The 60,948-nt window shown below is 38.8% G+C and overlaps 1 protein-coding gene across 6 annotated transcripts; it reads left to right on the forward strand.

Moving 5' to 3' along the window:
• Positions 1-14,664: 14,664 nt before the first annotated feature.
• CUNH2orf88 (chromosome unknown C2orf88 homolog) lies at positions 14,665-60,442 on the forward strand. 6 transcript variants are annotated; one of them, XM_037523708.2, is made up of 3 exons: positions 14,702-14,811; positions 19,698-19,851; positions 57,115-60,442. In XM_037523708.2, the coding sequence occupies exon 3, from the start codon at positions 57,250-57,252 to the stop codon at positions 57,550-57,552; it is 303 nt and encodes a 100-aa protein (XP_037379605.1). In that variant the 5' UTR covers positions 14,702-14,811; positions 19,698-19,851; positions 57,115-57,249; the 3' UTR covers positions 57,553-60,442. The 6 variants fall into 6 exon arrangements, 5 of the variants coding, with proteins under 5 accessions (XP_037379605.1, XP_037379603.1, XP_037379602.1 ...); XM_037523706.2 differs by lacking the exon at positions 19,698-19,851 and adding an exon at positions 27,418-27,556; XM_037523707.2 differs by lacking the exon at positions 14,702-14,811 and adding an exon at positions 18,967-19,069.
• The last annotated feature ends 506 nt before the right edge of the window (positions 60,443-60,948 follow it).

Below are 60,948 nucleotides of genomic sequence, written 5' to 3' on the forward strand. Positions count from 1 at the left end.
ATTTGTCTCGGGCCTCCCTGGTGGCTCAGGCGATTGAGCGCTGCACTCCCTGGTGCACTCAGGCGATTGAGCGCTGCGATTGTCCGCAGCCTCTGCAGTGCCGGTTCGATCCCGGCCGGCGGCGAGAATCCCACATGGCGAAGCAGACCTCCCCTGTCTCACCCGCTGCTCCCCTCAGCAGTGTATTTTGTCAGTCTGCCTGTTCTGTTCCCTGCTCTGTCTCTAATCCTCTCACCCTCCCGCGCATCTGGCCTGTACCCCAGTTCTTGTATAAGTAAATAAATCTTAAAAAAAATTGTCTTTTTGTTAGTTTGTTTGGCAGTTTTGTAATTATATGCCTTAGTGCGTTTCCTTTATGTTTACTTTGCCTATAACCATTCTTTTTAATATGTGGCTCATTATCATTTTTGAAAATTCATTAGCCATCACCACTTCAAAGGTTGCCTCTTTACCTTTTTCTCTTTGTTTTTGGGAAACCTAGTTGTGTGTATATATATTGACTGTCTTGCTGTTATTTCTTTATACTGCTTTTTTAATTTTTCATTCTTTTTCAATTTGGAATTTTCCTATTAGTAATCACTTCTGAAGTGTCTGTTAAGCTCCTTTATATAGTTTTTAGTTCCCTGCCAAAATTCTAAATCTTGTTTGTAGTTCCTTGAAGATAAAGTTATTTTATGTTTTCATAGTTGATAATATTTGTGTCACTGTATTTCTTTTTATAATCTATTATTTCTCTTACTACTTTAACATGTTCTTAGTTATGCCTATTTTTTTTTGTTTTTTTTTTTTCATGTTGAGTGCTAGAATTGAATATAAATGATTGTAGAAATATTCTGAGGGTTACTGTAATGTTTTTCCTACAGGGAGGACTTACTTTTGAAGGCATGAGTGAGCCTAGATTATTTTAATTTAATGAAGTTATTGAGGTGATTTGAAGCTAGCTGTTGTTCTACTTTAGTTTTACCCTTACTTCTAGAGGATAGCATTTTGGGATGCCCCCTAAGTTGGGGATATCTCTTATCTCCATACTGCAACTTAATTGCTCCTGATTTTCTCCTGCTAACCCTGTAAGTTTGTGAAAATCTCAGTTTAGCATTTAGTCTATTGGCTGATTCTTCAGGAATCAATACATGTCCTAGATGCCAGGCTCCCAACCAGTGTTTGCAGTCCTGACTTAGCCCTATAATTCTTCATGGCTGTCTGATACCAACTTTTCTAATTGTTCTCACCAGGTGCATTGATTAAAATTATGAGGTTCACCGTTACAGGAAATACAATTTTTCAAATCTTGAAAGACTTTATTACTATTAGCTATTTGAGTTTCTTGAATTAATAGATTATCTTTCATAAATTCCATAAAATGTTCAACCATTATCTTTTAAAAGTTTTGATCTCTATCTTCTTTCCTCCTGAAACTTCGATTAGTTATGTTAGACCCATTCTATCCTTTAAATAAATTACCCTCCCTTTTATATATTCTATCTTTTTATGTCCTGGTGCTACATTCTGGATACTTTCTCCTTCCTTATCTTAGAGGATACCAATGCTCTCTTCAACTATAGTAATCTACAAGTTAACCTAGCCATTTAATTCTTAGTTTGGTACATCACATTTTTTTCAGTCTTAGAGGTTTTATTTACTTCTTTTCAAATAGGATCTAATAATTTTTATAGGTTCTTATTCCTTGCAGATTTTTCTCCCCCAAATTATCCTTTATTTAGCATAGTAAGCATATAATTGTCTTATAGTCTATGGCTAATAATTCTGATCTGAAAGTTTGCTGATCTGTTTCTTTTTCTGTTTTTCCAGTTCTTATGTGTAGTGCTTTGTTTTTCCATTTATTTGGTTATATTTGGCTGCCTTGTAGCCATTGTACTTAAAAAAAATATTATGGACCTGTGAGATCCAACCTGACCTGGCCTCTCTGATCACCTCCCTACCTTCCCCTTTTCACTCCTCCTTAATATCACCAGAACCCCCAGGCTAGTTTCGCTGCTTTATCTTATTAACAAGATCTTTGAAACACAATTTGGGAAGCACAGACTAGTGAGTAGGTAAATATTCCTCAAAATCTCATAAGGTAGGGCCTCCCCTGGTGGCGCAGGCGGTTGAGCTCTGCGCTGTGAAGGTGTCCACAGCCTCTGCAGTGCTGGTTCGATCCTGGCCGGCCAGCGAGGGTCCCACGTGGTGTGTCTCGCCCGTGGCTGTCTCGCCTGCTGCTCCCCTCAGCAGTGTATTTCGTCAATCTGCCTGTTCTGCTGCCCGCTCTGTCTCTGGTGAATCCTCTCACCCTCCCATGCATCTGGCCTGTACACTGGTTCTTGTATAAATAAATAAATCTTTAAAAATATATATATAATAAGGTATTGTCATTTTGTTAAACTGAAGAGTAAAAGGAATATCATTAAGCAAAACTCATGTACTTCTAGGAATACCTGGTAACTGTCATCAAAGCAATTCAAAACAGTTAAGACCTGACTCTTAAGAGTTAGGAAATATCAGGCTTGTATCTTAGTTTGACCCCTTCCTAGATAGGTGACAACATGAAAACTATATGACCTCTCTAATCCTCCTTATATGTAAAATTAGTACAGGCAACATGTACACATTGTAGTTACCACTGTTTAATTAAATAACACCAGTTCCCCAAAACACAGGTCAAATTTCAGTTATCACATGTAGTAACTGAAAAATTGCACAATACAGAAATTTAACTGCTACCTCTGGATCCTCGTATCACAGTGTAAGTAATGGAAGCACATCAAAATCAGCAACCAGTCCTATCACTTCTTTCAGTGTGTCAGTGATTGGTCCCATTGAGTCTGTTGTTTAGTTCATGCACAGAGAGAAAAGCCTATAGTTGTGTGGCATCCTTAACTGCCAGTGATGAACCCTTGTGATTTTACAAAAATGGCTAACCAAAAGAAGAAATTGGGGCCTCCCTTGTGGCCTAGGGGTTAAGTCTTAGTGCTACCACCACAACGGTCCTCTGTGTAGGCCAGAGTTCGATCCGCAGCCAAGGAGCTAACCCATGTGGTGCAGCAGACCTCTCCTGTCTCACCTGCTGCTCCCCTCAGCAGTGTATTTCAGTAGCTCCACCTGTCTGCTCCCCACTCTGTCTCTGGTGAATCCTATCACCCCCCACCCTGCACCACTGGCCTACAACCCAGTTCTTCTATGCAAAAATAAAAATTAAAAAAAAATTGGCTAAAAAGAGAAAATGCAGCAAAGAAATAAAAAGTGATGATGCTGGAAATGAAGTTAAATCAAACGTAAGTAGAATTGTAGAAGAGAAATAGTGTTAGAATGTTGACATTGCTGCTACTGGAGAAACCCAAGGCCTACAACCAACGGAACTTACAGAAAGCAGCAACCTTATCGACACAAATGAGGTATGGGGTGAAGAAGAACCTCGCCTTACTGCTCAGACTAGTCGAGCAATCAAGTTAATAGCAGAAGAAAAGGACAAATTTGATTACATATGTGTAAAGAATCTATGGCATATATATTCTAATGCCAGTGGGGCAAAATGATGGTATATATCCTGAGCTAGGAAAACCACTTGGGTTTCTCTCTTCTCAAGAAGAGAGAAAAAAGACCAACACAATGAGGAAAGGGAGACTCATATGGCAAAGAGCCGAAGTTCTGCAATTAAATGTTTACCCTGTCAAATAGATAGGTTTTTCTGATATAAAGTTTTTTTCTCATAAAAATTCTTAATTGGGGTAAAACCCTCAATTTTCATTCTTCTCTGTAGTTAAGGGATTGGTAACCCTTTCTTGTGAGCCTGCAGGGCCTTATTTGACCTTAGCTCAATATCCACATGCCAAAATGATACATCTTAGGAGGCAGGCCTGTCCTTCGGAGGGAAGCAGTTGTGATAAAAAAGAGAAAGCTGTCCCAGAGGAAGGATGCTGGCAAAAATTTCACATTAAAAGAAGTCTCAGAAATATTTTATGACATTGAAAGCACAAAGAATAAAATATAAGTTGATCAAAACTGGAAAAGAAATATGACAATTTTCCAGCTCATAGAAAAGATACTCTGTTGTAAATTATGTGACTAGAAGAGGAAGGTTGGGATTGTTCAATATTCATCATATTTTTTTTTTACAAAGAAATAAGTCACTTTAGTTCTATATGTTTTCAATATTTTAAATTATTCTCTTTTGGGGTGAAGGACATTAAAAATATTTTTTAAATTACCAATATAACAAGCTATTGGTATTATGAATCCATAAATTTCATTATACATTTTGAATCAACTGTAAGAGAATTTTTAAAGTTTCTGCAAAACTTTTTTGAAGTTGATGGAAATTGTAATTTTCTCGATTAAGATCTCTGTTCAGTTTCACCTTGCACTGTCACTTTCACAGTCCTATATCACCAGGCAAAAGGAAGATGACTGTATTATAAAAGGATTTTACTTTTTTTTTTTATTTTTTTATTTTTTTTATTTATTTATACAAGCACTGGGTACAGTCAGAAGCGCGGGAGGGTGAGAGAATTCACCAGAGCCAGAGCGGGGAGCAGAGCAGGCAGAAGGACCCAAGTACACTGCTGAGGGGAGCAGCGGGCGGCAGGAGAGGTCTGCGCGCCATGTGGGACCCTCCTCTGGTGGCCGGGGAGCAGCCGGGGATCGAACCGGTGCTGCCGAGGCCGCGGGCAGTTTCGCAACCCAGCGCTCAACCGCTGCGCCACCCGGGAGGCCCAAAAGGATTTTACTTTTAAGGTCATCTGGCAGACTAATGAAATAATGCATGTCAAATACAAGGTCTGCCATATATTAATTCTAAAGGAATGTTGTCTATTTTATGTTATTACTATCAGTTGCTTTATCATTTAGGAATTTTGAAGACTTGGTGTGGTTATGTATTACTTTAAAATTGTAACTGTATACTTTAATTGTTGGAAATTATCTAAATATATATTTTCCAAATTTAAGTATTTCCTCTAGAAAAATTAGCGATAGCTATCTCACCCTTCCAAAACATCCACAAAACTTCTGAGTCATTCATGAAATGAAAACTCTACATTTATAGGCATTTCTATTAGAAACATAATTCAAATGCATTACAAATGAAACATTGTTTCATTTCCTTATTTTTGTCTTATCTCTGGGTTTCCCTTTAAAAATAAAATGTGCCAGTCTCTTTCAAGAATAAGGCCTTTAAGGATTAAAATATGAGTATTTCTTTAAAACCCATTTGGGAAACTACTAGTAGAAGTACATGATTACAGAAATGTAGACTTTTCAGAGTAATCAGCACAGCAAGGCTGATTTTTAAATGAAGGTCTAAAGACCATCCCCCCCCCCCCCCCTCTCAAAAAAAAAAAAAAAAAAAGCAGTTGCGGGCCTTCCCGGTGGCGCAGTGGTTGAGCGCTGGGTTGCGAAGCTGCCCGCAGCCTCTGCAGCGCCGGTTCGATCCCCGGCTGCTCCCCGGCCACCGGAGGAGGGTCCCACATGGCGCGCAGACCCCTCCTGCCGCCCGCTGCTCCCCTCAACAGTGTACTTCTGCCTGCTCTGCTCCCCCCTCTGGCTCTGGTGAATTCTCTCACCCTCCCGTGCTTCTGACTGTACCCAGTGCTTGTATAAATAAATAAATAAATCTTTAAAAAAAAAAAAAGCAGTTGGAAACAGAGAAAGGTAAATGTGTAATTATTATTTGTTGGTTCTATTGAAATTTAAAATATACCTGGAATAATTTTTCTTTTTTGCTACATGATTGTGAGCAGTTTTGTGAGTTTTGGTGTTTTGTTTTGAAGAACAATTTATCTGCTATAGACTGTAGCTAGGCTACTGAAGTGAAAGAAACAATGTGCCTAGTATCAGCTCCTGTCATAAAAAATAATGTCTTTAACCACTAATATGGTAAACTGCTTGTGATGACATATCCTTGAAGCAGTTTAGCTAAGACTGCAACCTAGTGGTGAGTTTGTTGTTAGGGGGAAAAAAAGTACATTCATTCTGGACCATTGATGAATCCTGTATTTAATTGAAATGAGAATGAATCCATTTTTTAAAAGTCCGCTTATATCCTTCTTGTTAAGAGTGATCTTCATGTTGGAGGTGGGCTAAGAATGAAAAAAGATAACTGTAATCAGATCCCTGAAGCTGTTTATGTAGCATTTTCTACCTTCTCTGAAACTTCTGCTCCTTTGAATTCCTTTGTCTTTTTAAAGATGAAGTAAGACCTTGACCAGACTACTGTAGTCTACCTTCTAGTACTAGCTGAACAAATTTCTTTCTTTCTTTCTTTTTTTGGCTGCTTAATCAGTTCTACCTTAGATTTTTATTTGCTTTTATTTTGTAATTGAAGGGACTTAGATCATACTCTTACTCAACAGTAACATTCAATATTTTGCAGTTTGACGTAGTGTAGTCCTTAGAAATGCTTATTACTAATTGTATTACTATTTCATATTGCTTTGTATTGATATGGAAAAAAAATTATTCACATTGTAATATTCAAATTTTGTTCTTGTTATAACAGATGGTTATTTTTGTTGCACAGTATATAGAATGTCCAAGAAATATTTCTGTATTAAATTTTGAATCTTTTAACTATTGTATATCTTTTTTTTAAAGATTTAATTTATACAAGAACTGGGGTAGTCAGAGGCGCGGGAGGGTGAGAGAATCACCAGAAATAGAGTGGGGAGCAGAACAGGCAGACAGACCGACGACACTGCTGAGGGGAGCAGTGGGCGAGACAGGAGAGGTCTGCTGCACCATGTGGGAATCTCCCTGGCTGGCCAGAAACTGAACCCATGCTGCAGAGGCTGGGGACAGCTTCACAGCACGACGCTCAACCCGCCTCACCACCAGGGAGGCCCCCAACTATTGTATACCTTAATCTCATTTAAAAGTCTACCTATATTTTAATCTGTTTTCCTCATTTTTCATCAGTCTTTCTTAAGCATATTCTTAAAAACAAGTTTAATCATTGGTTCTTGATTTTATTGTCAAATCATCCTTATTCCCTAGTGCTGTATTTCTTGTTAGCTTATATAGCTTTCTTTTTATATAGTTACATTTTACCTGCATGTTTTTTTTTAAATTGAGGTGACATTGGTTACAATGCTGTCCATTTCCTCACCACACCCACCAAATGCCAACCAATTGGCCCCTTGTATCCATTCCACCTACCCACCCCCCACTCCCTCCACTCCTTTCCCTCTGGTATCCACCATTCTGTTTTCAGAGTATAAGGTTTGTTTTAGTTTTTTAATATTCCACAGATTAGTGAAATAATACAATATTTGTATTTTTCCTTCTGACTTATATCACGTAGCATAATTCCCTCAAGTTCCATCCATGGTGTCACAAATGGCAAAATTTCATCTTTGTTTTGACTGAGGAGTATTTTCATTGTGGCTATATGTGTAATGCACACCCCACATCTTCTTTATCCAATTATCCACTATTGGAAACTTGGAATTTCCATATTGGCTACATATGCTGCAGTGAACAGAAGGGTACATAGTGTTTTCATAATTTCTAGGTAAACACCCAAAAGTGGGATTACTAGCTCATATGATAGTAGTGCTATTTCTGAGTATTTAGGAACCTCCATTCTGTTTCTATGATAGCTGCACCAATATGCATTCCCACCAACAGTGATTTAGGATTCCTTCATCTCTAATCCTCACCAAGATTTATTATGGTCTTGAGTTTTTGATAATAGCCATTTTTCACTGATATGAAGTAAAATCTCATTGTGGTTTTGGTTTGCATTTCCCTAGTGAACAGTGATCTAGAGTATCTTTTCTTGTGTCTGTTGACCATCTGGATATCTTTTTTGGTGATATGTCTATTTAGATCTTCTGTCCATTTTTCAGTCAGGTTGTATGTTTTTTTGTTGTTCAAGATTTTTTTATATTTTGGATATTAATGCCTGATCTGATATATTGTTTGCAAATATCTTCTCCCATTAAATAGACTGGTTGTTTCAATGATGGTTTTTTCACTGTGCAGAAGCTTTTTAGCTTGATGTCTATTTTTTTGTCTTCTATTTCTCTTGCTGCTAGAGATGAATCCATAAATACATCACTAAAACTAATGATGTTGGTTTAGGCTTGTCAAATATGGCCTTTATTATCTCTAGGTATGCTCCTTCTATATCCATTTTTAATGTTTTTTTTTTTTTTAATTTTCTAGAGGCATGTCTTATTTATTTATTTATTATTTGTTTGTTTGTTTGGTTTATACATGCACTGGGTACAGTCAGAAGCACGGGAGGGTGAGAGAATTCACCAGAGCCAGAGCGGGGAGCAGAGCAGGCAGAAGGACCGAAGTACACTGCTAAGGGGAGCAGCGGGCGGCAGGAGAGGTCTGCGCGCCATGCGGGACCCTCCTCTGGTGGCCGGGGAGCAGCCGGGGATCGAACCGGTGCCGCAGCGGCTGCGGGCAGCCTCGCAACCCAGGGCTCAACCGCTGCGCCACCGGGGAGGCCCTATATCCATTTTTAAAGAGAACTTTTATCATAAATGGATGCTGAGTTTTATCAGATGCTTTTCTGTATCTATTGAGATATTTATCCTGCATTAAATTGATTTGATGAATCAAATTGATGTATTTGCATATGTTGAACCATCCTTGTATCCCTGGATTAAATCCTAGTTGGTTGTGGTATGTGATCTTCTTAATGTATTTTTAATTTGGCTTGCTAATATTTTGTTGGGGATTTCTACATCTATATTCATCAGAGAAATTGTGCTATAATTGTCTTTTCGTGTACCATTTTTGTCTGGTTTTGATGTCATCACTATGCAGACCTCATGAAAGGAATTAGGAAGCATTTACTCCTTTTTGATTTTGGGGGGAAGAGCTTGAGAAGAGTGGGTTGAGAAAAGCTTGAGAAGAGTTTCTTTGATCTTTGAATATTTGGTAGAATTCACCAGTGAATCCATATGCTTCTGGACTTCTGGGGGAGGTTTTTAAATACTGTTTTAATTTCTTTGCTTGCAATAAATTTATTCCAATTTTCTTTTTATGACTCCTGTATTGGGAAGTTGTACAATTCAAGAACTTTATCCATTTCCTATATGTTGTCCAATTTATTGGCATATACATGTTCATAGTAATATCTTACTATCTTTTGTATTTTGATGGGTTTTTTTATTTTTATGGCTTCTGTCATAATGTCACTTTCATTTCTGGTTTTATTTGAATCAGAAAAGACTCAAATAAGAATTTGGCAAGAGATTTGTCAAATTTGATTTTTATTTTTCCAGAAAACCCGGCTTCTCATTTCATGATCTTTTGTTTAGTTTTTTGTTTTGTTTATGTCTGGTTCTAGTCTTTATTTTGTTCCTCCTTCATTTGTTGTTCTTATGCTAGTTCCCTTAAGTGTATTGTTAGAGTCCTTATTTGAGATTTTTCTTATTTCTTGAGAATAGACAGTATTTCTATAAACATCCCTTTTAGTACTGGTTTTGCTGCGTCCCAAATATCGTTTACCTGTGACTTTGTTTTCTTTGCATCTGCCCTATCTTTTTTCTCTGGCAAAGCTTGGTATTTGGGTGTGAAATCTGGTTATATTGTATGCAGTATCATCAGTCTTTTGTTTTCTTAAGAGTTATTAAAAGATGCCATTAACTTTTAAATTCTTTATCTACTTCAGGTCTTCCATGTTTAATCATTATTTTTTTCAAATTCATAAGTTCCTGTGTTGATATGCTACATAGCATTGATAAATGCATTTAGCTCATGATTGCAAGATTCACTGCAGTAAGATAACTACAGGCAGCTGACTGCAGAAAGCCCATTTCAGTCAGTGAAATGATGGTTCTCTACATAATTCAGAGGACATTTTGTCTCCAATGTCATCCTAATAAAACTATTATGGTTTCCCTTGTGTTCTTTGAAATAGTTTTCTACTAAGTATAAATTTGAACTTGATTTAAATGGAGGTGAGCCAAGAAATCATTCACTCTGTAATTAATGCAGAAATAAAATGCTGGAATAATTAGCAGAGTTTTCCCTTTTCCTGTCATTCACTTGGGGAAGTTGTTGGGAAATCTGTCCCATAAAGATCATGGTGGTTGACATGGCACTCTAATAGCAATTTCTACTAAAAGTTCATGGGACAAAGTTTCTTTCTATAACCATGAGTGTAATACTGAGAGAAAAAAAAAATCCCACTGCCTGCATACACTTATATTTTAGAAGGAGGATGAAAATAAATGAAACAACATGGTAGGTCTGAAAGCTATTGATTTTCTTTTTTTTTAAAGATTGATTGATTGATTGATTGATTGATTGATTTATACAAGCACTGGGTACAGTCAGAAGTGCGGGAGGGTGAGAGAATTCACCAGAGCCAGAGGGGAGAGCAGAGCAGGCAGAAGGACCGAAGTACACTGCTGAGGGGAGCAGCGGGCTGCAGGAGAGGTCTGCGCGCCATGTGGGACCCTCCTCCGGTGGCTGGGGAGCAACTGGGGATCGAACCGGCGCCATGGAGGCTTTGGGCAGCCTCGCAACCCAGCGCTCAACCGCTGCACCACCGGGGAGGCCCGACTATTGATTTTCAATTCAACAAATAACTATATAAAACTATGAATATATATGATGTGAGATACTTTTGAAGCCCCTTAAAATCCTTTTAAAAATGTTTTTAATAATTCAGATGTATTAATTACTCCAGGGGTGATGTATTAAAAATGCAGCTACATCACATACTGGAAATCTACATAGCTGAAATTTTATCAACAGAAAATCACATAGTAAAAAAATGAATAAAGTGGTACAGTGATCTGAAAACATCTTTACAATATCTTTTAAAAAGTTTCATATTTGAGTAATAAAGATATCCACAAGACTTATTTTTTTCAGAGCTATTTTACCTGGCATTTTAAATATATAGATTTTTAAAGAAATATATGGAGTGCTATACATTCTACCTTTATTAAAAATGATAAATATTTCTTCATGTATATTTTGGTTGGCTTCTGGATTTCCTCTTTAGTTAATTGTGTGTTCACATCTGCTTCTCGTTTCTTAATTGGGTTATTTGTTTTATTAACTGTTGAATATATGAGTTTTTATATAACTTGAATATTAACCCCTTATTATATATGTTGTGCAAATATTTTTTCCCATCCAATAGGGTGTCTTTTTGGTCATCTTGTACTTCCTTTCTCTGTATAGAAGTTTTTTATTATTTTTAAATGGAAACCTACTTTATCTGATATAAGTATCACTGTCCCTGCCTTTCTTTGGGTCCCATTTGCTTGTAGACTTGTTTTCCAACCTTTTACTTCAAGCTTATATTTATCTTTGGAGCTCTGGCACATTTCCTAGAGACAGCAGAAATTGGGATTTTTTTTCCTGTTCCAACCAGTCACTCAGCGCCTTTTGATTGGTGAGTTCAATCCATTTATGTTTAGCATGATTATTGATACAGAAAGACCTACTACTGCCATTTTATCTTTAGTTTTCTGGTTCTATTTTTTTTTTTTTTTTTTGGTGGACATTCTATGATTAGCTCTGAGAGCTCCTTTCAACATTTTTCGTTCTATAGCATTCTCGGCTGGCAGTTTTTATCTTTAAGTATTTTGTATACATCATTCCATTCCCTTTGCCTATAATGTTCCCTCAGCAAATTCAGATCTATGCCTATTAGAAGACTGTGTTAAATTTGTGTGTCATTTTAGATAGGAGAGTCATTTTGATTATATTGATTCTTTCCATCTGTGAGCATGGGCTATCCTTCCATCTCCTGCTGCTAAGTTCTTTGGTATTATAGTTCTCGTTGTAGAGTTCTTTTTTTTTTTTTTAGCAACTCTGTTTTCAAATTTATTCTTTTTTTTTAATTAATAATAAATTTTATTTTTATATTCCCCATACAATTTCAACCCCCCCATTCTGACCTCAGTCCCTCCCCTCCTGCCCCCCACCCCACAAAAAGTGTCTCTGGTTCATAGTTTTTTGTTGATTTTGATTTTCACTTTCTTACAGTTATTCATTTTCCTGGTCCCTTATTTAAGTTTTCTAGATTCCTGCTATGAGTGAGACCATCCGGTATTTTTCTTTTTCTTTCTGGTTTATTTCGCTGAGCATGATCCCTTCCAGCGCCATCCATGTTGCTGCAAATTGCATGTGTTTATCGTTGTAGAGTTCTTTTACCTCCTTTGTTAATTTGATTCTGAGGTCTTTAATTCTTTCTGAAGCAATTACAAATGGAGTTATTTTCTTCTTGTTCATTGTGTGTTTGTTCATTGTGTGTTTTGTCTGTTGATTTTGCCTGACATTTTGCTGTTCATTTATTGTTTCTAATAATATTTTGATGGAATCTTTAAGATTTTCTGTATGTACATCATATCCTCTTATCAATAGTGATAGTTTCACTTCTCTTTTTCAACTTGGATACCCTTTATTGCTTGCTTTTGCCTGACAGCTCTGACCAAAACTTATAATACTAAATTAAACAGAATGAACCAAATGTTTCTCATCTTAAAAGAAAAGCTCTCCATTTTTCACCATTGAGTATTATATGGGCTGCTTGTTTATGATATATAGCCCTTATTATATTGACATATATGTTCCTTCTATTTTCATATTGTTTAGGATTTTTATTATAAATGGGTGCTGAATCTTATAAATGCTGTCTCTGTATCTGTTAATGCTATGATTGTTATCTTTGTTTGTTGAACATTAATTGATTTATGTATATTAAACTATGCCTGAATCCCTACATAAATCCCACTTGATCATAGTATATAATCCTTGTGATATATACATTTGGAGAAAACAATACCATATTGTTTATTGACTTCTCATCATCTACAATAAGGTGATTCAAAATGAAGTTGAAATTTTCCCAGTAAATTCCCTCAGTCACATATTCTCCCATCTTATGTATTATTACAATGTTTGGGATAACACAGGGTGAATTAAGTCAGAACTAAATTCCACTATTAGCTAGCATTTCTCATTGTTTTTGTTACTCAATATGTATCATGGGGTAACTTATTAAAAATGTGGAATCTCAATCTTTATACATACAAAATATGAATTACATTTTATGAACCATGTGTGATTTATAGGATATTAAATTTTAAGAAATACTGTTTTATGTAATTTTGGGCAGGTTATTGAATTTGTGTCTTTGGCTTCTCTTCAGTTGAATGATGAGCTACTTGATAATGTATAGGAGCATCTAAACTGTAAGGAACTTGTAATACTGATTAGCAGTTTAGAGCTTGGATTCTGGAACTAATGTGTCTGAATTTGATTCTCTGCCACTTGTACAGATTATATAACTTCTCTGTACCACAATTTCCTCATTTTAAAAATAGGGGTTGTAATTGTAGACATTTCATGAATTTGTGGTAAATAATTGAATTAATATATATATATGGTTTTTAGGTTGGTGCTTGGTAAAGAACAAGACAAATATTAGCTCTTATTATGAGTTAATGTTCTTGATGACTAACATTCTAGAATATATAGAGATGCCAATTGACCTACCTTTGAAAGATACAAGTGAGGTCATTTTGTTAGTGTGAATTTGAAGAACTGAGGAAAACACTATAGAAGTAGTGGGAATTAAGAATGATTTTATAAGATAGCTAAATTTGGGGATTATTAGAGACAAAAAACATTAAAAGCTTTCCATGTGAAACACCCGTAAGTAGAAATAAGTATTTGATGAGGAAGAGAAGAAATCAGAGAATGAAGTCTGCTAGATGCCAGGAATTTTGAGGAAGGTATGGGGTGACAAGAGCAGACAAGGTGTTAGACATTTGAGAATCCAATATTGGATCCTCTTGATACCAGACTTTAAAAATATCGTTTTTAAATATGAGAAATAGAGAATGTTTATGTAGTTATTAGGTACATATGTATTTTTCTTAAAATAGAATAAAGTGATACTAGAACATACTAATAAGCTGGATGGCTCAGCAGCACAGAGAGCAAAAGGAAGAAGACCCAAGATTTAGTTATTAGACACGGGGCATATGTAGGTGAGGAGGGATTGCAACTCCAGTATTTTAAGGACCAGGAATGTGATGTGTTTGGCAAACATGGAAATAGCAGAAACATAACTGTTTTGAGGAAAATATATGTTTGATTTTGGAAGTGTTGAGTACAGGTAATAACACATATCCAATAAAAGATTTGGCAGTTGCAGTTAAAAAAAGCTCCAGAACAGTGCCAACATACTTTTTTCTCTTTTATTCATATACATCACTAGCATCAGTACAAAAGTAAAACCATAAAATTCAAAATTGACAACATCTTTATTTTCTTCATATATTTCAAATTCTCAGAATTTCTGGCAAAATATTTTTTGAAGTGAGTCTAGACTAAATGAATTACAGTTTTGGTATTTTTGTGAGTCAATAAAACAACTTGAAAGAGAATTAGCCTTGGTTCCATTATTCTGGTCCCTGGACAACATTTACACTCAGCCTCAAAGAAAATAAGAACAAATGAAATAAGTAGACTTCAGACTTTTCCAAATGCTACACAACTGAAAAGGAAAGATCTTAATTGTTTTGTCCAGGAAATAGCTTAGCACAAATTCATTGTCCATGAGATTATTAGTCATCCTTAATGTTTACCTGTCGATTGCCTTTAATGAAAGAGGAGCAGAAAAATTGATTGGGAGGTGGCATGTGTGTTATCATAATGCTGATCATTGGGTGAAAAGTGCATTTATGAGCAAATCTGGTAATGCCTAGCAACTGTTTCTAGGCAAAGGGTGGCTAGGATACAGCTGTTGTTGCCTTTCAGGAGCTAACAGCCTATTTCTACACACTTTATAGGAAATCTGTTTTGGATTATTTGGAGTCAAGCTTTCAGGTACAGTTTTTCTCATAACTATTAATATTAAATATTTTACTTTTTAGTGATTGATATAATCAACCTAATATTATTACTTTTTATCTTTGAATGTAAGTATACAGATTTTTTAATTACAATGAATTATGATGTCTGAAGTAAGGAGATTTTACATTTTAAAAACCACTCTTGTCTGAGTCCTTTTAGCCTGAACGCTGACACATTCTGAAGTGGTCTAGGTCTAGACCTAGATTTACATCTACTTCTGAGCGTATAAGAGATGATAGTAAACATGCCGCTGAATGTTTCAGTATTTAGCTCTTCTGAAAAAATCCATCCCCAGCCTTCTTAGTATAGTCACCACTACTTTCAACACTGATCATTATTTCTTTTCTTGTCCCTGGCCTTGCAGCTCGATGTAGCTCATCTAAATAGCAGGGAGTGGCAGTTTTCAGAGACACTGCATAACGCCAGATAACTTGAGGATGGGTAGAGAGGCCTATTGGTAGAGAAGACTCTCCAGGAGAAGAGTGCCCAGAAAACTACAGGCATGTAGTCAATACCATATCTTTGTACTGGTTGAGTATTTCCTGATACCGCTGAGCAGCTCAGCCCCTCTAATTCTGTCCAGGATGCTTGCTTGTTCCCAGAGTCCCCGGAATACTTTTCCGAGAATACATTTATTTAACTCAGTCATCTGTTATCCCCATGACTTGCTTGAAAGTCTCACTCCCTTTCCTTGCTCATTTTCTGCTGTCCAGTCTTTTATCTTAATTCCACATGACTCCCTGAAAGCCCTGTTTCTTTGCAAACACAATTCCTTTAACCTCTTCACAGATAGTCCATTTCATCTTTTAGTTGAAACCCCAAGGACCTTACTTCATTTTCAGCCCCTCAAACAGTGCTTGCTCTTAGTCCATAACCATAACCACATAAACAGAGCCAAGAAATCAGTTGTCATCTTGTTTAACCTGGCCAGATCTTTCCTTTTTATTTTCATGAGAAGTCTCTTTTCACTTGAGAGACAATATACAGTTAAAAGCACAATATTTGGGGTTGGAACTATATTTTGGGATGTTGGGTAGACCACCCAACATTTCTGAGCCTCAATTTCCACATCTGAAAAAGGGGATAACATTATTTTTGTGAGTTTATGAAGTTTGCACTTATTCATTACTTTCACATATCATTACTGATTATTGTGTGCCAGGCATTTTTCTAAGCACAGTAGAAAACAATTCTGACCTCCATGAAGCTTAGAGTCTCTAAGTAAATATATATATATATATATATATTTAATTATAATATATAATTACCAAATCCTATATGGAAAAAAATACAGAGAGTACTAGACAAAGGTTTAATTCAGAGGATGGAATGATAGATAGGAGGAAAGTTCAAAGGAGGTGACATTTAAAATGAGAACAGCAGGATACATCGGATTTAGGCAATGGAGCAAGATATGGGGAGAGTATTAAAGGCAAAGGGGCAGTTTGACACATTCCGGACACTGAAAGAAGCCATTGTGAGAGGGAGAGAATGTCACAAAGTGTGGCTAGAAATGTAGACTGGGGATAAATTTTTTAAAATTTATTTTTAACTGAGATAATATTGGGGTACCTCATCAGGTATTACCCCCATAGTTCACCCACCACCAATTCATCCATAGTCCACCCCCCTAGACCATTGTGCTTCCTTCTTTGTTCCTTCTCCTCCCAGCCCCTCCCCGCTTGGCATGTTAGTTCTGTAGTCAGCTATCAAGGTCATTTCTTTGGCTTGTCTTTCTCTGACTGTTAAGTCACTTACTTTATATTCCACATGTTAATGACACCATCTGGTATTTATCTTTCTTCTTCCAACTTCATTTAGCATTATCCTTTCATGTAAAAAATACCTTATATATTTTGGTGCTCCTTTGTTTGGTGACTATATATTGAGGAGTATTATGTCTTCCTGATGAATTGTTCTCTTAATTATTATATGGTGTCCATTCCTTCCTTGTGTTATCTTTTTTAGCTGGAAATCTATTTTTTCTGAAAAAAAAAAAATTAACCATCTCTGCCTTTCTTTGTGTCCCATTCACTTGTTTACCATTCCTTTACTTTGGAGCTCAGGTATGTTTCCTTCAGACATCAGAAAGTTGAGTTTTGTTTTCTGAGCCAACAAGCCACTCTGTGCTTTTTGATTGATGAGTTTAGTTTATTTACGTTTATGGTGAGTATTGATATCTGAGGGTCTGCTGATGCTATTTTATCCTTAGTTTTCTTGTTCTGTCTTTTTCCTTCGGTTTTTTATTTTATTTATTTATATTTTTTTTTTGTGGATGTTGTTCTCTTTGATTTTTTTTTTTTTTAAGATTTATTTGTTTACTTATAAAAGCATTGGGTACAGTCAGAAGCTCAGGAGGGTGAGAGAATTCACCAGAGCCAGAGGAGAGAGCAGAGCAGGCAGACGGACGAAGTACACTGCTGAGGGGAGCAGCGGGCGGCAGGAGAGGTCTGCGCGTCATGTGGGACCTCGCAGGCGGCAGGGGATTGAACCGGCGCTGCAGAGGCTGCAGGCAGCTTCGCAGCCCAGCACTCAACCGCTGCGCCACCAGGGAGGCCCTGATCTCTTTGATTTTGATACAAGAGCTTTTTTTAACATTTCTTGGGATGGGAGATCTGGTGTTGGCAAACTCCAGTTTCTATTTGTCTGACAAGGCCTTTATTTCTCTCTCATATCTGAAGGAGTTTCCCAGGATAATTTTTGGCTGACTGCTTTACCTGAAAGTTAAAATTTTTGCAGGAGAGTTCCTGGCTGGCTGTTTTATCTGAAAGTATTTCGAATATGTCATTCCATTCTCTCTTGCCCATAGTATTTCCTCAGAGAAGTCAGATGGATGCATGATGGGGTTATTTTTATATGTTTTCTTCTTCTTTTCGCTAGCAAACGTCAATATTTTTTCCTTGTCTTGAACTCTTGGAAGTTTCATAGCTGTGTGTCTTGGTGTGGGTACATTTAGGTAACCATGTGTTCTTTAAGCTTCATGGACTTGTGTATTTAATTGCTTCTCCGGCTTTGACTTTTCCCCTACTACTTCTTTGAGTAAGTTCCTTCTGCCTTTTTCTTTCTTCCGCTGCTGGAATACCCAATTATTCTTATATTGCCTTTCCTCATGGATTTGGGTAGTTCTTGAAGTGTTATATTTTTTTTCCTTTGCATTTCTTTTTTCTTCCACCTAGATTCTTTGTGCAGTACCATTTCCAAGGTTGCTGATTTGACCTCCCATTTGGTCTATTCTACTCCATAACTTTCTCCAAAAAATTTTATTTCCTCTATTGATATTTTTACATCTTTTATTGCATTATTTTCTTATTTAATGCTTTAATTTCTATTTTTTGTTCATTAATTTTATTTCTCAGGATAATCATTTGTTTTTCTAAATTTTCTTGTTTATAGTTGGTCAGCTTTTCTTTGAATATCTTTATCATGGCAATTTTAAAGTCTGTTTCACATAGGAAGAAAAGATCTTCTATGTCTTTGTGACTGGATTCTGAAGATTTGTTCTCTCTGTGTAGTGAAAGATTCCCTTGAGGACTTAAGGTGTCATCTGTTGGGGTTTTTTGCCTGCCATTTTGTAGCTTTCCAGTTTGCCCTTTTAGCAGTCCTAATGGTGCAGAACACCCACTTTTCCAGTAGATGGCACTGTGGGTTTCTTGTAAATTTTCCTGGCATGGCATTTCAATATATAGTATGTTGGAGAGAATTGATACATAGCAACTGAGTCTGGGAGTGGGTGAGGGACCTGGAGGGATCCAGTTCCTCTTGAAGGTGGTATGTGGGGGTGGCTTGGGATTGTGGTACCCTTGATAGCCCTTCTTTCTGAGTTTCCACACCTACATCTCTATAGTGCATGGACCATGCTTTCAGTGCTGCTTCACAGGATCAGCTAGACACTTATATCTCTCCTCAATTAAAGGTGTATCTCCACACTAACCAGCTATCCTCTTCCCAAGACCACTAGTGAAACATGGGAGTACAGGATTACACTGCTAGCTCCCACTCCTGCTACAGTCTCTAGGAGACTTCTCTCCACCTATCTTTTGTTGTATGTTGTTGAATTTCCTCATTGTCCCTTCTTGTGAGGTAAGCATTGGTGTCTGATGTCCAAGAGTTTCTCCAATTTTTCCCCAAGTCATGGGTTCTTCTGGGTTTAGTGCCCTTCTGGTCTACTTTCAGAATATACTCCCAAGATTGAAGCAGGGAATGTCCTCCAATGCCATCTTCTCTCCTTATGGTGACTTTTTCTGATATACAAGGTTTAATTAATATTTAAGAATCTAAACACCAGATTATGGAAGTGTTTTTCTTAGCAGTATTTAAACGTAATTTATATTTTAGTATGTTTCCAGATACCTCATACAAGCAACTTTATGAAAAAAAGTGGTGACATAAAATTTCCTGCATTAATTTGAAGCAAATTGAATAGTGTGTGCCACTTAGTAAATAGGAACCACTAAGAATTTATTTTTATTGTCCTCTGTAAATACATATTTTAAATGAATTTATTAAACTATAAATACATTGCTTTTATTGCTATTGATGAAATTATAGATTCCTGAAGGGATTCACAAACTAATCATTGAATTATCTTTATTATTATTCCTTTCTCTGCGGCTAACATCTCCAGTATTATGCAGATATTGCAGTGGACAGGAAGAGTGGACTCAGGCCCCAAAGTTCTCACTGAACAGGGGAAGGTGTTTAAGAGGACCATCTAAAAGAGTAGACAGCAGAGTGTGATCACAAGGTAGAAGCTTCACGAAGAGGGGAAATGCTGCTGTTTAGAGACAGGTGTGGGAAGGAGAATCTTAGATCCATTTTGGTGGGAGTGCTTCAGTAAAAGGGCTGTTCTTTTAAACCAGGTTTCCTTTAGGGCTTGGAGGTAGACAGACTTCACTGACAAGATGAGGATGTAGGAGGTTGATTAGAATGGGATTACAGCTCCACAGGCTGACAAGAAGCAGGATAATTGTGGGATTCATGAGGGTCAAGAAAAGGAACAGGGAACAAGAGAAGGTAGGTCCTCTGCGTTGGGATTGAACATTTGCCTTCCTCCCCTTATCTGAAAATTTGTACTCAGTATGGTACAGATTCTAATGGTGCCTAAGGGTCCCAGGCAGTTTGATCTGTCTGAGATATTTGTGTATATGGGTCTGGGACAGTGGTGAAACTGAGGGCAAGATTTCCTAGGGGATCATGGAAGTTTTACTTTGATAAGTGCTTTTGTGCTAAGCTATTGTATATTTCACATTCTATAGCAATCACTATTAACAATAGTGTTCTTGGACCTCCCTGGTGGCGCAGCGGTTGAGCGCTGGGTTGCGAAGCAGCCCTAAGCCACTGCAGCGCCGGTTTGATCCCCAGCCCCTGGGCGAGGGTCCCACATGGCGCGCAGACCTCTCCTGCCGCCCGCTGCTCCCCTCAGCGGTGTACTTCGTCAGTCTGCCTGTTCTGCTCCCTGCTCTGACTCTGGTGAATTCTCTCACCCTCCCACGCTTCTGACTGTACCCAGTGCTTGTATGTATGTATGTATGTATGTATAGATAAATAAATAAATAAATAAATAAATAAATAAATAAATAAATAAATCTTTAAAAAAAAAAAAACTATAGTGTTCTTGGGGCTTCCCTGGTGGCCTAGGGGTTAAATCTTAGTGCTATCACTGCTGCCAGTATCAATCCCAGCCAGGGAATTAATCCACATGGTCAGCAGACCTCTCCTGCCTCTCCTACTGTTCACCTTAGCAGTGTATTTCAGTAGATCCACCTGTTCTGCTCCCTACTCTGTCCCTGGTGAATCCTCTCACTCCCCACGCCTATGGCTTACATCCCAGCTCTTCTACGCGAAAATAAATAAAATCTTTAGCAAAAAACAATGGTATTCTCATGAGTATAAAATATTCATTATTTACTCATGAACTGATCTGGTTGGACTCAGTACCTAAAGATCTTTGTTTTTTTTTTTTTTTCCCCCACTGAATTCAGGACATGCCCTATTTCAATTTATGGAGTAGGGCTGCTAGAGTGTTGCAGCTCTGTTATATTTGGCAGTGAGTAGAACTCATTTCTTTGAGCTTTCTTTGTTTTGTGAAGCCTGATGTTGAAAGTTCTCTTATCCCTAAGGTCCTTGGCTGATGATTGCTTTGTAACCACATCCTTCTAGCCAACATGACATAAAGCATAAAGTAATAGAGCTTGCCAATAACATTCAGTATCTCAGACTGAGATATTTAAGAAAAAAGGTTGAATTCAGTGACCCACAAAACCTGACTTTGGCATAAATAGGAGAGGAAAATATCAAGGAAGTCAGTGAAGAAAAAATGCAAAAGGTTTAAGTTGCAACACCATTCTTAAAGGCCATTGTTGGTCCCTTTTGTTGTTCTAACTTTTGAAACTGCTCTGACAAAAGTAAAGTAAAATAAGCTGTTAAAAAATAGAAATTATGAATGCCAAACTGGAAGTAATTTGTGAGTTTAGAATTTCATTGCAAATAAAACTGTCTTTTATGTTTTCAAAGTTTAGAGTTGAGATATTTCTTTAGATCCAGACAATTAAATTGGCAGTGGAGGATCATTTTTGAGATACAGTTATGAACTTGTTAAGAAGGATAACCAAGAAGCAGTCAACCTTTTAATGGCTCTAATTTTGATGTAACTTTAAATCTCAGGTAATTTTGGTCTTTGGGGTTTCTGTTTCTTCAATTAAGTTGCTATGCAAACAATTGCATATTTTAAGTGATATATTTATGAACTGCATTGACATTGCTCTAATTTCAAGCTCTACTTCTAACCAGTTTTTCCTATATGCCTTGTTGGCACTAGTCCTACAAGAAAGGTTTGGTTGGTTTTTTTTTGTTTTGTTTTGTTTCTTTTAAGCCATGGTCATGGACATAGGCTTTAATTCCTTTCTCTTGATTATTGGATTGATAATTATGTGAAACATTTTTTTTCTCAGAAAATCTACATAGTGGAAAGTGAAGGCAAATTAACTTATGAGGGGGAATTTAATCAATGTTTTTTGAGTTCTCAAACCATCTTCTGTTAAATTTCAACTGCTCTTGAAAAGAGGCTGTCATTAATTTGGTCATGGTACTGGTGCTTCACAAAAGACTTTACACCAAGAAATCCTTGCCACCAGAAATGATCAGTAACATTTCTATGGTGACTTCTCATTTTGTTTGCCTTTATCAGTCCCACATGGGAGATTCAATGTAGTTGAGCCCAGAATGTCATTTATATGAATCATTAAAAAGTTTTTCTTTATCCTAGTGTCACACCCATTGATTTAATAGATTTCCCATCTAAAATTATACTAGACTTATTTTCCAGAAAAAACACATCTGGGCTTGTTAGGTCTCTATTCTAAATAAGAAGCAAGTAGACTCTAGGCATAACCATTCCATTTTCACTATCATCATATAGAGAGATCTGCTAGTCTCACTATGAAACAGATTATTTATCTTTATCTTTGTTGCCTTTTCATCAACCTTTGACTCTTGGAGCAGGAATCAGTTAAGAAATAAAATGCAGCAGCTCAATGTAGCCCCCATGTCTTATAGATAGAGACTAAAGTAGAAGCAGGGACTAAACAGTGGAAGTATTCTCTTATTGCATAAGAAAAAATTTGTCAGTATATTCAAATAGGTATAGGTTCCAGACTTACTTTTAGATAAACAGGTTACAGGTTACTTTTTTTTCCTGTCAGCCACCAAAAAGAAAAGACCTATGTCAGATATGTATGTAGTATCAGAAACTAAGATTGAATCCTGAAAGACTCTTAGTTTCATTCTCTATTTCAGGAAAAAAAAATCAGATCAGGGCCTCCTTGGTGGTGCAGAGGTTAAGTCTCAGCACTGTGAAGCTATCACCAGCAACTGCGGCATGAGTTCTACCCTGGCCAGAGAGCTAACCCACATGGCACAGCAGACCTCTCCTGTCTCGCCCGCTGCTCCACTCAGCAGTGTATTTCAATGGATCTGCCTTTTCTGCTTCCCACACTGTCTCTGATGAATCCTCTAGCCTCCTGCACCTCTGGCCTGTACCCCAGTTCTTATATGCATAAATAAAAATAAATCTTAAAAAAAATCAGATCATCTATTCCAAAATCTAGGTTTGTAATCAAGTTTCCTTAAGCTCATTGTACCTAAGATGCTTCTTTCTGGTGTACCTAAGATGCTTTTTTCTGGACATGACATATAAATCCAGAGGACACCTCTGGGTCTAGATGGCTTACTGAGCACACATGTTTACTTGCCAAAATTCCACTCTCACCTTCACTATGCCTGCTATCTAGTGGAGTAGAGATTAATTAGGCTAGGTTGTGGGAAATAGAGAATTTATTTTATTTGAAATTCTAAGTGGGAACATAAATAAACTTTATTCTAATACAATAACTTTAAAAATTGGCTATGCTTATATTGGTTTTATGATAACATTCTGTTTAAGCAGATTATTATTGTCAATCCCTCTAGACAATGAAGTGGTTGGGAAAAAATGGAGTGAAAATCTTCGGAAGGAAAACAAGTGCCAGATGCTGAACATATACAGAGAAAAATTTGTAATTAAAACTGTAGGAAAAGAAGTTTTGAAAAAGAAAATAGAATTGTTAATAGCGCTACAAAGGCAAATTCTGAGTGAAAAAAAGTTCCACTATAATCTCTACTACTACATTTGTCACTACAGAAGTAAGGTAATAAGGATTAATACCTTTCATTTTCTCCATCAAGACATCAATTTGTGAGTTACTGGCATAAAGATGATATGAAAGTATTGTGAGTGCATAAGCTCATCTGAAGCTATATTGTAGAGAAAAAAGAGAACTTATCCCAGGTACTGGGGGACAACAGTATTTAAAGGTTAAACAGAAGGATAGAGACACTGGAAGAAAACCAGTGCCAAATAGAATGCAGAATCACATAAGCTAAAAATGAAAAGTGTTCTATGAAAAAGGGACTGGTCAACTCTTCTGAATACATTAAAAATTGAAATATAGGGCCTCCTTGGTGGCGCAGCAGTTGAGCGCTGGGTTGCGAAGCTGCCCGCAGCCTCTGCAGCGCCGGTTTGATCCCCGGCTGCTCTCCGGCCACCGGAGGAGGGTCCCACATGGCGCGCAGACCTCTCCTGCCGCCCGCTGCTCCCCTCAGCAGTGTACTTTGGTCCTTCTGCCTGCTCTGCTCCCCACTCTGGCTCTGGTGAATTCTCTCACCCTCCCGCGTTTCTGATTGTACCCAGTGCTTGTATAAATAAATAAATAAATCTTTAAAAAAAAAAAAAGAAATATAGACTAAGCAATATCTGTTGAATCTGACAGTACAGAAAAACATTGGCGATTGGATAAGAGCAGGCATCTTAGGGTGAGAGGATAGAGGACAACCTGGAGTAGACTGAAGAATGAATAGGGACTTTCAGTTCTAGCAGAATGAGGATTGAACTACCACACAGAGAAATGCTAAATTCAAATAACAAATTACATAGTGGCCCCACAAAAAAGAAAGAGAAATTCCTAGGTTTCCCCTCCCCACAAAAACTAGAGTAGCATGCACAGGAACTGACATGAAGCAGGGTGGATCTGGGTCAAGAAGGGCTTTATCACCTAGAGAGACCCTGGGAGTTTAGGTTTTATTCATTTAGGGTAATCAGAGGGATGGTCTTGGCCTTTTGCAAGAAAGGAAGCGGGGCCTGAGATCTGAGCATATCCCTGAGATGATGTGATAGTTGCAAAGATGTTCTATTGTGCCTTACAGCAGAGTCACTGTTTTCTCATCTCAGTCCAAAGGCTTTAAGCTCAGTTTCCGGATCAGTGTTGGTTAGAAATCTGGGATGTGAGTGGTGACTATATACATTGAACTTCTGTGTAAATAGACTGCTACTTTATCTGATCTAGGATTCGCCAATGTCCCAATAACTGAATAAACTTTGGAATATAGAGTACTGATGGTGATTTAAAGACTCCAAAATATATTGTGTCCTCTGTGAAAAGATTTTTAGCTTAAATATCTGATGGGTTCCCAGTGACATTTTTTAATTGTAGGTTATTTCTTTAAATAAAGGTCAATTTAATTTAAAATCGAGAAGTACATTCTATGGAGAGGTTATTGAAGGACCACTGGGAAGCTAATCAGAGGATTTAAAGCACCTAATCTTATATCCTTTATTTTTTTTATTTTTTTTAAAGATTTATTTATACAAGAACCAGGGTACAGGCCAAATGTGCGAGAGGGTGAGAGGATTCAGAGGGAACAGCGCAGGGAACAGAACACACAGACTGACTGAAATACACTGCTGAGGGGAGCAGCGGGTGAGACAGGAGAGGTCTGTTGTGCCATGTGGGTAGCTCCACAGCTGGCGAGGATTGAACCAGCACCTCAGAGGCTGCGGACAGCTTCACAGTGCTGTGCTCAACCACCTGCGCCACCAGGGAGGCCCATATCCTTTATTTTTTAAAGGCATGGATTATCCATACATAACACCAGTAATTTCAGTTCTCTATTACAAAAATGTAAATATTGAAACAGATGGAAACAATGAAATACATATATTATTTGATTTATTTTAGTGAAAGTCAAGCACGGCATGAAAATGAAATTAAAATAGATGGTAAAACCACACTAGTAGCTGGCACCTGAACAAATACCTCTTAAAATGATAAGTTTCTTTAAGGTTTCTAACACTTTTGTATTCAACTTTCCTTTCCTTTTTTTTTTTTTAAAAAAAGATTTATTTATTTATGCATACAAGAGCTGGGGTGTAGACCAGAGGTGTGTGGGGTAAGAGGATTCACCAGAGACAGAATGGAGAGCAAAACAGGGAGACTGACTGAAATACACTGTTGAGGGGAGCAGCAGGCGAGACAGGAGAGGTCTGCTGCACCATGAGGGTTGGCTGCCTGGCCAGGGATAGAACTTGTGCTGCAGTAGCTGCGGATTGCTTCATAGTGCTGACACAACACCTTGTGCCACCAAGGAGGCCCCCAACTTTTCTTTTCAAAATGAAAATCATTTTCTGAATTATTTTTCTGATGGTAAATATAACAAATGTTCATTATAAAGAATTTAAAAGTCATAGAATTATAACCCTTTCTCAAATTCTTAGTTCCTTCAGACTCAGCTAGTAACTGCCTTACTTTACCAAGCAAACTAAGTGGTTCAGTTTATCTTCAACTCTAGTCTGTGAATACATAATTGGCAAGTAATTTTTTTTCACCAGAACATATTCCACATTACTTTTACTCAGTGTACAGTGGCTCCATTAAGTGCTTCAGATCTTAATAGTTGTTGGCAAGAATAATCAAAAGAGGCTAAATTTGGCATGGTGATGGCATGGTTGTGGATATACATTGCAGGAATAAAACAAAACATCTATGAATTCTTCATTTTCTCAGACATTATGGTAGCCAGTCCATTATATTTTTAAATCTGTATTTCTGTAAGCATTATTGGGTTATGTAACTAATCTCTGCCTACATGTGAAAGTTGCCAAATTAATCCTAATATTCTATTCAACAATCATTTCTTATTTTATCACTTTTACCATTGAAAAACTTCAAGTGGTTGTCTGTTACTTGTTTAAACAAATCACCCTCACTTGGCACTAGTGGGCCCTCCAAGTCTTGCTAGCTTATTTTTCACAAGCTTCTTTCCTTTCCCATTCATTTGTGTTCCATGTTCATTGGCGCCCCTGGGGATATGGACTACATTATAGACACCTGTGCTCTTCTTTCAACAATTTAGATATTAATCTTGTCTTATGACCCTGATCAAAACTTGCCCACTTTGTACTGACGTCTTGTTTTGTGTTTTACAGTATATACTGCCCTCTACCCCCTAGTATGTACTGGTTGGTTGGTTTGCTTATAGCTATTCTTTATTTCATGACCTTCTTATCTATAGGATTGCTCTACTTTGGTATTGCATGTGCAGTATGAAATATCAAGTTCATGAAATGGATCCTTGCTTAGAGATTTAGAGGCCATGGAAAATATTCAGAATTCTACCCCTATTAACACATTCAAGCTGGATATTCTACCACAAGTTTCATCTTTATTTGTTAGTAATATATTTCCTTTCCAACTCTAACCAAAAGACAGTCCTTGGCAATGAATACTGCCCACCAGAGTTGAAGAACTGGGAATTGGATAGGAGGATTAATACTCGGGACTATCATCAGATTGACAGATAACTGAGACTTTAGAAAGCTACATAAAATAATACAAGGAACATTGGTTTTGGCACAGACTTGGGTTGAAATTCAAGTTCCACCCCATATTAATAGTTACATATTTCTGCATTTCCTCATATTTAAAATAAATATTGATAAATATACCTTAAAATAGGCAGTGCTGTTATGAGGGCTAAATGAGAAAGCACTTGGAAGGTAACTATAGTTCTCAGCACATTGTAGGTGTTCAGTAAATAGTATTTGTCATTTTTATCTCTTTTAGTAGCTCCCCACTCTATCTGATGAGGTTAGTTAAGTGAAATGTCACAACCCATAAAATATCCCTGCACGATACATTTTTATGTTGAATTAGCTGAAATTCTTCAAGTGCCAGTTTATACAATTGTTTATTTATTTATTTGTTTAAGGGAAAATCTTTAAAAGATGCTGAACTGTCTTCAAGGATCACAGCAGAGCACTCTCTATCCTTGTTGAGTCCACACAGTAAGACATGAAGATAATGCCCATAATGCTGAAATAGACACGGTCCAAAGGCGAAGCTCTTAGGTATTCATATTCAAAACAACTCTTAAGATTATGGAATTTTAGCTTTGGAGGAATTTTCATAGAGAATATGGAAGTTTGCTGTCCTTTTTAGAAATCTCTAAGATAATGTCCTGGATAGAACATCTAACCTCTGGTATAAGGGGGAGTTCATTACTTTATAATCTGGTCCGTCCTATTGTTAACACTAACCAAAAGACAGTCCTTTCTTAATTAAATTCACATTTGCCTGCATGATTTCTTCTCTTTGCTTCTAGAACTGTCTCGCAGAGCAATGCAGTACCTAGTCCTTCATCCATATGAACACCCCTCAGATTATTCTAACCCCTCTAACTTCTAAAATAAACACCTTGTGCTTTTAATTACATAGCCCTGCCTATTTTAAGGTATATTTATCAATATTTAGCTTTAATTTAAAAATTAAGAGCTGGGCCTCCCCAGTGGCACAGTGGGTTGAGCACTGCGCTGTGAAGCTTTCTGCAGTCTCTGCAGCATGGATTTGACGCTGGCCAGGGGATACCCACATGGCAAAGCAGACCTCTCCTGTCTCGCCCACTGCTTCCCTCAGCAGTGTTTTTGGTCGTCTGCCTGTTCTGCTCCCTGCTCTGTCTCTGGTGAATCCTCTCACCCTCCTGTGCCTCTGGCCTGTACCCCAGTTCTTGTATAAATAAATAAAATAAAATAAGAGCTAATAAAAAATGTAAAAATCCAAAATTCCAGGGTACTTCTATGATCAAATTAGGACAGATTGTTTTTAACAACCAAGATATTGATACAATAGAAAGTGAGTCATAATCAGACACATATGCTCTAAGTAAAAAATAAAACATACAATGTAGTAAGATATTTGAAATAGTAACTTTTATAGCAGTTATATTACAGTGTTTATCTTTTAACAATGTCTTATATCTGTGTTGTATGCAAAGTTATAGGCCCTATCTTAATGCCAGGAATGGTTATCAAAATAAATATAGGTAACAATGAATTATAGAAGCTCAGATTTGTGGGCCTAAACAATAATATTTTCTTGTGTTTCAAAGGGAATAAAATCACATAAGACAGAAAGCATAGAAATAATGTTCAATAAACATTTAATATAACAAGTGCTAGAAATAAGTACAGAAAATACATGGTTCCTATCCTCAAGATGACCAGATTCTGTAAGGGGAAACAAATATAGGTAACCATAAATGACAGCAACAATAATAAAAGCTAAGATGCTCAGATTTCCCCCTCCTCTTTGGGGATTGTTAAATCTACTTATACAAGAGAAATATAGAGTCTTAATGGAGCATTAAAGGCTCCAAAATGTATTTAATTAAATTCATTGTAAAGACCTGAAGTAGCTGAAATGAATTTTAATTGCTGACAAATACCTGTCAATAAGCTTAAGACCAGAACTCAGAATGCAAAAGAACTGTCAGGAAACAAGTGAGGAGATGAAATAGACTGAGAGTACAGTTGTTAATATATTGAACAGAATTGGATTATATATCTAAATCAGGGGTGTATGGTCAGGAAATCCCGTTCTATAACTGGTGCTCTAATGCTGATACTAGTTAAACTCTTATTTGGAACTTTTTTTCTTGGTGCAGGTTGCCAGAAATTTAATTACCTTTGGAGAACCAGGATGGGTGTAGAAAAGCCCAGCTAGTGAATAAAAGAAATCCTGTGAGAAATTAAAGAACTTCCTCCCTTTCTCCTCCCCCAGGAAAGAAAAGGTTTGAGAGGCAATTTGAGCTTTGCCTTTCATATATTTTGAAAATAATGTTAATCATTTCGCATTTCATTGACATACTAAAGAACAATTTTGAAAACATTTTGGGCATAAGAACTTTTAAACATGTCATGATGTATATTAAAATATCTAATGGGAAACTCCTGGTAGGTTTACATTTTCACCTGTTTGGCTGTTTAGGTAATCTGATGATTTGCCTTTTGACACTAGGAAGATGTTAAGCAGTAGAAGTCTTTCATGACAGTGTGATTTAAGTTTACAAGATGTTGAAGCTGGCTATGGTGTAGGAACAGCTGGGAGTGCTAAAGACGTCGTAGAAAAAGTCTCAGGACAAAAGCTGACATCATTTTCATACATAACTAGTTTTCATCAATAAATGTGTCTTTACAGAATATTAAAAAACAACATGCCATTTCTGCTGCTGACTTTTTAAAGCTTTACGTGCTAAAACCATAGTCTAGAGTCTGACGTGAAAATGTGTCTGTCGTCCACTCAGAGGATATATTTAGGTCTCTCAGCCAAATCTAAATGAAATCTTAGCACATGCAAGATAAATTCACTGTTTGAGATACTATGTTAGCCTGCACTAATTAAAAAGATAGCACATAAAACCTGGGTCAGCAAAAATATATACATGGGAAATAGAAAAGTTTATCAGTAACCACTGAAGGGTTTGCCACCCCACCCCCTCCCTAGCTAGTAGATTAAAATGGAGAGGTAGAATTTCAGTTTCATGTGCATAAAAAAATTCTTTTTTGTTTTTATCAATATAGCTTATCATTATGAAAGTCAAAATGAGTTTGTGTAGGTCGTAACTATGTGCTATTCCATCAGGACTTTTGCTTCAAATGGTATAGTCTAATGCTATTTTTTTTCTTGTCTCCTCAGTATTTTCTTTTTTATAAATCTTTTCTGTGACTTTTGCGACTCGATTCCGCTCTAGCTCCCAGGTGGACACTCACAAACTATTCCATCTGCTTTTTCTGTCCTCATCATCAGGACACAATTGAAGACCTCTGATTCTCGGCAATGCTGGCGGAGTCCTCATGCAGATCCCTCCTGACAGGGCTCATCATTTCACTACTGGGAGTTCTTGTAGAGGAGTTTCTGCCCACCTAACCCTGCCCAGGGCAGGTCTTCCCTGCTGCTTCCAGAGGTGCAAGCTCTGACTGGATGGCCAGAAATAAGAGTTAGAAGAGTTAGGGGTACTCAGTGTTTAAGCAGGGAAGCCAGCTTGCCCTCTGTCTCTGTCCTGAGGGGAAGTGGAAGTTGAAGGGTGGGAGAGTGGAAGGAGAGGGAAATGGAATTCCTTTACTGGGGAAAGAGGATGAGAGTACATTGATCGAGTTCTGTGAATGGCAAGTTTTTACTATTTGGCACGCAGCCCTCGGTCTCAGTACCTCTTCCCTGTCAGCAGCATGGGCGCTGGAGTCAGGTGGCTTGTGTTCAAATTCTAGTATTTTATCATTACTATTTTTATTGTTTTTTCATTCCATGCCTTTTTGGCAAAAAGAAATCAGACTAAATATTTGTCATAGCCCAAACATCCATACCCTAACTGCATTTGAGTAGGGTCCTTTCTCTTCTCTCTCACTTTGTTCTTCCACTTTTTAAAAGCTGTATTCTGAACACTCAAAATCCTAGAGTCATCTCTGATGTCACCTGTTGGAGGAGCTCTGTGTCCCCATCTCCTCCATCCTTATTCAAGGAAAGATGAGAGGTGACAGGAAGGCCTAAGTGCAGGGCCCTCACTCCTGGTTCCAGGCTGATTGTCTTGAGAAAAGTTAGCCTCTCCATGCCCCAGCAGCAGAGGGCACTACATTCCCTCCAGGCATCTTCCAGTCTTAGGAAATCACCAGCTTGAGTTGAAGTCCTGCCTGAAATTCCAAGAAGAGGCCAAAGTCCCATTCATGTCTCTTGAGGTTCTTAGACTGCGAGCCTGTCGTCTGTCGCAAGGGGCCTCTATGCTGGGGCGAGTGCAGGGCCTGAGGCTTTACATACTAGCGCCGAAAGGGCCATCTCCCACTTGGAGGTGAAGGTAGGCCTTGGCTTAAGAGCCACAGTGAAGCGCTCACCTATCTGGGTCCCATGGACCCTCACAGACTCGGGATTCTATGGGTAAGGCCTGAACCAGGGGAGACCCTGCGGGGAAGGGGAAGGGCTGCACCAAGATTTTTCTTTTCTAGTCAGACCTGGGATGATGGAGGGAGGGTCTAGCCATGGTCTGGCAGGAGCTGCAGCCCAACTGATGGGTGTCACACCTCTGGAGCAGCCAGGAGAGCCGCTTGGCTTGTGCTTAGCCCCTGATTCCCCATAGCCTCCATTCTTGAGACTGAAAGAGTGGAGTGGAACTAACAATTTGCAGCTGATGCAGTGTATCTTCGAACTGAGTGAAAGAAAGGAAAGTAGGTGTCTGTAAGTTGTTTCTCTTCTGGTGGAGACCAGAGACTCATTCCACCTTTGCCCTGGCAATTGAGAAGTGAAAAATACAAATTTCTCAGTTTCTCCTTTCTTTCCTGGAGACATCCATGTCAGTATTTACGAATTATTTCAGCTCTAGGTTGATAAAGCTTTAACACTGGGAAAGGGGGAGAGCAAACAGTGACACACCTTAAATGGAGAGTTAGGTCTCAAGCTGGAACCTCATAATTATTGAGCAAGATATGCCTGAAATATGTTAAACTAAATGTTTTGTCAGTGTAATCAATCTGTATACATTAAAAATATCAGACAATTCAATATAAGTATATTCACATTTTATGTCAGCATGTACACAGTCCAATTCCATTAATCATATGAAAAAAATCACTTTACTGTATTTGTGTATAGTTACCTGAGTTAAGTTTAGCAGTAAGAATTCGCTTGAGTCATTTGAAACCTAAAAGATTCTGAATTAGATTTTGTTTGATTTATGCTTCTCAACTCCTCTGCAACCTAGGCATGTTCTTTACAATATTGCACCTTCACGGGGCTTAGGCCCTTGCCAGTCTACAGATTTGGAGCTTCATAGATTCCAGTCTTCTTCACATTTAGTTTTGCACCTGAACTCCAGGCCTCCATGCTCTCATTTGTAATGTGAAGGAGCCCGGGGAAAGAATCACTACGGTCCCTTCAAGCATGAAATTTGCATGACTAAGTCTTTGTAGAACGAAACCAAAAATAATGGTGCTTTTGTAGGTCTCTTGGGGCTAGAATCAGCCTGGGCAGATGGAATCACATGGACTGTGCAGAGCAGCACAACAGAATAATGGCCATGTATGGAGATAATGACTGCAGTGCTTTATAGAGTGAGGAAATGGTGTTTCATAAGAGGTGTTTTAAGGAGAAACAAACTTGCAATATGATGTTGAGTATTTTTGGATAGAGGTCAAACAAAATGGATGTATCCTATTAAATGTGTAAGTATTTCGAACATTTTGCTCTGCATACTCACCGAACAAGCAAGGAGGAAGGGCAGTCCTTGGTCTAGCCCTGCAAAATGTGGGGTGTGAGGTTCAGGGGCGTTTGTCTGGGAAGGCTGTGGTCAGGCCCCTGCTCGGACTCGGTGCGGCTGACCCGGGCGCCTGTTCTAGGGAGCCGCCCGCGGAGCCTGGGAGTTGGGCTAGGGGGCGCCGCCTCTTACCTGGGCGTGGCCCAGGAGTTAGCATCCCAGGTGGCTCCGATCAGGGGCCAGGAACTACGGCGGTGACTTGCTGGGTTTTGTTTTCTTCGAACTTTTAGGGGTCTAATTCTTGCTGGGGGGTGGGAGGGCGGCAGCACTCTGGACTGTTCACTGGGGGTGGGCGTGAGGGTAGCGGCTGGCACCACGGTCTAACACCCTGCGTCTTGGCCGCTGATCCCGGCGTGCGGCCCGCAGAGGGCGCGCCCCCGAGGCCGAGCCCCTGGGCTGCACCTGCGGGACCCCGCCCGCCCGCCGGGCGCGGGACGCGAACCCGCGACGAGCGCGCGGCGGGCGCGGTGACGGCGGGAGGAGGGGCCCGAGCCCCGAGCGCGGCCGAAGGACTCCGGGTGCTCCGGGGCTGACACTAGCCCGAGCCGAGTGCCGGCGAGACGGCGACGTCGCTGCCCCTGCAGCTGGACTGCACTTCGCGTCCGACTCGCCCTCCGCTCCCGCCCGCGTGACGCCAGCCGCCCCCCCACCCCCCTGCAGCAGCGCCGCGAGCTTCGGGGAGCGCCCGGCACGGAGCCGCCGAGCCCCTGATGCCGCCCGCACCCGGCGGCTGTCGCGCGGTCGGGCTGCCTCGGCGACAAGTCGTGTGAGTAACACCTGGGAGGTGGGCGGCCGGGGTGTGTCGGGCTTGGCTTCTTGGCTCTGCCCTTGGGTGTCTCGATGGCCGGATCCCGTGAGTGCCGGGCGGCTTTCATTAAACCCGACTGCTCCTGGCCAGCTGCCTCGGATTGAGCCCCGCTCCCGCGCCCCCCAATTGCGGAGAATTAGCCCCCGCCCCTCTACCTCGCCCTCGCCCTCACCCTCCAGCGGAAGGTGTTGCGTGGTGAATTGCACTTGCACGCTCCTGCCTGCCTGCCTGAGGAGTGAGTGAAGATGTTCAGGTAAAAGGCTTACCTGTGAGCATTTAATTTGTATGCCGGATTGTCCGGCTTGTGGTCTGAATGGCACATGAACTATTAGCATGTGTGCTTTTTAGGGCTGTGCGAGGCTGAATCTTGAGGTGAATTCTGAGGCAAGTAGAAAACAGTTGGGAGTGGATGGGTAAAGGCGTCTGAGAAGCAAAGCAGGCAATTGCAGCCGTGTCTCCTGTGTTTCCTGCGTACCCCCACCCCATCCTTTATGGAAGTAGGCTAAATAAATTATGAATTAGTAAATGCTCTCATCAAAGATTGCATCTTTTTGGGATCTGGTGTATATGGTACTCATCTTAGGAAAGGTTTTAGTTAAGAATTGAGATAAGGAATCTATTTTAATTGACAAGGTACATATCAAGAGCAACGGACTATTCATGAATGTTCCTTGTTTTCTTTCGTATCAGGTTGTTTAAAGTACCTGATATAGCTACTGTAAACACACCACTTTTTAAAAAATAGATATTCTGCTTGACATCCTCAAGCAGAATGGGAAATACAGTAACTTCAGTTTTTAACTTTGTTGTTTTGCCATAAAATGAAAATTACTTATTTATAGATCTACAATCTTATAATGAAAGTGTATTTTCAAATCACAGACTAACTTGCAATCCATTTTAATGCTTTCGCTATTGCACTCCTGACATCCACATTTTGATTGAATACTTCAGTGACCGGGAGCGCACTAGTTTTGAGGTAGCCTTCCTTTCTGTTTCTGTCAGCAGGGCCTTGTTTACACTCAACTAGCCATTGCGTCCTTAGAACTGAGTCTCCTTAGTTCTACTTTTGCCTGTAGCTCTCCATATTGTGAAATAATATGCAGAATTTTTCACAGGGAGTGTCTAAAACTTTCATTAGTCTGAGGAGCCCTTCAACAAGAAATAGTTTATAAATGAAAGGTCGGAAAATGTACAAAGTAAGACTTGTCCTTTATTTGACAGCCGTTTAGATCCCTGAGCCTTAATTTACTCATGTGTAATCTTTTCTAACCATAGGGTTATAGCCAGGATTAAATGAGATAATCTTCAGAAAACACTTAGTTGAGTTCCCTGGAAATCAGTTAAATGTTAGCTTCACTAAATAATAATTGCCTTTCTTTCCTTCCTCACCTAAGATTTTCTCTGTATTACAGATCTTAGACCAAAATTGAATTCATTAATTCAGAATAGTGCTGGGTACAATGTGTTCCTTTCTTTAAACAAATCACCTGATACTTAATTGGGACATGTAATAAATACACCTGAGATGATGAAAACCTCCCACCTCCCCCCTATTCCCCCGTTTTTTGTCAAGGGATGCTTTATTCATTTTTTAATTATAGTCAAACACTGCTTGAATATTTTTGTCTTACTCTAAGCCTCTCTGCAATATCCAATTCGTTAGATATGTTTTAATCTCACTGGCATTCATTGTGTTCATTCTGCCTTCAAGTTGTGTGCCACCTGCACAATTAATGAGTGTTTTAGCAGGTATTCAAGTCACTGATAGTGTATAGACCGTATTCTTTTCCATGCTGGCCTATCTAGAAACCTGTAGCATAAGATACAATCCTAGATTTGAGGAGCCTGGATTTAGATCCTGAAACCCACTAGTTTTGTGACCTTGAGAAACATCTTTTTCATATCAATTCATAATACCTGCCCTTTTTGGTGCTCCCTATAATTCAGAAGAATGTACTAAAAGTACCAAGTTCAGTAGTGGTCAGGAATCTAGTTGGTCCTCAGTAGATACTGCTGAGACGAATAATGAATCAGCCCAACTCAGTAAGCACGGTCCTTCTCATTTAGCAAACTGTTCTAGCCCATCGATCAGTCCTCTTCATGAGGACATTGTGAGAAAAAATTTAATCAAAATGCTCTGCTAGAGATAAAGATCTGAAGTATTCCCTGACCTACCACAAAAGTAAATGACATTAAAATGACTGATTTAAAGTGTCTTTTAAATGTTTTAAATGACTGATTCTTACTGAATTGCGAAGAAGTCCCCAGCCTGTTTCCCCCATGTTTCCTGTTTACTGATTAAATCTTGATCTCTGCCAGGTTGGTATCAAACTCTCTGGTCTGTTATGCCTTAAAACAAACTGGGGGAAAATGTGTGTGTGAATCTCTAGCCTCCTGAGACCTCTCTCCTTCTCTATGTGTTTCCAAAGACTGTCAAAACATTTCTTTACTCACATCTTGTTTCTCTTCAGAGTATAAGTCACCAGCATTTGAAGATAATTCTTTTCAGTGATCTCTGCTGCATTTATACCTTAATTTTTTTTTTTAATTTTTCTACTGCCCTTTCCAATTTAAAGAGCACTTGCTTTTAAGAAAGCAACACAATTGCTGAGCAGTTCTGTTTTCTTTCTCTAATTAAGTAATATACCATCTGCCCTTGGATGGTACCTAGATGTTTGGGGATGTTTTCGAACTGGAGCCTGTTTTCCATAGTATGAACAGCAAGTCAGTGGTGGAGAAATACAACCAATGATGGCATTATAATGTTGAATATTTGGGGGATAATAATTTTAGTCAGTATCTGATATGGGAAGAGGCTGTACATTAAGAATTAACTTATAATGAAAGTATGATTTAATTATAAAATAATTTATAAATTAAGAGTTGTGAAATTAAGGATGTTTCACACGGGGTAGAGGATAACAAATTATGAAGCTGGATGGGTTTCAGACACCCAGACTGACAGCGTCCTGTGAACCGAGAGTGAAGGCTGCCTTACTGCTGTTGATTCAGAACAGTTTGAATACTGGCTCGCCAAACAAACGCAGGCCCAAACACTGCTGAGAGTTTGTGGCCTTTGCTTTTAAGTGCCCTGGAAGAGGCAGAACTGTGTATAGTTCAGCATCTAACTCCCAGCATTACTCCCAGCATCTAACATAAGGTGAAGCACAGGGATATTTGATAAACAGCCAGGCTTTAATTAGGATTCACTGAGTGCCTTGAGGTGGAAAACTGTGCTGGGCAAAATAACGAAAGAAGTGACCACTGTCCCTGAGGAGTAGTGATGTGGGGAGACAGCATTTATAAACTAGACTGGCCATAAGTTCAGGAAGGGAATTCTGAGGAGGATTGGAGGAATTCCAGGAGGTCTGTGTGAAGGAGCTGGGGCTTTCCTGAGCCTAGAAGATAGTACGAACTTGGTTTAAGCAGAGGAGAGGGGAAAGCTTGCTGGGGGAAGATAAAGGGACAGGAGGGGGCTATTTTAACAAAGGAAAATTGACAGAAGAAAATGAGCCTGGAGTGTGCGGTAAGGATAATGGCTTGATGGGACTGGAAATTTCCTTGGAGTAGTGAGAAATTAAACCCAGCAAATCCAATTCAGGGTTTTAAAAAATGTTTAAAAATTAAATATATTTCTTTCCCCAACCCCCTGATATACCGTGAGTCCCAGAGAACAGATCTGTGCTACTGAGGAGTGTGGTATATGGATCATGAAAGAATGATTAGGCTTTAAAAAAAGCTAAGACTTTCTGAATTCTTGGTTCTTTGACCCAGAGTTGGTGTATTTGGACACTGTTTTCCCATGTCTCCACATAAGAATAATGGTTTCTTTAAGTATTGAGACATATATATATTATATATATATTACTGCCTGGAATATAATTTAATGCATAGCACTTAACACTCTTTTCATTTATTATTTATGCCTCCTACTTGTTCTAAAATACTTGAAGTGGTTTCCCTACATAATAAAGAGACTAATCTTGAATTTATAAGGAAGGAAAAAAAAAAACTACCCTCTTTAAGTTCATTGGCTGGGCCTGCAAATCAAACTGATAGTAAGTTAATAAGAGAAAACAAAAAAGTGTAGTTGTTTCTGTGTACACAAAGAAAGTGATTCAAGGAAATGGTTAGACTCGGAGGTTTACATGCCATCATAACAAATGGGGAGGAAATTTGGAGAAGAGGTTAGACAAACCTCTAGACAAACCTAGAAAAGGAGGCTGGGGCTCAGGTGGGGGTACTTTACGGAAAGGTGACCAGGAAATTATGATAAACAAGGCTTGTTATGCAGATAAGAGTAGTCTCCAGCGTTGAGTTGTTTCAGGTGTTCTTTTCCTGAAATGGGGAGAGACGCTTTTTCAAAGCGTAACATATACTTTTGGAGCAAGAGGGGAGACTAATTGCCTTTAGCTCACAACAATCCTTATGACAATGTGGCACATTTGGGGTGCAAACTGATCCCCTTTAAATTCTTTAAAGATACTTAAGGTAAAGAACATTTAATGGCTCAGAAAATGTCAGTTAAGAGAACTTGATCGTCTAGAGTGATGAGGTACTATTTTGCACCAATCAGAATTAGAAATTACCTATTAAAAATCAGAAATTAGAATTAGAAACTACCTATTAAAGTTCAGACTTGAGTAATGCAGACTCATAGGCTTGGGATATTGACAAATACACCATTCATTCCAATGGAATAGGAAATGCATTCATATTTTAATGTCATTACACAAGGATCTACAACTTTTTAAGGGTCACGTTTTGGAGTATATGATTTTTACCTTTGAGAAAGATTTTGAGATTGGACTGTCGGTAGATAGGGTTGGACTTTTGTGTGGGGGAATGGAGAATTCAAATCCAGGATGTATGCATAACCTTAGATATCAGCTCTTCTGAGTTTTTTCTTCCTTCTTCCCTACTTCATTATCAGCTTTAGTAATGTACTCCTTTAATGATTGTAGCAGAATAGCAGTTACATTTCCATGTGCTCTGTTTCTCTTTATTTTTATTCATGGAGGAATTTGGGGCACAAGGAAACAGTCTCAGGGAAGCAAAGTAAAATGCCTGTGGTCCCATTGGTGATTAGAGCGCACCACTTACCTAGTCAGAAGCCATTTAAGAACTCTGAGCAGAATCTATTGGTTTTTCTGACTTTCTCACCTCTAAATGACAAATTTGTTGTAGATGATATTTTTCTCTCTTTAGGCTCAGTGAAACTTACAGAAAAGCCTGTGAGAAGTAAAGCAATCTTATACACTGCTTTTGAATATAAAGTCATTATGCTTAGTGGAGCCTTTGAAATGTGATGTTTTAAATCAAGGTGTCATTTTTTAAAAGAGCCTTGGTCAGAGTTTTGGATGAACTACCAATCTACACTCGTCAGAAACGCCTTGGCAAACACTGAATTTATCAAGTCCGAAAATCTAAACCTTTGCCTTTCCTACTAACTTTAGAATTAGTAAAAAGCATTCTATGCTTAGCATGTTTAAAAACAACATCATAAACTGCCCTCAAAGTTGGCAAAGGCTCAAATGTAAGATTCAGGATGATTTAGGTAAATCACAGGTGGTAAATAGTGAGTTTATGGAAGACAGGCCATCTGTGTAAACCTGATCTTTTGGAACCAGGGCCATGGAGGGAGGCCTTCAGCCATGTCCCCTCACAGACTTATTCTGACAGAATCCTGTGTTAGTTTAACCCTCTCACTTGACTCAGGATAGCAGCAGCTTCTTGTTGTTTTTTGTTTTTTTTTTTTCCAAAGATATATAGTCCAATTGGACATAGTCCTGTTTGACCATTTTTATTTGCTAATTGATGGTGATAGCTGGTGCTGTGCTATTTTGTCTCCTCACAAAATGGGTTAGCATTAAATCTGGGTTTGAAGCAGGAGAAATATATTGCATCGAGTTATTATTTTTTGATAATTAATTTTCTATTATATATATTTAAAAATGGAATCATTACATGTATATTATAGTTTTCTGCTTTTAAAAATTAACATTATCTGCTGTAAAAACTTGGATGAATCTTCTTTAAATTTTTCTACTATAGGAGGAAGATTGTAGTATTTTCAGTGTTTGGTATCACTTCTTTAGCTAATGATAATTTCATTCTAAATTATATTACATAATATTACAAGGAAGACATAACGGTCTTGAAAATATTTCAAGTTTTGTGGGGAATTGTTCATGTGTGAGTATAATACATGTCTTTAAGCAAAGCTTTTATTAAAGGTGTGATTTTTTTTTTTCTTTGCTATGGCTAAACCATTTGATCAGTGATTTAAAAACATGAGCATTTCCTCATGTTAGTAAATATTCTTTTTTTTAAGATTTATTTATTTATACAAGAACTGGGGTACAGGCCAGAGGCGTGGGAGGGTGAGAGAATTCACCAGAAACAGAGCGGGGAGCAGAACTGGCAGACGGACCAGAAACACTGCTGGGGGGAGCAGCGGGCGAGGCGGGAGAGGTCTGCCGCGCCATGTGTGTATCTCGCCAGCCGGCCGGGAATCAAACCCACACTGCAGAGGCTGTGGCCAGTCCCACAGCACTGCGCTCAACCCGCTGCGCCACCAGGGAGGCCAGTAAATATTCTTTTTACTAACATTCTTTTAAAACATTTTTGTATTATGAACTACATAATTTAGTGGCTTAAAATAACAAATGTATTGAATACGTAATCCCTTTGGATGAGGAATCTGGGCACAGTTTAGCTGAATGCCTCTGCTCAAGGCCTCTCCCACTCAAGCTGTCAGTTGGGGCTGTGGTCTTATCTGAACACTTTACTGGGGGACAGTCCAGTTCCTTGCACACTGTTCAGAGAGCTCTCAGTTCCTTGCCTCACGGGCCTCTGCGTACGGCAGCAGTGCAGAAGTCATGGTCTCTGAAACTTCATTTTGAAAGTGACATCCCATCACTTTTGCTTTATTCTCTTAATCCTACTTAAGGGGAAGGGATTAAACAAGGGCTGGAACTCCAGGAGGCAGGGATTATTGAAGGCCACTTAAGATGTCATCTACCATAATTATTTAACAGTTCCATAATATTCCAGGATATAGACATATAACAAATCTCTGTTGTTGGATATGTAGGTTTTTTTCAGTTTCTCTTATTGTAAAGAGAAGTTTATGAAAATTTTAATGTTTGTCAGCAGCTTTGAGCTTTTCTTTAGGGTAGATTCCTAGAAGGTGGGGTTAGAGCGTCACATGAATTACTATGTTTGAACCAATTTACATGTTAACACCTGTGCTTGAGAGTGCTCATTGCATTCCACCCATTTAACACAGTTCTTTTTTAAAAATCTCATTTTTATTTTTAAATTGTTTATTAAGCTACCATTGATTTATGACGTGTTTCAGGGTATAGGTTCACACCTCTACAAAGTGTGTTCTCACACTGTACTCAGCACTAACGTACCAGTAATCTTTCACCAGAGTCGACTGAGCCTGTTCCCCTTTTTAGTTTTTATGCCCCCATACTCCCTTTTTGGTAGCCTCAGTTCAGCTGTCAGATTTCAAGGGTTTGTTTTGTGTTTGTCTATTCCTTTACTTTGTTTTTTATTTTCCACATGAGTGAAATCATCCACTATTTGTCTTTCTCCTTCTGAATTATTTTGCTTAACATAATTCCCTCTAGTTCCATCTATGTTGTTGCAAATGGCAGGTTATATTTTAATAGCTGAATAGTAACCCACTGTGTATATAAACATCTTAATCTACTCATCTGTAGATGGACACTTAAGTTGTGTTTTTATCTTGGCTTTTTTTTTTTTAAGATTTATTTATGCATACAAGAGCTGGGGTGTAGGCCAGAGGTGCAGGGGGTGGGTGGGGCACAGTGAGAGGATTCACCAGAGACAGAGTGGGGAGAGAGACAGGCAGATTGACTGAAATACACTGCCGAGGGGAGCAGTCAGGAGAGGTCTGCTGTGCCATGTGGGTAGCTCCCTGTCGAGGGTTCTAGCTTGTGCTGTCGTGGCTGCCGATAGCTTCGTAATACTGAGACTTAACCCGTTGCGCCACCAGGGAGCACCCCCCTTATCTTGGCTTTTGTAAGTAGTGCTTCCTTGAACATAGGAGTGCATATATCCCTTTGAATTAGAATTTGCATTATGGGAGTAGATGCCTAGGAGTGAATTGCTGGATCACTTGGTAGACATAGTTTGAATATTTTGAGAAATCTCCGCGTTGTTTTCCATAGACCTGGACTAGTCTACATTCCCACAACAGTGTAGGAGGGCTGCTTTTTTCCACATCCTCAACTACACGTTTCTGGTCTCCCTGCTGTAGATAGGTCATTCTCACAGGTTAACAATACTTTTGCATAAAATAATATTGTTCCATAATTTATAAAATAAATTGTTCCATAATTAGGTCATTTATTTGAATTAACACATGTCATGCAAGCTGAAAGGGAAGCACTGTGACAAAGCAGCAAGATCTCTGGAACCAGAACCAGAACATGTGGGTTTTAGAACAGGCAGTGCCATTGGTCTCTGATACAATGTTATCAAAGCCACATGCTTCCTCTGGCAGGATATTTAACTTACTTAAGTTACACATCAATGTATTTTGTAAAGTGAGGAAAAGTAATTCCTTTCTGTTTAAAAAAAAATGGTAAGAAAGCCCTTTTAAGAGAAAAAGCATTTTATAAATGCGAGATAGGAGACTGAAGTAAATTTTGGCTTAGCATATAAGGATGCAGTGAGTTGAGAACTGAGTACTTTTGTATTTATTTTGATTCCATGCTGATTTCAAGTTCAGATTGCTAGTTTCAACTACCAGATCTGAAGAACAGCCCAGCTGTAACAAACTAAAGACAAAATTCTGATATTGCTACCTAGTTCTCTCCCCTTTCACACTACCCCTCACCCTCCCCCCCAACAGTTGCTAAAATTCTGGCTTCAGAATTTTAGGGAGCTTAAGCTTAATTTATGTACTAGGAATGTAGATGTATCATGTGACTAGGACAGGACATGACCAAGAAACGAGTGTCAGGTTTACATGTTTTATAAACTTTCATGTTTGTAAGGGCAGGAGGACATGGAGCAAGATCTCTAGGACCCGAGCAGACGGGGTAAGGAGAAGAGAGAGTCCTGGAGCCTTCAGTGACTTTTCAGGCTTTTATTGGGATTTACCAGGCACACAGCAGGCAGGGGTACTGGGGGGCCGGGAGGCTGGCAGGCCTCCCAGCCCCCCCAGCCCCCAGCAAGTCTTTACTCTTTCTGGTTATCTCTGCTGCTCTCGTGGTTCTGCTGCTTCTCTTCTAAGCTTCTGCTGCTTCTCTTCTAAGCTTCTGCTGGCGTCCCCGTGACGCCGCCCTTAAAAGCCCAGTCTTAGCCCAGGTGAATCCCATCTACCTATGCCCACACTCCACTCCAGGTGCCCGCCATCGGGCATGCATTCAGGACCGCAGATCCATCATCTATCCTGATGGCGGGAGGGCAGAAAAGGCTGATACTTTTTACCTTACCCTACAATGTTCTAAATCAGGTTTTCTTCAACTAGTTTTCCCCACCCAACTAGTTGGTTCAGAAACTGCTCTTCATTTACTGCAAGGACTTACAGTATAGTGCTGAGGAGTAACTACAATCTGAAGTTCAGTATTCATAAACAGTGATCAGGTGAAGCCAGACATGGTCCCCGAATAAAGCCCTGAAGGCCGAGGGAAATGCTTGTTCATCTTCACCTGGAGGACCTGGTAACTGAGATGAGGCATTAACAACTGACTTAGATCTATCACCTGATTCTGTTCAAAATACTAAATGTTGACATTATTACATTATAATTCAAACTAGAATTCTTAATGATAAGCTTATAATAATTATATAATTAAAGCACTTTAAAATAATCAACTCGATTAGTAAGTTTAGAGGGTAATCCCGGAGAAGGAAATACCAAACACCTTTCAATGGTCAAGATAGTTGCAGATGTTTCCATAAAGCTCACTTAATTTTTATGAGGAGCATCTAAGATAATTTCCTAGTCACAGATGAAGTCAGAACACACAGCTCTACTCTGGTTTATTAGAATCTGGAACATTGTCCTTTCACTTAACAATGTTATTTTCTCTACCTCTATTGAGAAAATTTGGCCCAACTGTGACTTCATGAGGAGTCGTTCTGGACGGCTGGGTTGTGAGCAGCTGCACGCTGTATGTGTTCTGTGCACAGAGGATGAAATCAGTTTCCAAAGACTGTACAGTAGTGCTGTTTAGGAGACCTTCAGACCAGTCATATTTATTGTATTTTCAAGCTTTTACTTTTTGGTGAGAATATTAAATTTGAGTTCTTTTCTGTTTGCTACTTTAACTGGTACCATTTGACCCTGTTAAGAATTTAGTAAGTCTAACTCGGAGATTCTCAGTACGCCCAGTACAGAAGACCTCTGTCATCCAGTCATCAGAGCCCTGCAAGAAAGTAGACTCTGTACCTATTATTAGAGAACAAGTAATGACCAACATGCTATTAGGAAGTTGTATTTTTTTTAAAGATTTATTTATTCATGCATATAGGAACCGGGGTACAGGCCAGAGGCACGGAAAGGTGAGAGGATTCACCAGAGACAGAGTGGGGAACAGAACAGGCAGACAGACCGAGAGCACTGCCTAGGGGAGCGGTGGGTGAGACAGGAGAGGTCTGCTGCGCCATGTGGGATTCTCGCCGGCTGGCTGGGATCGAACCCGCATTGCAGAGGCTGTGGATAGCCTCATAGCACTGCGCTCAATAGCTTGTGCCACCAGGGGAGGCCCAGGAAGTTTTATTTTTAAATGAACTGACATTTTTTATTAGCTGCAGCGACATCAGAATTCAAAAGATACTATATATACATACCTATAAGGTTTTTGGTTTTTTTTAAAGAATAGCATGTGGTTTTCATTACAGAGATTTGCATTAATTCGGGGCTAGGGACTTTTATAATTTCAGATAGCAAACATCTTAGAAGTCTGTTTAAAGGTTCAGAGTAAGACATGAAATAATACAATATAATAAGCCATCTGTGTCATCTAGTGTTGAAGATCAACTTTCAGGTTTTAGTGGGCTCTTCATTTCTAGAACAGATTTTAGAAGTTAGTTTTTGTGTTTGTTTTTTTTTTTTTTGTTTTGCTTTGGCTAGAATCAAACTCATATTTAAGTTACGGCATTTTTTTTGGCGTATGTGCCACCCTACCTGGCATGTTCCCAAGGAGCTTACTCCTCAGGCCCAGTCTGATGACACCGCACCGGGGTGGAGGCCAACAGCTCCGAATGAACAGTAACAACGGGCTGCGGGGAGCATCCTGTGTTTGAAGGCCCAGTAGAAGACCTAGTAGTTGCATTACCCATCCATGAGGACGTACCAGCGCTGTGTCCTGAGTTTATATAAGGTGGACCTTTCAAAGTAATATTGAGGGAAACAAGTTAAAGGGGCTTTCTTTTCTTCACATGACTATGGTGTGTGTGTGTGCATGTGTGTGTGTGCATGTGCATGCACTGGGAAAAGGGGAAGTGGCAGGAGGAAATAAATGTACCCTTAGATTTTATTGTTTGGGGCTGGAAACAGTATGAACATTGGTCACTTTACCCTTAGGGCAAGAATAAAACAAAGGAGTCTCTCAGGGCATTGCACAGCTTGTAGCCAGAATAACTTGTCATCTCACTCCCAGTCACTGTCTTCAATTATATTCTTTTAATTTTGAAGGCAGTTACATCGATGGACATTAGTTCTAAATATAAATAGAAACTCAATAAAACCTGACAAAGTAAGGAAAGTTCTCACTGATAACTCTTAGTGTATTTTTAAAATTATATCCTAAAATACAAAAAAACCTGATTTTCAGTATTTTTGAAAAATGTGCTTTTAAAAATTTAAATTCTTGTAATCAGCCAACTAAAAATGACAAGAGTCAAAGTACTTTTCTTGGTTAATATCAAATATTTTTTCTGTCTCAACTCATGGACATTGTCACTTCCACCTTGACAGATGAATCATGCAGTTGAAGAATTGTCTCAGGACAACTAGTCATAAGTTCTACTCTAAGAAAGCCAATGATAATCTGCTAACCTATTGACTTAAGCATTAATAGCTAATGTTACTAAAAATTTGTTCCTCATTATGAATCAGTGATCTTAAGAGGGACACAAATTATGCAAAGCTTATTTATTCTTCAGTGGTATAATGGTTGGGATTGCAGTTGCCTTTTAAGATACCTATCAAATATTCAAATAGTTACTAAGAACAGTAGCAGCATAAATGCTTTCATTTTGGCTCTGATTTTCCTTTAAGGATTGTACTTCTTTACTCATGCTAAATCTCAAGAGGTTATTATGGGATAGAAAGCACAGAACTAAAATCTGATCAACAAAAATGTGGAGCAGTTTACCAGTCCTGTTCTGTCAGGGCAAGTGCATCTCCTCTGAGCATGGGATAAGCAATTCCGCTACTGGACCAACTGATCAGCTGGTGACATGATTGTGTGTCTTCCACCCAAGCTAGGACTGGAAGGCGAGTTGGCAGGTACTCAGGGTAGGGTCTGCTTGGGAGCTTGGGAAATTCTGAGCCATAAAGAATCTGCTGCGGGAGACCAGGTGAAGGCTGGACAGTCAGCAGAGTTACAAGAGATCCTGAGAAAGAACTGTATTAGTCTTCACTGATGAGAATTCAAAGTCAGAATTAGAGGAAGTTCTATAAATTCCAAAGGGGAAGGATGTTTACCACTTAAAATAAGCTGTGATTGGATCAAGTATCAACCATGTTAGGATTTTTATAGTTTCCAGGCTCCTACTCCAAAAGCCTGGAATAAGGACTGGGAGCTCCATGCTTACTTGCCCTGTGATCTCCTTGGTTAGTTTCCTCTGCTGGTGCAGACAGCCAGGCCCATGTGTCTACTTCAGCCATTAGTTGGGAGGAAGGAGATGCTAACTATCACTCAGTACACTAACGTGATGAACAACTACAGAAGCACTATGAGTAAACCAGCTGAAGGTTAGAAAGCATAAAAATTTTACTATCTAGGTATTCTGAGTTCCTACAGACTAGAGATGACCTCAGACTAAAGAAAATGTGGAGGATGGAGTATCACTACTGAGTTCTTTGGGAGTTATGCATCCTGCCCCTTCCACCCCGCCCCCCAAGTTCAGGAACATAAGGACAAAATAATCTTGTATTCACTTTCCAAATTGATTTCTTTTTTGCCATGATTCCAAATCAAAGTATAAGTTCTCAGAGGAAGTAAGAAAAAGCTGTCAATTGTGGATAGAGACATCTTGCTCTTCTGTAGGGCCAGAAGTACATAACCACTAAATTTGGACTGATTTCAGGACAGTGTAAGAACAAAAAAATCAGGAGGCCTATCACAGGATCTGACAGCACCACATGCTGCTCTGTGTGCTCCCGAGCATTTTAAGAGCTGGACTTTTAGGCTTTAAATAGAATTTTAAAACTTGATGTGACTGATTCAAGTAGGTAGTCTTTTTCAGGTATACATAACCAGTCTTCCAGAATGTTCTAAAAAAAAAAAAAAACTTTTGTATACTTTATTGAAGTAAAAATTATAGTGAAATATGCAGATGTTAAAGGTGCAGTATGACAAGTTTTGACAAATGCAAACACCCAAGCAGTCAACATTCAATCAAGATAGAGAACATTTCCTTTGCCTGAAAAGTTTGTGCTCTTCCAGCAGCTCTTACCACCCCTCCAAAAGAACCATGTTATGATTTCTATTCATGGCATTAATATTGTCCATTCATAAAATTCACAGAAGTCTTTTGTATTTGCTCAATATATTTCTGAGGTTCACCATGTTGTTGCGCGTATCAGTAGTTCATTTTTTATTGTCAGAGTATCCCATCTTCTGGAATACTCAATGGACATGGGTTGTTTCCAGCTTTGGCCATTGTGAAATCTGCTAAGGGTATGGCTAAGTTTTCATTTATCATAGAAGTGAAATGACTGGTTCATTGGGCAAGTGCCTAGTTAACTTTGTAAGAAACTACCAGTTTTTTAAGTACTTGTACTCTTTTCTGCTCCCACCAGCAGTCCACATACTCACCAACACTAGACATTGTTCAGCTTTCAAATTTTAGCAATCCTACTGGGTGTGTAATGGTATTATTGCATGTGATTTTGAAAATACCTTTTAAATTTACACACAGTAAAACTGATTTTACATTGAACAGTTCTATGAGTTTTAATGTATATGTAGATTCACAGAGTCACCACCACCACAATGAGTATATACAACAGTTTTATCACCCAAAAAAGTTCCTGCTGCTCTTTTGTGGCTACTATCTCCTCCTGGCTTATAACTCATGGTAAGTACATTTGTTGTCTGTCCCTATAGTTTCACCTTCTTCAGAACATCACATACATAGAACCATGCAATGTGTAACCTTTTAAGACTAGCATCTTTCAGTTAGCATAATGCATTTGGGTTAGCCATATTGGTTATCAGAATCTTTGTTTTCAACTTTTGGCAATTATGAATAAGCTGCAATATACATCTGTGAAGTTTTTTATGTGAATATAAATTTCATTTCTTTAGTAATGAAATTACTAAAGTAACCTAGCAGTGGGACTGCTGGGTCATGTGGTAAGTGGATATTCCAACTTTATAAGAAACTGCTAAACTCTTTCCCAGGGTGGCTGTGCCGTTTTGTACTCCCGGTAGCAGTGTATGGAATTTCTAGCTGCTCTGCATTTGGCACTCTATTTTTTTCTTTACCCATTCTAATAGGTGTGTTACCTACCATGGTTCCATTTCTCTAGCAGTTCTAATGATGTTGAATGTTTATTTTTATGTACTTACTTGCCATGCATTAGTGGTCTTAGGTGAAATGTCTAAACGAATCCTTTATCCATTTTTTAAATTGGTGGGCTTGTTACTCTTTTGAGTTTGGTACTTATCCTAGATCAGTTACTGGTTAAATTTATTTGTGGAGACTTGACAATATAATCTTCTATATAGGTTTTTTACATTTTCTCAGTAACGGTTTGTATCTTTTATGCATATGTACTACATATACAACATAAAATCCCTAAGTAATCATATTTTTTATGCAACTGCAATTGAGGTTAATTTCAACTAAGTGATATATAAAAAACAACTATTACTTTTTACAGATCAATTTCATTCTGAGACCTTGCTAATCCTATTTCAGTAAATTTTTACATAAGCTTTAGGATTTTCTACATATAATCATGTCATCTCCAAACAGAGGCAATCTTCTTTATCTTCCTGTCAGTTTTTACGCTTTGTATTTCTTCCCTCCCTCCAGTACGGTACTAATAGAAATGGAATGTACAATTGCTGTGTTCCTGTTACGGGGAGAAAGTGTTGTCTTTCACCATTGTTTAACCCAGGCTTGAAGGAGTTCCTCCTATTGCTAGTTTGAGGATTTTTATCGTGGTTTTATCAAGTGCTTTTCTGCATCTATTGAGATGATCATCTAGGTTTTTCCTTTTATGTTAATATAATTAACCCTATTTATTGACTTTTGAATTTTATGCTGCATGTCTTGAATTCCTGGCATACACCCCACGTGGTCATGGTGTATTATCCAATTTACAAATAATTCAGTTTGCCACTTACAAAAATGTTACCTGGTTCTGGGGGCCTGAGGAATACTGGCTTAGAGTTTTCTTGAATTGTCTTGCTGTGGTTAACAAAGTAATCTAGACCTCATACAGAAAATGAATTTGGAAGTGTTTCCCCTTCTCTATTTTTCTGGAGTTGGTAAGGTTATTATTTCTTCCTGAGGTGTTTGATGGAATTTATAGTTCTAGTGTAGTCATTTGTGCCTGGGAGTTTTTTGGTGGGGGTGGGGGGTAGGGTGTGGGGGGGTTTAATTTACAAATTTGATTTCTTTGATATTGGACTATCAGACTCCGTTTTCTCTTACAACACTTTCGGTAATTTAGTATTGGCACAAAAGATATTTTTAATATTCCCTTGTTAGTATTTTAATGTATTTAGGATCTGTATTAAGTCCTTTATTTTTTTTTAAGATTTTTTTATTTATACATATTAGAACTGGATTCTAGGCCGGAAGTGCAGGGGTGAGAGGATTCACTAGAGACAGAGTGGGGAGCAGAACAGGCAGGCCTACTGAACACAATGCTGAGGGGAGCAGCGGGCAAGACAGGAGAGGTCTGCTGTGCCATGTGGGTCAGCTCCCTGGCCAGGGATCGAACACCCACTGCAGTGGCTGGTGACAGCTGGATAGCGCTGAGACTTTACCCCTGTGCCACCAGGGAGCCCTGTAGTAATGTCCTTAAAAAATTTTTTTTTACTAGAATGTTTACCATTAGTCTACATCACTATATATATTTTCAAGTTCACACCTCTTCAACATAAAGTATCTAATCATACCATATCCACCACCAATATATCAGTAAACCCCTCACCACGGTCATTGGGACACCCCTCCCCTTTGCTCCAAACCCTTCTAGTTTAGTAATCTCAGTTGTCTTCTCCTTTGCTTTCTTTATATTCCATACATGAGTGAAATCAGTATTTGTCTTTCTGCTTCTGAATTACCTCCACTTTAGCCTCATCACCTCAAATGCCATGCATGTTGCAAGTGACAAGATTTCATCTTTAAGAGTTGAGTAGTATTCCATGGTGTATACATACCATATCTTTAGTCATCTGGCATTTGATACTTAGATGGTTTCATATCACGGCTGCTGTAAATAATATGCAGTGAACATATATGCACTCCTTTGATACATACAAAGATACCTTTTCAAATTAGTGTTTTAATATTCTTTTCATAGTACCTAAAGTAGAATTGTTAGATCATGTGTTAATTTTATTTTTTGAGGCACCTTCAAACTGTTTTCCATAGAGGCTACATCAATTTTACATTGCTCCCAACGGTACTGACACCCCTCCCTGTCAACACATGTTATTTGTGGTCTTTTGGATAATAGGCTACTGTCACAGCTATGAGGTGATAACTCATTGTGGTTTTGATATGCCTGTCCCTGATAATAAGTGATGAAGAGAGCATTTTTCATGTGCTTGTTGGAGACTATTCAGCCTTCTGTTCGTGTTTTGACTGAGGTTTTTGTGTCATATGAATTCTTAATAAATCAGATATGAACCCCTTGTCAGTTATGATGTGCTAATTTTTTTCCATATGGTAAGATCTCTTTTCATTTTGCTGACAGTTTGTTTTGCTGTGCTTTTTATTTTAATGTATATCCTTTCGCTTGTTTGCCTTGCTGTTGGACTTTGAGTCCCAAAAGACATTTCTAAGATCACTGGAATGTACTGCCTATTTTATGGGTTCAGGTCTTACAAATTTTTAATCCATTTTGAATTAAGTTTGGTGTACAGTGTGAGACAGTTGTCTAGTTTTTTCTGCATATAGCATATGTGGGTTCATTTCTGGGTCTCTAATTCTGTTCCATTGATTTGTGTCTTATTTTCGTTCCAGTACTACACTTTTACTACTACTTTGTAGTATGGTTTAAAGTCCAACATGATAGCCCCATTGCTTTTTTCTGATTATTTTGGCTATCTCTTGTCTTGTGATTCCATACAAATTTCAGTACTTTGTTCTGTTTCCTTGAAAAATGTCAGTGGGGTTTTGATGAGCATCACATCAAATGTGTGTTGCTTTGGGTAAAATGGCCATTTTTAACAATGCTAATTCTTCCAGCCAATGGGCGTGGATTATCTTTTCTTTCCTTTTCCAAAAAGATTTTATCTATACAAAAACTGGGGTATAGGCTAGAGGTGTGGGAGGGTGAGAAGATTCACGAGACAGCGGGGAACAGAGCAGGCAATGGGCCGAGGATGCTGTTGAGGGAGGCGGAGAGCGAGGCGGGGGAGGTCTGCCCGCCATGTGGGCATCTCCCCGGCCAGCTGGGAATCAAGCCTGTGCTGTGGGGGTTGCGGACAGCTTCACGGGGCTGCGCTCAGCCCACTGCCACTGGGGAGGGTTCCCCCTTTTGCCTTCTGTTTAACGCTGTTAATTGACACTTAGGGTGTGTTTACCTCCTATGCAATGAAAAATATTCCTGCATGGGAGGAATAGCTCAATCCCATCTCCCTGGCTGGCTGGCAATCTGGGTGGGAATCGATCCTGCGCTGCGGGGGCTGTGGATGGCTTTGGTGCTGCGCTCAGCCCGCTGCACCACTGGGGGGGTCCCCCTTTTGCCTTATGTTTTAACACTGTTAAGGTGTGTTTACCGCCTATGCAATGAAAAATTCCTGGCTACTCAATCCCATCTCCCTAGCTAGCCTGGCCAGCTGGGAATGTGGGCTTCGAGCGGGGAATCCGGGATTCGAACCCGCGCTGCGGGGGCTGCGGATGGCTTCACGGCGCTGCGCTCAGCCCACTGCGCCACTGCGGGGGTCCCCCTTTTTTCTTCCTGTTTTAACACTGTTAAAGTGTGTTGACCTCCTATGCAATGAAAAATACCTGGCTACTTAATCCCATCTCCCTGGCCAGCTGGGAATCTGGGAATCAATCTGGGACTCGAGCCCACGCTGTGGAGGCTGCGGACAGCTTCACAGCGCTGCGCTGCGCCGAGCCCTCTGCGCCACTGGGGGGGTCCCCCTTTTCCCTTCTATTTTAACACGGTGTTAAAGTGTGTTTGCCTCCTATACAATGAAAATTGAAGTGTATTCCTAACTGCTTGATCCCATTTCTGCATCTCCCTAGCCAGCTGGGAATTGAACCCGCACTGCAGAGGCTGCGGGCAGCTTCACAGTGTTGTGCTCAACCCACTATGCCAATGGGGGGGGGGTGTCCCCCTTTTTTCCTTCTATTTTAACACTGTTAAAGTGTGTTTACCTCCTATACAATGAAAAAAAGTATTCCTGACTACTTAATCCCATTTACACTCAAATCTTAAAGAACTATTGCTTTCTACTTTGTTGCTTCCATATAGAAACAAATTTTTGTATATGGATTTTGTTGCCTGACAATTTGCTTCTAATAGTGGAATATTTACGATTTTCTATGTATATTGTCATATCCAAATAATGACAGTTTTACTTCTTTCCCAGTTTATTTCCTTTGTTACTCTGACTAGGATTTCCGTATTGTTGACTAATGGTATTGAATGTGGGTAATAATACTATAATAATGTGTAGCCTTTTTTCTTAATGCAACCCTTTAAAGAATCAATATTGATTTCATTTTCTCTTTCATTTGTTTATTAATTTCTAGCCTTTTTATTCCTTCTACTTATTTTGGATTTCATATACTTTTCCCTTCCTAGCTTCTTTAAATCAGATCACTGAGTTAAAACTTTTTCTGTTACAAGAATTCAAATTTATAGGGCCTCCCAGGGGGTTCAGTGTCAGCTCTATCAAGCTATCCCCAGCCACTGCTACATGAGTTCAATCCCCTGCCAGGGAGCTGACCCCATATGGCACAGCAGACTGCTTTCTTGCCCGCTGCTTCCCTCAGCGGCATGTTTCAGTAGATCTGCTTGTTCTGTGCCCCACTGTCTTTGGTGACTTCTCTCACACCCCACCTCTGGGTCTAGACCCCATCTCTTATATGCATAAATAAATCTTCAAATTTTTTTTTAATTTATAAATTTATCTGTCAATAATGCATTTCAAAACTTTTAATGTTTTCCTTTGCCCCATGGGTTATTTTAAAATGTGATGTTCAGTTTCTATACATTTGGGTGCTTTTCTGGATTTTTAAAAAATATTTATGCATACAAGAGATGGGATGTAGGACAGAGGTGTGGGGTAGAGGGTGTGAGAGGATTCACTAGAGACAGAGTGGAGGAGAAAAGGCAGACTGACTGAAATACACTGCTGAGAGGAGCAGTGGGTGAGAGAGGAGAGGTCTGCTGCTAGTGGGTTAGCTCCCTGGCCAGGGGTCAAACTTGTGCTGCAGTGGCTACTGATAGTTGGATAGTGCTGAGACTTAACCCCTTGCAGAAAAGGGGGTTCCTTTTTTGGATTTTTAAAAAATCATTTACTTGTAACTGGAAAACATACACTTTTGAAATCTATTAGACCATCATGGAGTCCATCTTGGTGAATGCTTCATATATGAACTTGGTAAGAATGAATTCTATAGTTGAGTATATATGCTTTATAAATGTCAGTTAAGGTGAATCATAGTACTCAAAATTTGAATTCTTGTGTTTCCTTTGGATATTCTACCAGTTACTGAGAATAATCATCTTTCTCTCCCTTTGTCAGTTTTTCCTTCATATATTTTGAACCTATTATTAATCACATACACATAAAATGTCCCCCTTTATTTCCAGCAATACTTCTGGTCTGGAAGTCTGCTTTGTCTCATATGCATACAGCCAGATTTTTCAATATCTTTTGTTTGCATATAGTTGGACATTTTTAATTTTTTTTTTAAGATTTATTTATACAAGAACCGGGGTACAGGCCAGATGCACGGGAGGGTGAGAGGATTCACCAGAGACAGAGCGGGGAACAGAACAGGCAGACTGACGAAATACACTGCTGAGGGGAGCTGTGGGCGAGACAGGAGAGGTCTGCTTCATAGCGCTGCGCTTAACTGCCTGCGCCACCAGGGGAGGCCCTGGACATTCTTTTAGACGAGTTTTAGGTTCACAGCAAAATCGTGCTTGTAGAATAGTTACCTCCTACTCCCTTTCCCCATTACATAGCCTCACCCATTACCAACATCTCATTCCAGATTGGTACATTTGTACCAATCAGTGAATAATCATTATCACCCAAAGTACATTGTTTGCATTAGGGTTCACTCTTAGTGTTGTATATTCTGTGGATTTTGACAAATGTACAATGTAATACCATAATACTGAATACATGTCAAAGACTAGCTTCATTCTACTAAAAACTTTGTGCTCAATTTATTTAACCCTCCATTCTCTAACCACTGGGCCTTTCACTGTCTCCATAGTTTTACCTTTTCCAGAGCGCCCTGTTGTTGGAAAGATTGGCTTCCTTAACAGTATGCATTCCACAATCTGATTTGCCACCATTTATCCATTCACCTACTAAAGGACATCTTGGTTGCTTCTAAGTCTGGACAATTATGAATAAAGTTGTTATAAACATCAATGCAGTAGGTCGTTAGATAATTTTTCACTTGATTTGGGCAGTTACCAGACTGTATGGTTAAGAGTATGTTCAATTTATTATTATAAACTGTACCATTTGCATTCTTACCAGCAATGAGTTGTTACTTCACATCCTCACTAGCATTTGGTATTGTCAATGTTTTGGACTTTCACTGGTGTTTTAATTTACAATTTCCTACTATGTTAAACATTTTTTCACCTTCTTGATTTGTAGGACTGCCAAAAAAAACAAGTCTATGGCTTGATTTAAATTATCAGTTCTTTCAAGAATCAAACTTTTGATATATCTGAAAGATCAATGCCAAATCCAAGATCTAGATTTAACTTGTGGATGTTATCTTCTAGAAGTTTTAGTTTCATATTTTATACTTAAGGCTATGATCCAATTTTTATAAAGGGTGTATGGTCTGTGTCTATAGGTTTTTCACATGTGGATGTGTAGTTCCACACATGTGCAAAGACTCTTAGCTCCTTTGCCATAATATCTGGGTCTTACTAGTTTGACAGTTTTCAACATTTATATGTATGGGTTCGGGTTGGCTACTATGTTTTCCTTAGAATGGTACTGTTTGACTATTCGCTAAGGCCCATTTGTTCATCTGTGGTTGTTTCTGCACTCCTATTTCTTAAATTCCTAACCTTTTAAAGTTTCAAGTGTACAGTGAGGTCTCTCCACTTTGGTGTGGAACTCCCAGGATTCCACAGCACCTGCTATTTTGTGCAGGTAGATCCCATGCAAATTTCTACCTCTCTTCCCATGGCTGCCCTTTCTCTTGAATGCTTATATATTCTAGCTGCTTCAGTAACCCAATCTCTGCCTCTTACCTTAGCAGAACTTCCACTCTGCTTGGTGATCAACTTCACCATGATAATGATTGAAGATCACCCCAGGCAGAATCTCAGGATGATCAATTGTAGAATTTACCATCCTGTGTTTCTCTTCTTTCAGGGATTACACACAGTCTTGTGCTGTTGGTTTGTACAACACTTAACACATGCATATGGTCTAGGTTTAAATTTGTTTGGGGAGGAGGGTAAATATACCAATAGATACCAGTTAAAGCATTATGTGTTAGAGATGCAAAACCAAAAAACATTTTCTGTTTAGTAAACAAGACAAACGTCACACACATCCCTTCTTCCTTTTTTGAAATACATTTCTGCAGTGTGTAACAGGGCATAGAAAACTTCATCAAAAACAGAAAGCTGGATTTCCTTCTCCCACCCTCCTTGTTAGTGGGGAAACGTGGTGTGGGTATAAGGTATAGAGAAAAATGCATAGCAGTAATACCCCGACAACAGTCACCTCTTTTGGACTTCTTTAAACTATTAAAAAAAACAATAATGCGAATTTTTAGAGCTGTCTTTGGGCTCAATACAAGTAGGCGCTGTATAGCCTCATTCATAGGCTTTGCCTGAACTTAAAGAGTTGTATTGTTTAAGTTACCCTTAAGTCTTAATGGAAGTTCACTCAGTGACAGTACCTCTTTGGGAAGCTCAGAAGACATATCACAAGCATTACAGTCCACTAACTATCCAAGGTAAGAGTAAGAATGAAATATTTAGGCAAGGTAGCTTTTTAACCCTAATTTTAAATCCATCAATTCAGAAGAAATTCCACTTAAATCTATTTTAATTAAATCCACAGGGGTTAAAGGGTTAGCATTATCAAGCTATCGCCAGCCACTATGGCATGAGTTTGATCCCTGGCCAGGGAGCTCACCCACATGGCACAGCAGACCTCTCCTGTCTCACCCGCTGCTCCCCTCAGCAGTGTATTTCAGTAGATCCACCTGTTCTCCTCCTCACTCGGTCTCTCACCACCCCATCCCTCACACCTCTGGCCTGTACCCCAGTTCTTGTATGCATAAATAAATAAAAATCCATTCAGAATAGAAAATAGGTGACTTTGGTTTACAGTTGGCAGTGGCACATCTCAGCGTTGCACAGAATGGCAGCCTTTGTAGTCCTGTATAAATACAACCTGGCAATGAAGTCTGATTCTAATAGCAGCCCAAAATGTGCAGGCTCACGGATGAAATCTGAGACTGGAGCAAGTTTTAATATGTGTATTTTCCTTAACAGTATAGATCAAAGGTCAGCAAATATTTTCTGTCAAGAGCCGAACAGTAAATCTTTTAAGCATTACAGTTACCACTACTCAGCCCTGCCCCTGTAGCATGAAAGTAGCCATAGATGATTCATAAGCAAATGATCATGGCTGTGTTCTAGTAGACTTCATTTACAAAAACAGCAGTAGTGTACATAAGTAAATCAAACCTAGCAAAATTTCCCACTTTGGGTTTTATAAACACTTCAAGAGCTTGAAAAAATGTTTTCCTATTCTGCAACTTACCATTTTTGTTGAGAGATTATCATCTTTCTGTAAGGTAAAGGAGACTTTCTACATGCTACCAAATCATAGGGTTTTGCATTCTGTAATTTCAAAATGAAACTTCCTTTCTCTTGACAGATAAACAGGACATGTGACAAGTGGTGAAAACAAACACTGCTTTCTGAAGAGGGAAAACAGTGGTAAATATAAAGTGGACAAACGTATCGCTTACCAAAGATGCTGTTGAAATAGTCACCCGAGGCTCTTCATAAGATGGGCTGCGTGAAATCAAAACAAACTTTCCCATTTCCTACCACATTTGAGAATGATAAGCGACATACAAGTAAAGAAAGCTTTGTGTCAGAAGAGAGAGTTCTACCTAGGATGGCTTCTGCAGATGATATCAAAGAAGTGGTGAAGGAACCCTCAGGGTCCAACGTTGTGATCTTCGAATTCGCACACCGCCTCTCCCAGAAAATCTTGAGTGAAGCCATAGAGCAGTGGGCAAGCAATAACATCAAGTACTATGACATTCCATACATTGAGAGTGAGGGGCTTGATGCTGGTGGGCAGTGACACTCTCTTGACCTGTGGATATAGTTGGTGCTAGTTTAAATACATGACGCAAGAGCAAAAACTGGAATGAATAAATATAAGAAACTACCTGGATGTAAACAAGTGTCTGATAACATCAAGAGTGTGTAGGAGCACCCAGAAGAAATGTCTTTAACAGAAATTTCTACCTGCTTGATCTTGGATTTTTAGTCATTGAAGGGGTTAAGCATAGGTCCTGTGGCACCAGAGTAACCAGCTGAATGTCATAGCATTTTCTTCCTAAGGTTAGTAGCAGATCACCAAAGAAATAAAGTGCTCAAGTTTCCAAATGGTTATTTTTTAAAGACACCTCTTTCCATTTACATACAAAGTGTGAAGAGTATTTTTCTTGAGTCCTTGTGAAAGGAATGACACTCAAGCCATAGTGATTAATAGTTACTGGTCTAGTATGTCAAAGCCATTTGTATCAAGAATTCCTACTGCTTAACACAAGTGATCAAACATTAGTGCAACCCAGATAGAAAACCCTGTCCCTAAGATATTTTTGTAGAAAAAAGCAAAACTTACTACCGTGAATCTCAGGGTTACAACCAACCACAGCTGTTACTGAATGACTCAGACTTGTTATATAAGGCACCTTAATAGAGTAAAATTTACATAAGCCATGACATGTTTATTGCATCATATTAAGCCCAGTGATATACCTGTACAAGAAAATAGAAGTCCTCAGCAAGGTAGAAAGCAGAACTGGGTTCAGGGCTGAATGTGTGATAAGCTTTACCATCTCACAGATGCAGAGGGGTGATCTACGGGCACACCCCTTTTCTCTATTGACTAGTGAGACAGATTGTATATAAGAATTTATCATTGTGTAACAAAAGACTGAACATTCCCTGAAGACATAACTTAGAGAAAAAGTGGGACTGAGTCTACAGTTACTGTTTCATCAAGTTTTGTACACATTGAGTCTAACTGGAAAGGGAATTATTTAATGCTATGTGTATTACATCCTTTAAGACCTAACTCTTGTGCTTAAGATCTAAAGAAAGGCAGGAAAAGACCTGTGATCTCTTTAATGAGATAAATATGTATTTGGCTTTGTAAACAGGCAGAAATGCTACCTCTGATTTTAACAATTATACTTTGATTCCCAGGGGTGTAACAGGGATACCTGCCAGACCCACCACTAACTAGAAGTCTAATCTCTGTCATCAATTCTGTCACCAAGCAAGCAATACTCCCTGGCCCCTGGATCATTTTATAGAATATTTTATGACATACAAAGACTTAGCTTGGAAATGTACACTGACTGGATTCTATGTCAAACCATGGGCAGGGAACTACAAGGCTTGCATAATTATCCCTTTGCACTCCGAACCATTCTGGACATTGGCTACCAATGTCCCCTGAGAGGGGACAGCGGAGTGCAAAGGGTTAAAAGTGAGTTAGTGGATAACCAAGTGGTGGGCAGGGAAGAGACAGAGCAAGATAAACAAATTTGTACTGCATGTGATACAAGACATATTAGTCAGGCTTCTGTATCCACAGGTCCCACATGCAGGATTCAACCAACTATGGAAGAAAAAGACATATTACGTAGTTAGCTCAATGATGGTAGATGGTCGCATATGTACTGATGTGTACACACTTTGTCATCCCCTAAACAATACATTCTAACAACTATAGAGCATTTATACTGTATTAAGTGTTATAAGTAATTTAGAGATGATTTAAAGTATGCATAGGTTATATGCAAGTACTATGCCATTTAAAAAAAATTAAGCATCTGTGAGTTTTGGTATTGGGAGGGGAGCTCCTGGAATAAGTCCTCTGAATATCAACGGACAACTGTAGTCTGGCCTTGATGACAAAATAGATTATCTTTATAGGATAATTCCCCTTTTCATACCTTCATGTTTAAATATTGCATTTACTTCATCATGAAGGTCTTTCATAAACCGTAAGAGTAGAAGGACTTGTTTAAGAAAGGAGGAGACATACAAAGCGAAGACAAAGAATTGTTAGCTACTGGAAAGGTTCTAATTTATATCACAAACAGATTGAGAATAGTGGCCAAATTAGAAAGGAAACTGGGGATGCAGAACCAAAAAACAGCACTAATGTCCAGCTCCATCAGAAGATACACTGCAAGAACAAATTTTCAATGTTTGCAACTTAAGGACACTGTAGCTAGAAGTTCCATTCTTTACCACTTAAATGCACTCAGCCACTGTATCTTCCCTCGAACGTCCAGTCAGCACAGGGGCAGCTTGACAAAGAACCCACAGATGACAACTGTGGAAGCAGATTATCAGAGGAAATGTGCCAGTCGCTCATTTACAAAGACTCACATAACCCCACAGATGTGCTTCAGTGCGCCTGCCCCCACTTCGGTGTCTCTGTGGACCTTACCTTTCAGCTACAGGCCTTCGATCTGAGATGTCTTTCAGTTTCAGTTGCCTTATCAGTTCTTTGCCAACTACCTATGGTTATTAGCACTTAAAGCACAATTTTGAAGGGATAATATGTTCTTTCTTAGTCCCAAAGGAACCATTTGTGTCAAATTGCCTTATTAGTGTTAAAAACACTCTGAAGTAGCATGAAACTCATTTGCTCACTACCATTGGCACTTCAAGTATGTTCATTTTATGAGACAGAGTGAAATACACTTTTGTACTATACAGTTTTAGAAATCAAAAGTTAGAGATAATTTATAATGTCAAGGAACAGCAATTTAAAACATATATATTGTTTGCTTAATCGTAAGGCCCTCATCCTGTACTTGTCCAGTCAAATAGGACGTGTCTTTGGTGGAGCTGTGGACACAGGTACAGATGTGGTCCCTACATATCTTTGTTTGCGAAACTCAAGTTTTGTTAGTAAATTGTTTCTCTGTAAGACAGCTATGAGATGGTGTATTTTTCCAAATATTTTTGTGAAAATTTTTTTTAACTATACAATAAAAGTCTAGTTACAATTGACTAGCTATGACTTCTTATTTAATTGAGTAAGCAAATGCTTTTCAGTGATGTGTACTTTTAATTTTGAACAGAGGAGTTAATATTTCCTGCATTTCTAACATGCTAAGTGAATAAAAATCCATTTATACAATTTTTGAATTAGTCAAGTACAAATTAAGAGTTTTAAGGCTGCAAATGTAAATATGTTATCATGGCATCTTTATTCCATATCTGTTCCTGAATTTTTTGGAAGAAAATTGTTTCATGGTAAACATATTAAGAACTGAGAAATGTAAAGCAATTCCTTCTGGATTACAGCTTCCTCATCTGTGCGAAAGGTACAGAATGTAATCTTTTAAGCCTCATTTCTGATGTTTTTCTTATAAACCAGAAGAAATCCTAGTTGCTAGGGAGAAACCAGGGGGAGGTGAATAAAAACTGTAATGAGTTACAAAAT

This window comes from Talpa occidentalis, unplaced genomic scaffold (genome assembly GCF_014898055.3).
Source record: "Talpa occidentalis isolate TD23 unplaced genomic scaffold, MPIMG_talOcc4v2.1 talOcc4.3, whole genome shotgun sequence".
In the NCBI taxonomy this organism is placed as follows: Eukaryota; Metazoa; Chordata; class Mammalia; order Eulipotyphla; family Talpidae; genus Talpa; species Talpa occidentalis.

What these genes read in the sequence shown, in the direction of transcription:
- CUNH2orf88 (XM_037523708.2), top strand. Translation starts at nt 57,250, where the DNA reads ATGGGCTGCGTGAAATCAAAACAAACTTTCCCATTTCCTACCACATTT.